The 72,089-nt window shown below is 31.0% G+C and overlaps 3 protein-coding genes and 2 pseudogenes across 4 annotated transcripts; 4 read left to right on the top strand and 1 right to left on the bottom strand.

Annotated features, from left to right (window-relative positions):
• Nucleotides 1–25,759: 25,759 nt before the first annotated feature.
• LOC113855128 (cysteine proteinase inhibitor-like) lies at nt 25,760–28,549 on the bottom strand. Its single transcript, XM_027486622.1, has 3 exons — nt 28,369–28,549; nt 27,363–27,570; nt 25,760–26,008 (listed from the first exon to the last, which is right to left on the bottom strand). The coding sequence occupies exons 1-2, from the start codon at nt 28,468–28,470 to the stop codon at nt 27,367–27,369; spliced, it is 306 nt and encodes a 101-aa protein (XP_027342423.1). The 5' UTR covers nt 28,471–28,549; the 3' UTR covers nt 25,760–26,008; nt 27,363–27,366.
• A 20,271-nt stretch (nt 28,550–48,820) lies between these two features.
• On the top strand, nt 48,821–56,230 carry LOC113854989 (feruloyl CoA ortho-hydroxylase 1-like). Of its 2 annotated transcripts, XM_027486381.1 has the most exons (5): nt 48,821–49,335; nt 49,857–50,349; nt 51,186–51,432; nt 52,061–52,288; nt 55,745–56,230. In XM_027486381.1, exons 1-3 carry the CDS (start codon nt 48,824–48,826, stop codon nt 51,291–51,293), a joined length of 1,113 nt encoding a protein of 370 aa, XP_027342182.1. In that variant the 5' UTR covers nt 48,821–48,823; the 3' UTR covers nt 51,294–51,432; nt 52,061–52,288; nt 55,745–56,230. The 2 variants fall into 2 exon arrangements, with proteins under 2 accessions (XP_027342182.1, XP_027342183.1); XM_027486382.1 differs by lacking the exons at nt 51,186–51,432; nt 52,061–52,288; nt 55,745–56,230 and having other exon boundaries at nt 49,857–50,678.
• Nucleotides 56,231–61,239: 5,009 nt separating this feature from the next.
• Nucleotides 61,240–62,474, top strand: LOC113854125 (annotated as a pseudogene).
• Nucleotides 62,475–62,508: 34 nt separating this feature from the next.
• On the top strand, nt 62,509–64,311 carry LOC113854123 (putative disease resistance RPP13-like protein 1). The gene has a single exon (XM_027484984.1). It carries the CDS (start codon nt 62,509–62,511, stop codon nt 64,309–64,311), a length of 1,803 nt encoding a protein of 600 aa, XP_027340785.1.
• Nucleotides 64,312–67,022: 2,711 nt separating this feature from the next.
• Nucleotides 67,023–71,210, top strand: LOC113854117 (annotated as a pseudogene).
• The last annotated feature ends 879 nt before the right edge of the window (nt 71,211–72,089 follow it).

Below are 72,089 nucleotides of genomic sequence, written 5' to 3'. Positions count from 1 at the left end.
TAATTTGTTAAATTTTACTAATTTAATTTGTTGTATGTGTATTCAATTTGTTGATGTAGGATGACTAATTTTGTGATAATAGTATATTAAAATGGTCGAATATTCTTGATTAATGAGGGTGTTACTTTGAAGGAAATAATAAAATGATTAAAATTGAACGTGAAATAAGTTTTGAGACATTAAAAGAAAAGATTCATAAAAAATTGCAATTGTCTACTAATAAAGTTATATCTAGATTGATTTCATGGTTTTTAGTAGATTCAATTGGTAGACAATATACATATATAGATATATGTGATGAAGAAGATATTGATTGTATGTTAAGTACTTTTTTACAACAAAATCAGAGGAGTGCAATTGAAGTATATGCAGATATTGCATCTAGTGAAAGTTCTTGTATTCGGGCAGAAGGTGTGAACTTAAATGCCACATTTTTACATGATAATATCTGTGATGATGATGAGCATGAATTAAGATCAGGTATGAGAACATTTTTTGTTTGATAAAAATTGATATTTAATGTGTTATAAGTATGTTTATGTGATAGCAAATTTTATGATTATGTAGAAAGTGAATACCAGGATGAAGATGTTGATGACGACAAAAATGAATGGGATTTTTCAACAGATAGTTCATTAGATACTAATGTGGATGGTCATCTTAATTCAATATTAAATACTCATGAAAATGCACCACATGGAGGTATTATATATTATATAATTTAATTTATATATTTCATGAATAAAGTATATAAATTGGAGGATTTGGTTGTAATGCAGACATGATTGAAACTCCGTTTTGGAATTCAAGTCTGCATTATACTTATATTAATTGGGAACATGCTGATCAAGAAATGAAAAATTTAGATGTTCATGTATATGAATCATGGAGGGAGGGTGATGCTGTATATGTTGGGCAAGTGTTTGAGTCTAAAGAGGAGGTAAAAATGGCTATTAAACATTTTGTAATGAAAACACATCAAAGTTATTTTATGGTTGAATCAAAACGAACTAAGTTGCATGTAAAATGTCCAAACTACACAAGTGGATGCCCCTGGAGAGTAAGAGCAAATTTAGGCAAACTTTATAACAAGTGGAAAATCACAAGATATGGTGGAACACATACATGTGATAATTCAATGATGTTGTTAGACCACAAAAAACTTGATTCAAACTTTATTTGCTCTTGTGTTCTTGGTAAGTTTTTCTAAATTATTTGTTGGTTGTTATTTCGATTTTGTAAAATAAATATATAAAAATGTTATTGAAATTGATATTCGTAAGTGTAGGTATGGTAAAAGAACAACCGTCAGTGCCAATCACATTAATTCAAGAAAGAATTAATGGTCAATTTGGTTATCAAGTTTCTTACAAGAAAGCATGGAAGGCAAAAGAAAAAGCTATCGTAAGAGTTTTTGGTGATTAGGATGAATCGTATGCTACATTACCTACATGGTTAGAGTATATGCAATTACATGCTCTTGGTTCTGTTTATAAGATTGAAACAAATGAGTATGTGAGGGGTCACCAAGTTGATAACAGATTTCAAGTATTTCATCGGTTATTTTGGTCATTCGGATAGTGCATAAGTGCTTTCAAATTTTGCAAACCTTTAATATAGGTTAATGGTACCTTCTTGTATGGTAAGTACCGACAAACTTTATTGATTGCTACCAGTCAAGATGGAAACAATTGTGTCCTTCCAATTACATGTGTGTCTTAGGCCTCCATCTCTCAACCAATGCGGTGATCAAATGTCTATCCAATGGAAAGTTGGCAAGCTGCGCCACTCCAGCAAAGCTAGCCAACTCTAAATGTGATAAAATCTCTGTAGGAACATCATCTAGATCAACTGGTATAAACTGACACTTCCTAACCTTCATCACGGGATGCTCTCGACTATCCCAAATGTGTTCAGACATATATATACTTTGAAAATGCAATAATGATAGATTCTCTAGGCCTGGATTAATTACTAGATCTTGTGAAGAAGATGAAGTCATCTGATAATTTAAAATAAAATATTAGTATTATTAACATATTATTAACAATAACAATAAATTGGTTTGACTCATCTTTTAATTATTTAAATACACAACACTAAATTTAGTTACATAATAAGGTTAAATATGCATAATGGTATGGTATTTAAATAAATTAATATTATGATTACATATTAATATCCAATATTATTTTATTTACATTATTTTGTTATATATTTATATACATGACTAATATTTTATTTTACAATATAATTTCACTTTTGTTTTTAAATTTATAATGACACAACCGTATTATTCCTACGATAATTTATATATTAAAGTTATAATTTATCAAAGTTATAGTAGTTTAATATTTATGTAGAGCAACATATTTATTAACTTATGTAAATAAATTTTAACAACTTTTTTATTAATTGTTACCATTTAATATATCTAACTTAATCAGATTCTTACTTTAATATAATTTCTTTTTAATATGATAACATAAATTTATTTCCTAACCAGAGTTAATATTAATCTAAAAAGCTATAAAATTTTATAAATTATTTTAACTATATTTTTTATTATTACAGATGTCAACTTGTAATTTTTTTTAATAATATGTATAATTATAATTTTATGTAATTAATTTTTTTTAACAAAAGTTACTAATATAAATTTTATTTTACTCTACAACAATCAAATTTTTCTTATATATTTAAAATATAATATGTTTTTATTTTAAAAAAATTCAGTTATTAATTTTTATGAATTCTGAAATAAATTATTTAAATAATTATTTTTTATACAATATTACATATTGATTTTTTCAATTGAACTATATATATATATATATATATATATATATATATATATATTTCATTTTAATTATCATTTAAATTTTCTCTTCATATCAAATTAAAAAATGATTTTATTTTAAATTTTTATCATTAAAAATTTAATAATTTCTAATTTACTTGTAACATTTTTTCATGTACTAGTTACTATTTTTAAAAATTTGTTTACCTAAAATTTTGTTTATTTCTAATAAAAATTATCCTACATTTTAAAGTTTTTTACATTACATTTTTTCCTTTTAATCATGCCCCTAATTAATTTAAACAATAGTAAAGTTTATTAGAAATTTTAATAAATAATTCATCTTTTATTATGCATCTTTTTAAGTAATTATGCATTTTACTATTTTATAAAAATCATATACCATTAATATATTTTATTTAATAATTAAAATAAATATTTCATCTATTTTTACTGACATTAAATACAAAGTTAAATATAATTTACTCAATTAAATCTACATATATACATAAAATTCTAAATTTAATGCTAAACTACCATAATACAATAACATTTAATCAATTTCTAAATCTAATTTCCAATCCAAAATAAAAATTCAGATATTGCAATTTTTTTCTACATAATATTATACAATAAAAATTTAAGGACTCAAATAAAATAAAATAAAAATATATATAAAACTTCCATTCTTCACTAACCTCAGACCAACAAAAATGGACTGGCAGAGGACCAACGAAAGTGGACTGCAATGTATAAAATTTTAAAACATGTAGAAACATAATTTTTTTTTTTACAAATAAAATAAAACTTATTTATTTCATAATGTTATATTTACTTTTGGATGTTTCTAAAAACACTGCAAAATCAAAAACTTGATCAGAAAAATTTCAGACCAACAATGAAAAATTTTCTTAATGCCGGCGTTAACGGAGGGAGGGAAGGAGGAAGGAGAAGAAGAAGCTCGTTCGCGGCACCCGTTTCGACGAAGCCACGTGTCCACACCTCAAATAGTATTGCACCAAATAAGCCGATAGCCTAGTCAATATTTTAGAGCTGATACAGCTACAATTTGAACACGTGTCTATTTTTCTCTCAAACCGTTGATTTCAAATAACTATTGTCGCTAGTGGGATGATACAAATTTATTTTTGACACGTGGCTATACTATCGCATTTATAGGACTAATACTCTTTTTTATTTTTATTTATTTTATTTGTCCAATTTCACGTGTCCGCATATAAAGTTGTATTGGACAATCTGGAATGATAGACTATTTAAAAATTATTAAAAAAAATTACTATCAGCCATGCAGGTGCGAAACAAGTGCTGATCGAATAAAAAATTAGCCAAGATAAGGAATATGTTTTAAAATAAATCCATTTTCAAAATTTGTTTTATAAATAGTATTATTTAAATAAATTTGCCTATTATTTGGTACATAATCAGAATACTCTTATTGTGTGGTGCAGCCTATAACCGATCCCAAGTTACCACAAAAGCCACATCTATGTTCCCACATGTGTGTGGGTTAGTAACTTAGGCTTAGGCCACAAGCTAGTGTGCTAACTAACTCTACATTCTGCCACTCTTGTCAGAAACTTTAAAGATTAAGTTATGTGAAGAACTACCTACCTAATGCATGGATATTCTATAATTTTGGTACAAACATAATATTGTATTCGCTTAAATCAAAATAAATAATATTTGTTTAATTGAAAAAAAATTGTTTAAACAATAAAATATTTGTTTGATAATGTATAAAACTCGTTTAAGCAAGATAAAGAAAGCTTAATATTAACTTATTTAAGTAAAGTTTTTTTTTTAAAGAGAAATTGTGTTTACTACTTAAACATTTTTAAACAAAAATAATTAATTTTAAGTGAATTTGAGATAAAAAGTCATTGAATTAAATTTTATAATTTATTTAAATAAACTAATATTTATTTAAGCAAAATAGGATTCATTTAAATATAGGCCAAACAATTTAATTAATTTTAAATAACTTTGAGTCAAAGAATAATGATTGAAAGTCCTACTATTCACTTAAGCGAAAATTGATTTACTTAACCTAATATAATTTTTGTTTAAGTTAACTTATTTAAAATGCAATGAATTGGAATTCATTGAATTAAATAATACAAAAAATGTAATTATTATATAGAAACAAACAATATGTAAAGTTGAAAAATCTTGAATATATCATTGAAATATAAGAAAATATTTTGAATAAATAGTCCATTTCATTCTATTAATGAGAGTGTAAGTATTTAAAATAAAAAAAATTACAATTGTAATTCATTATAAAATAGCAAATACCTAAAATTAAAAATAAGCATTGTCCTAAGTTTGAAATCAACCAGTTTGTGATCATATGTGACACGTACTCTTCCTCTTGCATGGGTTGAATGTGATCTCCCTCATTTTTTGCAGCATGATCCTTATCTTATCCCCTTGTTTCCCAGCTTCTTCACCTTGTTCTCCTATTTTTTGCTTCGTCCCTTCATAGGCTCCCCCGCAAGCTATACCACATGATTCTGTGTAGACTGTTCTTGAGCTAAGAAGGTAGGACTGTCTCCAGCTTCCAGGCCATGATATATGGCAGCTGCAAAAAATTTTGGTGTAGGTCATGGAACAGCAGAAGCCTCTCTATGATTTTGATGTAATGTGAATCTGTGGAAAAAAATAAATGCTAAAAATATCAAAGTTAAATATTACATAAATTATTTCACAAACTTACAAAAATTCACATGGGAGGTTAAAGAATACAAGAAAAGAATAAAATAAAGAAACAAGACTACGTGGATGCAAACTTTGCAATTTATTATATTTTATTCTCGTTTGTTTGTACTTTTTAATATCCACCTCAGTGGTGGTTCTTCTCAAGAGTTCTTATGAAACTTTTATTTATTTACTCTATATATTTCAACTTACTGAAAAAAATTACTTGTGAAGCATCTTTATGTATAATCTCATAAGACTGTAAAATTATGTATAATTCCATATTTTTTTTAAAAAAAATTTAAATCTTCCTATGTTGTATGTCTAAAAATTCTTCTAATTTATAGATAAAAAGTTATTAAATATTTTTTACGTTTTCAAAGAAAAATACTTAAAAAATTATAGCAAAACTCTTTTAATTTTAAATATGATAATATTTTATCTTAAGGCCCCCTGACTTTGAGTCACAAACTAGCGTCACTTAGCTTGACAAGGATCTTAATTCATCGAAGGTTTATAAAAACTACAAATGTGGAACTTATCTGTGCCAGGTTAACTTTTAATATAGCAAATTTTCTTGTGTGCTATTTTTATTAGCAATTTTGCATGTTAATAATAATTGAGTGCTAACAATAATCCAATGTAAAGCTATCACCTAATAATAATTTTATATATAGATTTGAAAAAAATTATAAAATATAGTTACAGAACAATCATAAAAAAGAAAAATAGGTTACGAAATTATATAGCGGGAAGCTGGGTTTACAACAACAATCTTCGGCGAATAGCCCAGTGAGCCTAGCCATATCATCTTTTTAGTACAGCATAAATGCATGCATCATGTTTGGTTCAATGCCCTCGTTGATCTTAGAAATCTAGTAGACAAAACCATGCAGGGTCTGAATCATTAGATTGATAATAAGCTCACTGCTCATTTTAGAGTCCCACATTGCCAAAACATTTGGGAAACACATTATTTATAATGGTTTGACAAAAGTGTGAGCATGGTGGGTTGGGGAGCGCCAACTTGTCACTCAAGTGAGGGCCCCAAGTTGATGGAACACAGCATGGCTTGCTAGGTTGGGTTAGAAGGTGCAACAAGGTGGCTTGCCCACTCCAAGTTGAGAGATTGAACCATGTGGCTCGAGCGAAAGCCCAGGCCTCATGGTTTCCTAGACTTTGAGGGTACAGCGTGAGGCTGGTTTCACAGAGCAGCGACAACCTCTGGCTCTTAACAGTGGAGGGATAACAGGTTGCCGCACCTCTGGTCCACAAAGACCTGGTCAGCCAAGTTGCTTGAACCATCATTTTTTATGTAACATTTTGAATTTCTTTTGCAAGGTGTGTTTGAGGTTTTGTTATTTATTTTATATTTTAAATGCTATTGTTTTTGGCTGCTGCTCCTCTTTGCCTTTTGTATGCAATTAAGGTTAATGCCTTAACTGAGGTTTCATTTTTTCCCATGGCAATTGAGAAAATACAAAATCTATAATTTACACATGTACAGATGGACAAGTATCTTTGGTATCATGTAATATTTGTAATGCTCATAATATTTAAATAATTTTTTTATTTGATTTTCTAATCCTAAAGCCTAAACAAAGACCAATATTATTGTATGTTATCGTGAAAACAAAAACACATTTCGGGTGAGACAAAACATTTGATAGTATAAAGTGTTGTGCGAAAATGGTGAAGCTGAGTGCCCAAAAAGTGATGGTTCTCAAGCAAAATGATTATTGGACCAGATGAAAGTAGCTCCAACACACTCTCAAAGATATATAAGCACTTAACATATTATTGAATTGTCCAATGTGGGACCAGGCATTTGTTTCCTTATATACAAAGAGTGTAGCCATCTGTGCTCAGTTCCATGCAAAACAATGCCTGAGACTTTGAATTTCTTTCGCAAAGTGAGTTCTTCCAGCAAGCATATCAATATATAAACTTTGGAGACAATGGCAAAGGAAACATCAAAATAAACGGATGTGGCAAACACTAGCATGGTTGTGCATCAATTACATATGAATTAGCCAAAAATATAACTTATGCCATCCTAATTGTTTATTCAAGCAACCTTTCCCTCTATGTTCAAGGACAGGGCATATGTTTCCTGCTTGAAATACACACTGGTTAGAGTATTCCTTTTATTGAAATTTATCAAATAGGTGCCAAACAATCACTTGTTATTTTTTTTAGAGAAGTTACACACTGGTCAGGTTGTTAATTCAAGCAACCTTTCCCTCTAACTTTTCTGTTTTTCAATTTTTGACAATGTAAATTTTCTAACTCCCACGGTTTATCACCATATCCATAAATCCCGCAAGTTGCGTATTAGTATTCCTCACTTCTCCTCTTTCATTTTTTATAACTAATGGAAATTTTTATTGAGAAACTGCATAACTCCAAAAGATCATCGAAGACTTTACGAAGTTACCATTGTGTTGCAATTGACAAAAATGTGAAGTGCGTGTTGATAAACCGTTGCAATTTCTGTTGGAGAGACTTCACAAACAGCATAATTTAAACAATGCTTAGCATTAGATTGCATTCCAAACAAAAAGATGATGGTCGTAGTAAATGGACCTTCGCCATTATCCAATACTTCTGGAGAGTACACAAGCTGCTCCAAGTCAAGATTCCATCACCTTAGCCCCGACTTTGGGTCACAAGCAAGCATCACTTAGCTCGGCAAGGTTCTTAGTTCTATATAAAAACTAAAGTATTGAAGTGTCCAATGTGGGACTTCTCTGTGCCAGGTTAACTTTTATCATAGCAAATTTTCTTACGTGCTATTTTTATTAGCAATTTTGCATGTTAATAATATGGAAAACGATCAAAACCATCTTCACAATGCTTAGCATTAGATTGCATTCTAAACAAAAATGAAGAACATTTATGTAATACAATGCACGAAGCAAATCGCACGAAGCAAAGCTGTGAAGATTATGGCTCTCAAATTCTTGATAGCTTTATGTGATAGAAAAAATGTTATTGATTTCTTTAAGGATAAGCTGATATGAGAATACAACTGCATGCCTTAAGGATGTCAAATTAGCTATAACATGATAGCGCACATGTAATTTCAACTGAACCTTGATCCTGTAAATTTCTCGCAGGGGGAAGAAAAAGTAGTACAATATTTATGAACAAAAATCTTAAAAGAATGAAAAAGAAAGGATGATGGTTGAAGTACTGGACCTTCGCCATTATCCAATACTCTGGACAGGTATACACAAGCTGCTCTGATAAGTCAGCTGAACGAGATATCTAAGCTGGCCATCATCATGAGACCTTTGCAAGGATATCACAATGTGCAAACCATAGTTCCATTAAGGATTGGATGCGCGACATTATCGGACATCGTAATGAATGCCCGGTAGACTTTGCGGACCAGACAAGATTCCATCATCTTAAGGCCCCCTGACTTTGGGTCACAAGCTAGCGTCACTTAGCTCGGCGAAGTTCTTAGTTCATCGAAGGTTTATAAAAATTATCTAATTGATTGAATTGTTCAATGTGGGACTTATCTGTGGCAGGTTAACTTTTAATATAGCAAATTTTCTCGAGTGCTATTTTTATTAGCAATTTTGCATGTTAATAATAATTGAGTGCTAACATAATTCAACGTAAAGCTATCACCTAATAATAATTTTATATATAGATTTGAAAAAAATTATAAAATATAGTTATAGTTTTTGCTAGCATTTTTACCAATAATATATTTTGATAACCTAAAATTATACAGGAAAATTGATTTTCTTTTTTTAATTTTTCTCCTTCAACCGCAAAATGAATCGTTCAAATATCCAAACAGTAATGATCCTGTTAGCCAGTCAATTGGATATGAATAACCCAACAATTTCATTTCATTTAGTTCTTGCCCATTGTTTCTCAAAGTCTTTTTCCTTAAACATTGGATCTTTAGCCCTTTAAAGGCAGAATAAAATCCATCTCTTATTACAATGAATACTTACTCGTCGTAGTCATTGACTTGAAATCTAAGGATTACCACGAACTCGTGTTCAATATACGTGCAGCAGATATTTTCATGTACAATAATAAGAAAAGGGTATGTGAATATAAGCTTGAAAGACGATAAAGGAAAGATAAAAGTTTGTCATCACTTAACTGTAAGAACATATTTTATTTATATGACTTAATTGTATAATTTCGGTCTCACATTTTTATTTATATTTAATTTCAAATATATATATATATATATATATATATATATATACTAATTTATGGATAGTTAAAATTAAATGTCACAACTTCTTTTTGAAAAGATACTTGACATGCTACACAATTAATATTTGTATAAATTTTAAATATTTAAAAGAATATTAAGTACTAAATTTAAGACCATCAATAAAAATAAAATTTAGCACTTCAATAGTGGAGTACAGTCCCAAAGGCATTTTAATAAAATTTTGAATATACATTTATACCTAATCATCCTTTCATAAAAGTTACAAAAGAGTGTTTATCAACACGAAGCTAAAAATACAAGTTATAATCAAAATTTATATTTCATGACTAAACCTATAGTCGAATAGTCTAGACTCATAACTAAGATCTAGACTGACAAAAGTAAAGCTACAGATCTTAAAAATGTCGAACTCAAATTACTCCTTAGCCAGATCTTTCAGTATGGGAAGTGGACACATTACTTGTCACATTTGCTCTCGTACCATCACCGCATGATCATAGCAGCACATATACCAACATAAACAAAATATAAGGCTGAGCTTATATAACAAACAATCATAATCATAGGGTACAAAATAAAACATAAATATTTATACAATTTTCATAAATCTCAGCAAATCAAGGCAGCAATTTCAACCAATTCACAACCCATTTAATGCAAATGCAACATTTCAATTTCAATTGGTTTCACAGCTCAATTAATCCTGAAGGAACTATTTATGGTTTGGGAGCAACTCATCTCAGTATCTGGATCCATACATAGCACGACTCAGTATGTCTTATTGTTACATGTCTAAGCACCTAAACACGTAACTTAGCTCTAGAATGATAAAAATCAACATGATATAGAACAATCATATATTAAGCATTTTCAACATATTATATTTTACCACAGCATTTTTAAATGCTCATCATAGGCAAGGTTTATTTTCACATCATTCACATGACATCGTACACACTCAGTATTCTTCCCTAAGGTTTGTCCATACATCAACCCATACTTAACTAAACAAGATTTATAGTATTCGAGTGAATAATAATAGCCATCTAGGATAAACTCCCCTTACATGGAAAAAAGTTTTTTAAATCGCACTCTTTGGGAATCTCAAAGAGAGATACAACGTTCAGCCACGAAATATCGCCCAAAGGACTCAAATCTCCATAGAATGGCAAGGTAGAAAGCTCTTGAGAAGAAGAGATCAAGAAACAAGGAGTGAAGACAGAGAACTGAGCTCTGGAAACTCACCAAAATCTGGATGAAATAGATGTTTACACTTGGATCGGGAAAAAGTTTTGCTTTGAAAAAGTTTTCTCTAAGGGGAGAAGGTGAGAAAACACAGAGAAAATGAAAGGAAAAAGCTGTCTGTTGAGAAATGAATATTTTCTGCGCTGAGGTTCCTTAAATAATCCTTCCATATTTGCACGCTCTCGCTTGAGCAAGTTAACTCTTGTGTGAGCAAGTTCTGTGCTCTGTTCTTGTCTAGGCGAGACCATCCCGGCTTGGGCGAAAAAACCAAACAATGGAACTACTATAATGTCTGCTATTCTCGCTTGAGCGAGAAGCATTCTCGCTTGGACGAGCAACCTGAGGGAGACTGCGTCTAGAGAATTCTCCATTTTTCCTGTGACTTATCACCTGAGTGAGGTCTTGAGTGAGATCCTTTCTCACTTGAGCGAGAGGATAGTTAGAGCGATCTTATCTTATCTTGCTTGAGCGAGACTGATCTCGCTAAGTGAGATTGCTCTAGAATGCTCAATTCAGCACGACTCAATCTCGCTTAAGTAAGAAACCCTGCACCTAAAACTCTTATTTCTCTTAGAATGAAGGCAAAACAATGAGGCTTTTACAACAAAAAGGCTCTAATATACTCTTACATCAAAACATACATAAAACACTTAATTATCCAATCAAAACCCTCACTACTAATCATATCAAACAAGACAATCACACCACACTACAACACACAACTTTTTATCTAGCAATTGCACAACTCTCATAATTATATTCCAACGTATGAAAATTCATGACTCCAACATTTATAACACAATTTAAAAGGAAAAACATATAATATATATATATATATATATATATATATATATATATATACTAAACAAAAAGATTTACTGAAACAAAAAATATGATAGTTTATTAATTCTAAAATAAATCCGATATTATCCTAAAGGTGTTTTTTATGGTACCTTACAGATATGAGGGTTTAGAACTTGTTGAATTTAAGCATGATATATGTGTACTTATTTAATGTAGTCAAATTTTTAATTGTTTGTGCAAAGGCTTTTGAATTAGGAGATTACAAGGTTCTCCGTAAGTTTGTTTTCAATAAAATAACATTTTATAAATACGATAAATAATTTAATAAAACAATTTATTAATCTATTTTATTTTATTAGTATATTATTTTGTTGTTTAACCTAAATCCTTATTCCCAATATTGCCTTTCCGAAATTACTTCTCCCTGCTCAGTGGAGGGTTGCTCTTCAACAACCGCCAAAGTACCAAAGTGATAAGTAACAAAGGCAGTATTTTGAGACCATTGTAAATCAAGGTTTTGTGTGAGGTGTTGGTGTTTGTAAAAACAAATACTTCAGAGTTTGGAGGTTTTTTTCTGTGATTGTACCAGATATCCTTCAATTCAAGTGCACTTTCCCAATAGAATCGCTAAATGTTTTAGACACAGGAAAATACTACAGAGATTTACATGGGTGAGTCTGTAAACTTTGCAAAATGTGAAAGGAAACATCCCTCTTCTTTAATTAGTTTCTAACTCCATATAAACCCATTGCAATAGACACTCATTAATTATGACAAAAGTTTCTATTGCTTTTGTTATTCTCGTTTCCAGCTTTTAACCATTTATGTACAATATTTATTTAGACTACTACTACTTTTGAGTCTTGTCTAAGGCTTAATTTAATTATTTCAGCGTAACACGTATTCTGCCAAGATCTATCTCACTGCATATTTTCAGTTTTCAAAAGATTCCAGCCTTCTTGAACATGCATGTCGCCCAAGCCATAAGCGGTAGCGCTTTTGAGCGCTTTGTCTTAACGAGCGCTTCCTCTTTCTTCTCTTTATTAAGCACTTCAATTCTTTCTTTAATAGTGTCATAATTGGACGGTTGTAACGGTATGGTAAAAAATAAAAATATTTTCAAAAATATCAGAGAAGTCGCTACTAAAGTTTATTTTCAGAAAATATTAAAAAAACTTTAAAATAATATGATCTTTGGAACTAAAAATGAGTTCGGGAGTCATTTACATGTAGAGAAGGTATTAATATCCTAAAACATCTGTTTAAAATGGTTACCTAAAATTAATTGTGCAAATTTATTTTAATTTTGAAAAACTATTTATTTAACCCCTAAACATTAATCATTATTGTTGTTTATTTTTAAAAGACAATTTATTTATTACAATGTTAATGGATACCTTAAAAAATTATTTTGACTTGACGGGTATGGTTCCCGCTCTTATGTATTTCCAAATGCAGTGGAGAACTCAAAGCCACGTAGTTCTATCTAAAAATTATGAAGTTGATTAATTAAAATTAATTTAGTAAAAAAAATTTGTTTTGAGATTAAAAATAATTTTCACAAAATTATAATGTTTAGGATACAAGATAACGCAGTTATACATGTACCCTACGAGAAACAATACAGATAGTGAAGGAAGATCACACAACTATATTGCAAATCTTTTAGTACTGCCCCTAAAGAGTTCAAATAGCGTTACATGCAAGAAGATGGCGAGAGAAGAAGGGGATTGAAGAATGGTGAGAGAGTGGCCTCTAAGAGCCAAGGGAGATAGAACTTATGCTTAAAAGTACTTTCTATTCAGATAATTCACAATTGTGAATTGTGTGATGAGAACCTATGCTTAACATGGCTATATTGCAGCCACAATTATGAAGTACTTTCTGTTCTAATCATTTTTTCGTACCTATAATAGCATTTTCCACTGTATAATGACATGATATATAGCTTGAGACTTTGAATTTCTTTCGCAAAGTGAGTTCTTCCAGCAAGCATAGCAATATATAAACTTTGGAGACAATGGCAAAGGAAACATCAAAATAAACGGATGTGGCAAACACTAGCATGGTTGTGCATCAATTACATATGAATTAGCCAAAAATATAACTTATGCCATCCTAATTGTTTATTCAAGCAACCTTTCCCTCTATGTTCAAGGACAGGGCATATGTTTCCTGCTTGAAATACACACTGGTCAGAGTATTCAGTTTTATTGAAATTTATCAAATATGTGCTAAACAATCACTTGTTAAATTTTTTAGAGAAGTTACAATCTAACTTTTCTGTTTTTCAATATTTGACAATGTAAATTTTCTAACTCTCACGGTTTATCACCATATCCATAAATCTCGCAAGTTGCGTATTAGTATTCCTCACTTCTCCTCTTTCATTCTTTATAACTAATGGAAATTTTTATTGAGAAACTGCATAACTCCAAAAGATCATCAAAGACTTTACGAAGTTACTATTCGCAGTTGATAAACCGTTGCGATTTCTGTTGGAGAGACTTCACAAACAGCATAATTTAGACAATGCTTGGCATTAGATTGCATTCCAAACAAAAAGATGATGGTCGGAGTACATGGACCTTCGCCATTATCCAATACTTCTCGAGAGTATACACAAGCTGCTTAATTTTAATTTTAAAAAACAAAAAACTCTTTTTAAAAATACAAACAAACATAGTAATACTTTCTAGTAATAATTTTTTTTTTGAATTAGAGATCTAATAAAATAATTTAAATAAAAATAATAAATAATTTAAATTAAATATTAAATTATATTTTGTATTATATATTTTTTGGCTTAACACAAGAGAGTTTGACGTAATTCAATATTCATAATATGTTTATTATTCCAAAAACACTAAATAGAAAATCTTGACTACTTCTGAATAATGTTTGCTTACCAAAATCATAATATTCATCAAAAATAGTTTTATTTTGAGATTTTACTACAAGTTTCATTTCGATAATTTTGAAAGAAATCAAAGATTTTTCATGTTCAGCTCTCTATTCCTACACTTTGGATTTTAAGAAAAATATTAGGGTTCTAATAGAAAAGCTTAGTGTTTTCAAATCAAAATATCAAAGAGGAGTTAGGATTTGAGGTCAACTTTCCTTACCTGGAAATGGATTTCTTAGATCGAGTTTTTCTAGAGATTTAAGAGAGAGGCACAATGTTTCGAGAGAGGACATGGCTTGAGGGTTAAAGTTCCCTTGAGTATTACAAAACATACAACTTTAGATAAGATAAAACTGAGAAATAAGAATAAAGGTGGGGAACCAAGTTCCAAAAAACTTACTTGAATCTAAATGGTTGAATTTCCATACCCAGATTCAAAGCGAGATTGAAGTTTAAAGGAGGCTTTATAAGAAGAGAGGGTGAGAGACCATAAAGAATAGAGGAGGGATCAAAACTTTGGATTATAATCTAAATTTTCTAGGTTGAAGACCCTTAAATACCTCTTAACTCGCGATATTCTCGCTACAACAAGCTACCTTTCGTTGCAGCAAAAAAAATCAAACAAAATTTTTCTTTACTATTTGTCATTCTAGTTACAACGAGAGATCTATGTTACAACGAGAACTCCTCAGTGCAGTGAGAAAATTCTGACTACAACGAGAGAGCATCAAAATGCCTGCTTCTGGACGTTCTTTCTCGCTACAATGAGATATCCTGTGTAACAGCCTAACGTCATACACTTTAAATACAGAACACGTGTATTTGAGAGCTTAATACTTGATCGTAATATCACCCACACAATTTCATAAATATAGGGGTTAACGTGCATAACCAAATATTCATTTAATTACTCATATCTTAGATGTGCATTATCCTTAATATTCTTTTCATTTATCATACAATCAATCTAAGTATAATTTAGAGGCTAAAACTAATTCGTCAGACGAAATTTAAAATTAACTGATTTATCATACGTAGTCACAACATAATTCATTTGAAGATCAAAAGGAAATAAAAAAGATTCCAACACATGACACACCACTAGGAGAACATAACTATACATTATCCAAAACATTCAAAAATATAACTACCAATCCCTATATCAATTCTTCCAAAATTCCCATCATGTAAAAAGAAAGGGGACACACACATGGATATATATATATAAACACCAAGTCAATCCAAAGGAGTGTACTTCTCTGAGGGATCAGAGTCAGGTGAAGTCAAGAGGGTAGTGTCTGGGTCGGAAGGCAGATTGGGCAGATCCTCGTCTATATCTTCCATCCAAGTAGAGGTATATGGGGGGTGGGGTACACTAGAGTGTGGAGAAGACAGGGGTGGTGAAGGGCTACGGTGTGAGGGTCTGGCCTCATCAATGGGTGATAGTCGACGGAATGGAGTAGGAGGGCGAGGCCTAATAGATGACTCAATCACCGGAATGTCCACATACTCAGGCTCAGCGGGAGGAGGGAGAGAGGGTTGAGGTGCATGAGAATCTGGGGTACTGTCTATGATAGGTAGAGGAATAGGAACATCAGCTTCCATGGGAGCAGGGACGGCCACAGGTGGAATGAAAGGGAATGGTATACTGGTAGCGTACAAAGGTAGAGGAAAGACAATCTCAACGGGCATATCTGTGATACAGCGGGTCTCCCAACCCACCTCAGTGACTGACCCAAGGGTCATCCTGGTGAACCCTTGGTAAATCATCTACTGGATGGTGTTATAATAGATCCACAGGTCATCCTCGGTCGGGAGTACCGACACCTTCATCATATCAGAACCCATCTGCACACAATATACATAATAAACTGAACAAACAAACACACTACAAACAGGAAAGAAAAGAGAAAAGATAGGGTGAGTCTATAATATCAATCAAAGTAAATAAAATACATGTACAAGAATTACTTTATTAAAAATAAATCTATCAAGAATCAATGCTGCATTTGAAATAAGACAAAACAGAATTCACTAGTATTCATAAATGAGATGATGCATGATGCAGGCAAGTTATGGAGAATTCTTCTTCTTTCATAATAATTTCTTATTGTTATGCAATGCATGGGGATCCCATATACCAATTTCCATTTCATTCACTTTTAACCTCAAGGCGATCAAAGAACTCCATTCCCTACTATCACATCCAGCACATTCAAAATTTTGTGACAATGGTCACCCTACACTTCATGAGTGTCGTTCACGAATGGGTCTACTGTGATATTGGTAACAGGTGTTCACATCAGGCTTGGCAAGGGTTTGCTGGTGATGTGACCAGGTCACAGTGAGCTATTCTGCGCCATTGGGTCATTCCCCCCTTTACCACCCCCAAGGATCATCATTAATCCTAACACAAGCGTCCCACAAGTATGCCAACTGTAGCCTTAGGATATTTCTCCCTTTATGAGCGTGTTGCATGATTACTTCATTTCTAATTTATTTATTGTCACCCAAGTCTTACCTAATTAGCATCACTATTATACATTCAGATAAACTTCAATAAGGATCAACTTAGAGTTTAATTCTCCTTGAATATTTAAATTACTAGGGTGTACTCATTAATCATGAATATAATTGGATTAATGGTTCCCTTTTTAATTATTTGCTTGTTGATTTACAGTTGTGCCACTGTGGGAATTTCTTAATTAGGACCTGCATACTATTCCTTCTTAAATTCTTTGGGCCTTAGTCATTCTTCTTTCCTACTATGCTTAATACACTATTAGATCAAATAATAATTAGGTCATAGTTATTTATGGTTCAATTATCCGTCATGTTCCCACCTCCTCTCTTAATTCTTTTTATCCTTCTCGGGGTTTTTTTTTATCTTTCTTTTTATCCTACTGTATCTGAAATCATTACCATGCAGTCAATTTACCTATTGGGTGATTTATGTCAATTACCTATACGTGAGTTTTGGAGGATGTAGTCAAATTTTACTCTCATTCTCTCACATTATTAGGCACATTCTCCCGTCATTCTAGTTTACTATAATTTATGCACTTGTCCTTGTTATGGTACAGGGAAATGTCTTATAATTGTTAAAATAGTGAAGTGATATTCTTCCTATATATTCAGGGAAATAGCCTCCACCTATCAAAACTTAAATAAGCAACCTGTACAATTTAGCAATTTCTTATGTGCCAAGTTAAAACATGTATTCATATAGGACTCACTACAAAAGTAATATAAAGAAGTTTTCGCAGTCACTAAAATTAAATGAAATTTTCTCATAAACATGCGAAAAGAAGGGACATCTATTTGTACACTACTAAGTCACTCATCACTCTTGCTCATTTCTTCACTCTTCACTCGTTTGTCCCCACTCCATCAAGTGCAACACTCACTATCATTATTTCCTCGTACAAGTTAAAATTTTTATGACCATTCAGGTTGCTAATTGTCATTAATTAAGTGTATATCTCTATTTCTTTTCTTTCTTTTTCATTTGATGAAATATTTGAAATTGGATTGCATGCAACAAAATCCGGTCACACGCACAATATAAGGATTTACTAAATATCTCATAGAGATTCAACTAACATGCAGCAAATTCTCAGTCAACATACATGAAACTCGAACATAAGTACACACATCATGGACTCCCCCTTACTTGTTAGCAAGAATTTCATCATCGAAAAAAAAGTATAGAGTGTGGAGGGTCTCGATCCAGCTTGGAGTAATCCTTGATGAAGTCCCTCGAGATGCAAAATGAATAAATTAAAATGTAGAGTGACGAAGGAAGTGAAAGAGGGAGAAGAAGATTAGAATTTCGAGGACTAGAATGTTTTTTTTTTTTTAAAACAAGGGCCGGGAGCTATTCTTTCTTGATACATATTCTACTCCTTGATTTTTGCAAGCAAGAAGTGTTAGAGTCTTTCTCTTCTCTGTTGTTCCTTTCAAACGGTGGGAATTTCCAAGAGTATAGTACAACAGACATTGATTTTGACGAGACCATGGGTGGCTGTGTCTCAACCTTCCAATGCCACATAATTGATTTGATGATCTATGGAGTTTTGCTGGAAGGAATGAGTGCAAGAGTATTGTCACTTCAAGCCTAGGATAGGGGATTTAGTTGGTTGCCAGCACAAAGAGGAAGGAACACATTTTGTGCATAAGTAAGGGGTGCATTTAATAGAGGATCTTCATTCCACTTTGCTTTTATTTAGATTAGGTATCACGTCCCCTTACTCCTAATATGTTTCGATATTTTTTCAGATTTAACACTCAACAAAACTGTGAGTGGAGTACACGTACAAAGTGAGTGAAAGGCCACTTAAATTCACGCCATGCAGGGACACAAAACGATTTAGAGGTCTCTTTGCTGCATTAAGCATTCACGTACATGAAAGAGATATAATATTGACTTTGTGGGGTGACTTATTAATTGAATGTCCAATTTGAAAAAAAAAATTGAAATTAGGATTTTGGATGTGCCTTTAAAATGATAACATGCTACTCTCTCATGTAGCCTCTGATTAAACCCGAGGCTGTATCCTTTGCAGAAAAATAAATAAACAAATCTGGTCATGTGTCAACTAAGGCACATATACAATTTTGCCACTCAAATGACGCAGAGAAGGGGGAAACATAAAAAAAAAAAAAACTTTACGTGATGTTAAATCAATAAAATATTAGGTAGAAACAGTTTTAACTACACTAAGACATATATGAATATCAAGGAGAAATAATTTGGATAAACTAAATTTTTTTATTTTTTTTTATTTGGGCACACCTATAGGTACACACACATATATATAGAGATTGGAAAGGAGAGGATTTTTGGGGTGTTACATCCTGCACCAAAATTCTTATTTTTCCATACAATAACAATAAAATTGAGGGTGTTACATTGTGCACCTACTTACAAATAGCATTTACCACCCTCATTTTTTCAAGATTTTCTAAATCTTCTTCTGACTCTATACGGCTAGTGTATCTCTGTAACTATCTATACAGTGTTTCATCATTTCTTATGACACTTACTTTCTGAGCATTTCATATGACATTCAATTTCTCAACATTTTTCATTACATTCATTTTATCAGTACCTCAACATTTCCAATGACACACATCTTATCATCATCTCAGCATTTCATATTTCACACAATTTATCAACATTTTCCTCTTCACTTTGATAACATAAACAACTTTAATTTTTATATGCACACTATTCACATTAGCCCTCTATTCATTAATTTTCACTAATAAAGCATTATCATTCAAGACAATCAAATACTTTTCACAGTAATATAAATTCACCAATTTCAACATTCATTAGTTATCAAAGACAAACCCACACTCATTACACTACACTATTCCGATACAAAATTTTTATCACCTATTTGACATCATACAAATTAATGAAATGTGCCGAAGGTCGGATACCCTTAAGCTCAAACAGTCGCGCAGTTAACATACATTGAACTAAATCATAAATATATTGCCAGAGATCATCCTCTCTCGGTCTTTTTATAAAATCGTCTATCCTAAAGGTTTAGCACCTTTTATCCCATATTGTGTAAAGTCATAATCCAACAATGACTATACGTACATATCAATATCAAAATCAAATTTTCTTAAGAACTTGTATTACTCATAATTTCTGCTATAAAAAAATCTTATTTAAGTGTTTTAAGTAATCAATCATCGATTTTCATATTCAAAGCAGGGACAAAACTCCAAAAATCTATGATGGTTTTACTATTCAAAGCAGTGTGACATTGAAGTTTTTAAGCTAAAACACAAAATAGAAGTTAAGGTTCAGGATCTACTCTCTTTACCTGGAAACGTGTTTCTAAGATCAAATTCTCCTTGAGATCCAAATGAGGGATACAACATTTTCGATGAGAAGTTTTGTCTGAACGATGAAGATTTCCTTATATTTAAATGAAATAGACGTTCGAATTCGGATTTAGAAGATGTTCGGGGTTTGAAAGAGTTTTCTTTGAAAAGAGAAGGTGAGAGAATAGAGAGAAACAAGGAGGGAAAGTTGTTTGATGAAAAAAAATGAAAGTTCCAGCTTTGAGATCACTTAAACACCCCTCTAGATCTGCGCATTCTCATTTGAGCGAGTCCTACTCTCTCTTGGTGACACCTTCTGTTATTCTTGCCTAAGCGAGAGACATTCTTGCTTGAGCGAGTAACATCTCACATGAGTTAGAGGCATTCTCACCAAAGCGAGAATGGGTCTAGAGAGTTCTTCATTTTTTCCTGCGAGGCTGCCTAGGCGAGACCACTTCTCACCTAGGGGAGAGAACAGTTTGGGCGACATTATCCTCTCTCACTTAAACAATACCTATCTCACTTGAGTAAGAGTAGCCTAGAATACTTGGCCCAAAAAACTCTGTCTTGTTTGAGTGAGACATATCTTGCTTGAGCAAGAAATTCTGCACCAAAAATTTCTATTTAACAATATAAGGGCAACAAAATTGAGGGTGTTATATATATCATTTTATTAAAGTCGTTAGAGACAAATTTTTTCGTTTATAACAAGCTATATGAAAGGGCAAGTTTATGTTTCCACGTTACAAATGAAAAAAAAAAAATTGTCTATAACATTACATACCAAATGGCATGCATTTATAAATGAATTTTATAGATAAATTTTATCCATCTTTATTATAGATAGATTTATAGACAAATTTACCCAAAAATTAAAATATATATATAATTTTTTTTATATGTCATGTAAATTCATCTGTAATATAGACAAATTTTATGTCTATAAAATCTATCTATAATTCACGAATTTTGGTAATGTTGAAGCATAATTTTGTTATAAGCCTAAATGACTCAATATGAACATATTCAGTTGCTTTTTTTTTTCTTTTATTCATCGAGTTAGGAGAGATAAACTAGACAAGAAAGTTAAATATAAAATTTTTGTGTTTTATAACTTAATTTCAAAGGCTTACAAAATCTATTTACCATACTAATCAAAGTAATTGTTAGCAGGGATGTCAAATTATTAGAGTTAGATAGTTGGAGTTGAGAAGATAACAAGAAGATTAAATTTCAGGAGGCAAATGAAGATGTAAATAAAGAACTGGTCAAAGGAAAAAATATTACTTCCTGACATTTATGAAAGCTACAATGTTGCCATCATGGAACTTCCTATTGGATATGAAGAGACTGCAAGTTATAAAAAATAGATAGATGTAGTGAAGGAGAAGCTTAAGATGACTAAAAAATCAAACATGAAAATTGACAAACAAACTCAATCATTAGAAAACTATTGGAGTTAAGTCGATTTATAGGACCAAATTTAATTCCAATAGTTATATAAACAAGCATAAAGCAAGGCTTGTTGTTAAATAATATGCCTGAGTTTTTGGAGTAGATCTTTTGAAACTTTTACTCCAATGTCTATGATGGATATTATAAGGTTTTTGTTAGCACTTGTAGCATAAAATGATTGGGTCATACATTTGATGGATGTCAAGTCAGCCTTCTTGGACGCATACTTGGAGGAAGAAATCTTGTTGAACAACTAGAGAGTTTGTTGTTCAAGGATAGGAAGAGAAAGTGTATAAAATAAAATATAAAAAAAAGGGGCCTTATGTAGGCTAAAACTAGCACCAAGATCATAGTATACTTGAATTGATGCACACTTGGTAGGCTTAGGCTCTGTAAAAAATTCAAACAAATTTACATTGAATGTTAAAAAGGTTGATAATGAAATACTTGTGGTATCTCTTTATGTTGACTATTTTTTTCTTACTAGAAGCCACAAGGTGATTATGGATAAGTTCAAAGAAGAAATTTTTTTTTTAGATGAAAAGATGACAGTCTTCCTTAGTATGCAGGTGCAACAAAAGCAAGATAAAAAATGTGTGCCAAAAAAAGGCAAAATAAGTACTTAAAAAATTCAACATACAAGAGTGCAAACCAACTTCAACTTCAATGAATAAAAAGAAGAAGTTCTGCAAAGAAGATGAAGCTATAAAGGTTTATGAAAGAGTGTATAGAAATTTGATAGACTGTCAGATGTCTTTGATAGTAACCAGGCCATATTAAGTATGTGTTGGATTTACTATTAAGGTACATGCATTGTTCTAGTGAAATTCACTTTAAAGAAGAAAAAAATATATCTTAGATATGTTAAAAGCACATTGATTTTGGAATAATATTCAACCAAGCTAGAAGTTTAAGCCTCTTTAGTTCTTCTGATAGTGTTTGGGTAGGATGTGTTGATGATATAAGAACTTCGTGTTATTGTTTAACATTGGATTTTGAAGTATTTTCATAGTGTAATTGGTGTTGCTGTTGTGAACCAAGCATTTTGGATCTGAAAGCTCATGACTAACCTATATTTGAAATACACAAAAAGCACATATTTTTGTGGACAACCAAGATGTCATTTCAATTGTTAATGATCTAATGTTTTATGGCAGAACAAAACACTTCAAAGTCAAATTTTTCTTTCTAAGAGAAGTACAACTTATTTATTGTAAAACTGAATATCAAAATGTTTAAATCCTAACAAAGGCAGGCAAATTTGATTTCTTGAGAGGAAAAAAAAAACCTTGGGGTATGCAACCCCATTGTTGAAGAGGAGTATTGACTAAAATGACTCGTAAAACTATCAAATTAGTTTTATTTTTTAAATAATAAAAAGTAAAATATTTGTAAAGATTAAAATATTTGATTTTCTATTTTCTATCTTTAGAAATGTTATGCTAAATAACAACAAATCTTTTCGGTTTTATCTTCTTTATTTTTGTATAATTACACGTTTAGCAACTCAATAAGATAAAGCCTCATGTTCATGTATATCCAAATTCACCCTTTATTCTACCTTATTTCAATTTTTTATATTTTTCAAATAACCAACAGATTGTCTAAACTGTGATATTTGATTTTTCAAGATTTTAATGTGAAGTTTGGTGATATTTATGATTACTCTTAAGTGTTGCAATTAATATCAGTTGCCTGCAACGTGAACACAAGATGTCGGACACTACCAAACAGATGACAATGTTATGTCTCAAAGGAGACTGACTACTGTTATGAATATTTTGAGTAAAGAGAAGACATTCCAAGGTGTTTTATTACGTTAAAGACAATAGGTGAACAGTGGAATCTGTATATGGATAATTGTAATATTCCTTTTATTTTCAGTTGTAATGTTACTAACTCCAAGACCAAGGCATGCTAAGAAATGCTTGGGAACCACAAGTAATTGTCTAAAAGAAATGAAGGGGAACATCATTGGCACTAGACCAAGGGAACCATGAAACATCATTAGCACTAGACCAAGGGAACCATGAAACACTTTCCTCTTGCTCGAGTTTAAATTCCCAAAAATCCCAAGTTTTCTGGTGATATGTATTTCTATATTCTTTTTTTCACAGAGAAGCTCTATGCAGTTCAGTTTGCTGTTTCGTATATCCTTCAGATGCCCTTTGTCTTGAACACTTTACGCTTAGATAGAAAGCAATACGCACAGAAGAGTTATTTTGCACATTTTAAAACTATTAGGGAGTAAAATGTACCTTGTTAAATGTTAGAAACTAAATTACACACGACTCAAATTTTAACATAGGAAATTGTAGATTTCCTTAGGCAAAAATCGCTATTTTGAAATATACAAGATAACTCAAACAATTCAAACAAACTACTAAGGAAAAACTATAGCCATGTAGTTTGTAGTGATTTATGAATGCAAAATTGGACAATATCATGTTCCGAGATGAATCCTAATGGGTTTGGTCAACCCCATACACAGGGTCAATAACTCCAAAGCGGTCTCACTATGTGAGAGACCATTGCTAATTCCAAGGACAAACAAAACTCCTTGATCCAAGCCGTTATGCTATGCATATTTTATGCTGTGAATTGCTTTGTCTTGGAAAAATTACTGAGCCACTCACATTGTCAATTTTATAAATTACGAGGAAAAAATACATACCACATGAGTGACCAGAAAAATTTCTTAACTTGCAAGGGCAAGGAGGGTAGACACATAACCTCAAAAAAGATAAGCCAAAACCTTCAGCTACTATGAAGTACGAACCACGATAAGAACACCCTTACACGACAAGTTCAAAATATTTGACATCGGAACACCTCATATAATAATAACAAAAAGCTTCTAAAACATATTAAAATAAATTTATTTTACAGTATAAGTATTGGGTTTGTTTACCAAAGAAAAATCTCAAGAAAAGATAAAATGATATCATATTCACCTTCTAAAGCTAAAATATTAAATTTTATTTTATTTTATTTTTATGATAATGAGCCTTGCAAAATAAAAGCTGTATTTTCTAAATATTTTAAATTATATTTCAAGTTTTTCAATAGTTAAAATTTGTTTTCTTTTTAACAATATTGGTGTATGGGTGTCCATTTATATTGAAAGAGGTGTCCTTAAGTTTCAGCTCAAGTGTTTAAGCCGATAAAAAACAATCTTTTAATACCCTACATATAATGAACAAGTATAAACGTGTCCAATATACACTTCAAAGAAGAGAGATGCCTTTGCTTCATAGTTCAGGTATTCATCATTCTGTCTTTCAGTCTCCCTCTAAAGATCTCTCACTAACTAAAGTGTTAGAATGCTTTTTCTAGGTATTCAACCCTCGCCCAGGACCCATGGTATATTTGAAACAAGGAGGTCAAAGTATATGCATAACTAAAAGAGAAGTGAATTAGATCCTCGGAGCTCTATCTTCATGTTTAAACTCTTTTCTTGTACAAATTCACCTTGTAACATAACTAGACATCATAAACAGGGTAGAATTAACTCTTATAAGATTAGCTTCACTCTATCAATATAGTTAGATACTCCTTATGATATTCTCCATTTTCCAAACTCTTGGTAAATACTAAAATGGATGAGACTAACATTAGATTGACTCGAGTTGAATGTAAATTGTAAATGAAGCAGACCAGAACTTGATGTTTGATATGCGATGAGGAGTTGTAACCTCTTGCTTCGAAATCAGCATTCAACGGTGGTTTGGTGCACTCACACAGTTCATTTATTTTCACTGTTTATATATACTTCCGTAAAAGGTCTCAATATTTCATCTTGCAACATATGCAACATCAGTTGATAATATTCACACAAAAAAGGATAATATATTTTTTGTATTCAGCCTTTAAATAAGATGCTAAATGCATACAAAATGTGTAGCGTTACTGCTTCAAATATCAAATACCGAAGGTCATAGCTACATTTATTTCATACATAGGATGCTTCTATACATCCATTGGCTTTTACCTTCGAGCCAAGCTGTCTTCATTCTTAAGTAACCTGAAAAATCAAGAAAGACTCTCTTAATAAATCCAAACTAGGGACATGAAACCATGTGTTTTTGGTATTGTTGTCTAATTAAAAATGAAGTTTCACCTCACAAACCAACACAATAAGGTCAATATTAAAGGTCAACAGTTATTTCTAAGATAAAACCTTAGGTTTGTCCCATGTTAACCCAGATAAAATATTAGTACTGGAACACCAAAAAAAAAATAAAAAAAATGAAATGGCTGCATCAGAGTTAACTGAAAATTGTTAATTGTGTCCTTTTAGTTTCTCACTTGGAGTTTGAGTGGAGATATTTTGATTTGGAATCCGTTATCCTTTTCAAAGTTTTATGGTATTAGCCAGAAAATAACCAAAAATGAAAATACATAATCATTAGTGACCTGATGATCCTAAAGGGAATACCCAGTTAGTGATCCCTTAATTGTGTATAATAAGTATTATTCAGATGTTATGTTAATGGTAAAAGCACAGAAATTTACTAATGCATATTGTACTAACAGCGGTCCTTATGCAGGAACCAGAGATCTTGATACAGAACAAGCAAAGAAATGTAAATGGGTTCAAGAGAGCATTTGTGCAAAGGAAAACAGTGAAAATTCCTAGCTTTAAAAGTATTTCTCTGCTCACCAAAAAAGAAAAGAATGAACTACATGAGTACTAGATTAGTCATCTGATACATGACCTTAGTCCTTGAAGGTAAATCAAAAGGTCATTCTCCCCAATCACTAGACCATAAAAACTTAAGAGAAATTGTGATAAAATGCTTTTCACTTTCAAGTTTCAAATGTTGTAAAACTCATGCAAAATGTGCCATTTATCTTTCTCAGTTGGGGGAAAATAACCTTCAGTGAATCTGTTCAAAGAATAAATTGAAAAAGAACTAATTTAATTGCATAAAATGTTTAACTTTGACTAACTTCATGGCCACCAATATATCCCTGCCATTACCCTCAAGTTGAGTCATCAACAAATTTGAAAAATGACTAATTTCCCATGTATCTTATAGCAGTGATGATCTACAACTTATTGTAGTGGGATGCATAGCAGTTTCTACAACAGATAGTAATTACATGCCAGTAAATGAACGAACATTATCAATCATCAATATCACAACTGTACTGACAAATAAACCCTAATGTTAAATCAGAGATATATTCCAAACTACAATATTTTGTTCTTTTAACTCCCTTCCCCAACTCTTCCCCTATTCATTCTAAACTCAGTTTCTGAGATCATTCAAATAGCCAAAAGAAAAATTCAATACTATTGAAAATTTGCATTCATCATAAACAATTCATACTTAAAAATCAGGAAGGATCAATGGTGTAATGTAATCAAATACCTAGCTAAGCACTAGACCCTGCAGGTGCATCTCCAACAAGCTTGAACTCTTGCACCTCTTTGAAGTTCAACCATGCCTTCTCCCAAACCTTGGTTTCATAAACCTTTTTCGCCCCACCATCTTTTGCCTCTAAAGTGATGTGGTACATGGTACCAGCAACCACTTGCTGTTTTGCACTTATCACTCTTCCAAACTCCAGAAGTGCATTCTGCATAACCATCACCAATTCAATAATAATAATAAAAAAAAAAAAAGTAGAAAACAAGATAAAATTCAAACTCAAATTCCTTTGTCACAGAATAAAAAGAAAATAGAAACCCGCTTGAGTTTCTAGAACTGCAAAAGAATAAAAAATCAACTTAGTCACTGAAATTGCCACCACCAGTCTACTTAGACATGATAAATATGCAAACTCAATCCTGAATGTTAACAATTATCAATTGATTTGGTCCATTATGAAAAAGTAATTTAATAATTAACAGTCAACTTGATCCTAATTTTGGTGTCATTCAATCAATTTAATATTTATTAAATTCAATATCTAAATTAACAGGTCTAAAAATATTAAGAATCAAATCAATTGGCAATATAAATTTCGGTCTATAAAAATAATCAATTATTAAAATAAGCTAAAAAAATTACGAGAATCATAAACTATTTCTATAAACTCTTCAGAAGCTCTTGGTAACACTCCCTTGATTAATTGTTAACATTAACTATTTCATCCACAATCATGCGACAAAACCCACTATCTCCACTAAAAAATTTCGAAAAACGATCAATCAACCAACATTAAAAAGAAACTGCAAAGAGACAGAGAGAATCTAATTCAACATGTGTACTTCCGATCAAACGAAACACGGCCAAAACCGATCATCGGCGTGACCACCCAATACGAAATTAACACAAATCATAGAAATTTATCGGGAAAGAAACAAATGTAGAACAAAATACAATTAATATCGTCCTTCGTCTTTTAAAGAAAATAAAAATAAGAAAAAAAAACCTGTTTTTTGTTATGGTCGTCAACAGCAAAACGAGCTATACTATCGATCTCAACGCTGTTCTGGCTTCCTGCCACGTCACGAGCGCCACCAAGTGTTGCCATTATCCTTCTCTCTGTGTGCTTCTCTCTCTCTCTCTCTCTCTCTCTCTCTTTCTCGCTTCGATGTTACGGTGGGAGAGTTTCACGTACTCCTATTTTGTAGATACCGGGAAGACTGGAGATTGGATCCTCTGCGGATTGCTATTCCATGTTCTGTTGATTTGAAAAACGTGTCACCAATAACATGTTGTCTATAATTTTGTTCTTTGTGGTCAACCGTGATTTCTTTGACGAATGTGCATAGCCAACACGTAGTGGATAATTTCCCGGTCTATCTTTTTCTTAGATCTTAAGAATTGGAAATTATCCTTGGACTTCATGACATCCTTTTTAAAAATAGTAAAAATAAAATATAATATATTTTCTATTTATAAAAAGAAATCAAACATGCTTCAAATTTTTAAATTTTTTTATTACTAATAATACTTTTGTCTTTTAAACCAAATATTTTTAAATTCTAAATTTGTATGGGCTCTGTTATAGTTGACAGTAAGTTCAATCTTATGATAATTAGCTCACAGCATGTTATTTTGGTAAATAAGTTGTGCTGAGAGACAGAAAGTATTAGTTCAAATAACACCAGCTTTTTAGGGAAATGTAGTTTTCTTATTAAAGCGAAAAAACTTTTATTGTTTTCTTATATTATAATAATTATTAATAATATCTGTTATATTAAATAAAGGAACTTTTTTTAAAATTAAAAATAAATTACAAAAAAATTAAAATTGATATAAATTAAAAACCAAATACTTAATATAAAAAAATTAATTAGCATAACATATACAAAAAAAAATATCAAAATAATTAAATCCTTAAATTACTTCCATTTGAAAAAGTTCATGTTGTTGCTCCCTGAAATTCAATGAAACTCATTTGATACACCATTTTTCTTTTAAGTATACACAAACATTACTTAATTTATGTAACTACATAAAACTGCATACTATTCTTGATTATGCAAATCATCCCTAATTTTATATAGTTTTATGAATAAAAAAATTTAAAGTAATTTAGAAAATAAGAAAAGTCGATTAAACTTTTTTTAAATCTAAAGATGTATAAATGTAATTTTTCCAAAAATAAATAAAAAATAAAAAAATATAAATTATATTAAACACGATATTAATTACTACCAAATACGTGGATAACTAATAAAAAATTGTTCAATAAAAAATATTTATGGTTAAAAAAATATATAATATCAATCAATTAATTTAAAAAATAAAAATGTGTAGGCTCAAACACTCCTCACTATTAGATTAGGCCTATATATTAAAATCCTATTATGGTATCAAAATCCAAATTCAAATAAAAAAATAAAAATTAAAACAAAGGTCAAATAAAAATAACAATAAGATTTGTAGCATAAATAAAAATTTAAGAATAAAAAAATCCTAAAAAAAACCAAAGAAATGTCTAAAAAAAATTAAAGTTATAAGCTCATACTAAAAAAAATTAAAAAATATGCAAATTTTAACTTTTCAAAAGCTAGTTAGACTTTAAAGGAATTATTAAGATATATAAATCTTATGTTGGTAGGTTAATAACATATCAAATAATATTTAAATCTAAGAGAGTTTTACTCTAAAATTGTCTAAGACATTTTAAAGAATCACTTCTCTTAAACTTGTAGTTTAAACACTCTTTACTATTAGATTAGACCTATATACTAAATTTTAATATGATAGATTAACGATAAAAATTAAATGATATATAAACAAAAGGCTCTCAAGTTTTTGTCCAAAGAGAATTCCTTCTACACTTTTTATTTTCTTTTTGCATCTATTAAAAAAATTTGTAACTTTTTTCTCAAAAACTTTTTGTTATAATAATCAAAAGATCTTCTCAATATAAGTTTTGAAAATTAATTTTTCACATTTTTAGAGATTAATTTTGATAATTATAATTCTTTTCATAAATAAGTTTATGAGAATAAGATTCTGTACTTTCGAAAATATGTTTCTGGAATAGAGTTTACGCTTCTTGAAATCAATTTCTGAAAGTGTATAATTCGAATTTCAAAAACTTAATTTAAAAAATTGTTAATAACTCAGAAAATTATTTTTTAAAAAGTGTAGAATTCAAATTCTGAAGACTTATTTTCAAGATAAATTAATATTTTTCAAAATTGTGAAAACATTATTTAAAAACTTATTTTTAGAAATGTAAAATTCCAATTCTAAAAACTTATTATTCGAAGAAAACTGACATTGATAGTCAATAACACTCCACAATGATGTCAATTGTTTTATACAATACTATACATTCAAAATAATTGATATACTTAGAGAGTAAGCTTGAAATACGCTCAAAGAATGTGTCGATGAAAGAACAATGGATCTTTGAGTAATAGAGAGGAAAAATGAAGTGCTAGTAGTGACGAAGAATGAAGTTGTAAAGAAAAAAAAATATTTAATAAAAATAAAAAATAGTAAATTAAATTATTGTTAAGGGCATTGTAAAAAAAATAATTACAAAATTAAATTAATGAATTGTAAAAAAAAAACAAAGAGGTGAAAAAAAAGTAAGTAAACTACTTAAATTTAAACCTGATCACTTTTCCTCACTTTTAGATTGAGTTTACATACTAAATCTTATATTAGTATTAGAGTTCAAATCTAAAAATTAAAATAAAGGATATAAATTAATATATATATATATATATATTAAAAATAATCTTAAAATAGTCTAAAGCTTAAAATTAAAGACAAAAAGTAATTAAAAATACAAATTTCAATTAAGTCTAAGTTAGTCTAGAACATTTTAAATAAATAGATTACTTAAATATTTTTTTTTCAAATAGATTACTCAAATCTACTTTTAATCACTCTTCTTCATATTGAGTCCTTGTATTAAATTTCAATCGAAAAATAATAATAATAATAATAATAATAATAATAATAATAATATAAATAAATAAATAAAACTGGAGACGGGGATAGGAAGGATTTAACGCTTCTATCTTTATCTTTATAATTTGGGAATCTGATGCTGATATAAATTAAAGGCACAAGATTCGACACAAGAGGGAATGTATTAAAGCTAGGAAATGGATAAAAAAATATTCTCCCCAAATATGGTCACCAGAAAAGACATACAACGACAAGTAAATATATGTTTTTTAATATATTTTAAATATCAACTTTTGATTTTGTCTCTACTTTTTTATTTATACTTTTAATTCTTAATTTTTTGAAATGACCTATGTTTGATCATTGCTATTAATTTATTTTTGTTAAATGTAATCATAATAAATAAAAGACTCAGGTTAAGTATAAATTTTTTTAAATTTATATTAATATAAATTTTTTTTTTAAATTTACTTAAAATATTAATTTATCTTAGAATGGTAGGTTTATTACCTTGAAATAACTAATATCATGTCCTATTTGTGTGTGGTTTTCCACACTCATCAACCCTTGAAATTACTAATAGGTGTTGTTGAAAGCCATAGATTTTGTACTGTTTGTGCATGGTACGTGTGGTCATTATAACTTTCTATTTGTACCGAATTTTTAATCATGTAGTGTCATATTTTTAAAAAATTTAAACCCTTTTAGTTTTGAATTTACATTACTCTAAACCATTTAATGTTTATAATTATAATAACGATACTCAATTAAAAAAGTTATTGCTAGTAAAAGGTAGAATATCATATATTACAAAAATATCATTTAGATTTATTACAATTAGCATTAAAACCAAACTATAAGATAGGAGTATATCTTCCTATTTTAGTACTTCTAAAAGATATGAAACTATTAAGAATGAGAAATTCAATAACAACTCCTTTAGAAAGTAATCTCCACAACAGACTAGTTTTCTTTAATTGTTTTTTAAATTTTTTTATGAGTTTGAATAATGAAAAAACTTTAAAAATTGTAAAAATATTTATAAAGTCACCAAATCATATAATGGGTGATTCTTAGGATCCATTCCACCTAATTTATAGAGTATATTATTAAATTACAAAAATAAATTATATATTTCAAGTTAAGAAAGAAACACTTATTGATGAAACTATAGTAATACAAGCTAATCCTAATAGAAGTATGGTAAAATTTTCTAAGAAATTTAAACATATAAAATTAATAATCCTAGAAGAATGGATTATATAAGAAGATAAAGATTGTCAGGCCTGTATTATATATATACACTTTTTCTTTTAAAGATGATGTTGCATGTTGATAATGATATGAAATGGCTTGCATTTATGTATGTGTGAGCTGTATAGTTACTAAATGAGAGTTGTGTGGTTGCAATATTAAGTGGTTGTTGTGTTTGATATGATTACATTAAGGGCTTGAGATCAACCATTAAGTGTTTATGTTTGTAGAAACATAGAGATATAGTAGAGGATTTGTAAAACCTTTATTTTTGGAAAAAATAGAGAGTTTTGGGTGTAGGATTTCTTACTCAAGCGAGGTGTATCTCACTCAAGCGAGATTAGTTCATGCTGATTTGTGTATTCAGGAGCGATCTCGCTCAAGCGAGATAAGATAAGACCGCCCCAACTATCCTCTCGCCTAGGCAAGAAGAAATTTCACTCAGGCAAGAAACAACCTCGCTTAGGTGAGGAGTCGTAAAAAAAATAAGAAACTTTCTAGATTCATTCTCGCTCAAGTAAGATATCTCTCACTCAAGTAAGAATAGCAAAAAGTTATGTAGTTCCACTGTCTAGTTTTCTCTTGTGCCCAACCCCCTTTCAACTCTTCCACCCTTTCTTCTCCCCTTCCCCAATCTCTTCTCTCCACACCCACCCCTCATGCTCCCTTCATCCCCCCACACCTAGCTTCCTTAACCTCTCTTGCTTCTAATATGGAAGATGGTGTTTTTTAAAATTTATTTAAGCAAATTTTGTGTAATTTTTTTGGTCACTATTGCATTTTCGCTTAAGTAAATTCATTTTTACTTAAGTTAAAATAAAACTAAACATTCCATTTCTGCTACAATAGAAGAGAATTTAAATTCTATTGCAAAATCTCTTTTTATGATTAGTGATAACAATATATGTTGGTCATATTAACGTAGCCCATATACAAAATATTATAACAAAAATTAATATGATTGACATTTTTGGTTTATAGAAACGATTCATGAATGATTTTTACATTTTAAAGTACTAATGTATTTGTTGTAAAATATTTCTTTTGAACATGAATTTAGGAGTTTATTTATATTTATGTTGCTTGAAAACTTACTACTAATCATTGTTTAAAGTATCAAAGTTAAATACATTATTTCACAAACTTACAAAAATTCATGTGGGAGGCAAAAGAATAAGAAAAAAATAAAAATAGAGAAACAAGACTATGTGGATGCAAACTTCACTATTCGTTGTGCTTCATTCTCAAGTATGCTTGTAATTTGTCCAAGATTCACCTTAGTCGTAATTCTTCTCTAATTTGTAATCAATGCTAAATGTATCAAAGTTAAATACTACAAAAATTATTTCACAAACTTACAAAATTCATGTGGGAGGCGAAAGAATAAGAAGAAAAATAAAATAAATAAACAAGACTATGTGGATGCATACTTCGCAATTCATCGTGCTTTATTCTCAAGTGTGCTTGTATTTTTTCCAAGATCTACCTCAGTGGTAGTTCTTTTCTAGAGTGCATATAATTCTCTTATTTTTTTAATTCTTTGTATATTTCAACTTACTAAAATAAATTACTTAGGAAGCATCTTAATTGTGTTTAAATAGACATTCAAAAATAGTTTTCAAAATTCATAAGACTGTAAAATTATGTATAATCCCATCAGAACCTGTGTTTAACATGGCTATTGCAGCCACAATCATGAAGTTTGTGAATTCTCCCCAATTTACAATTGCAACGTGATCATAACCTTCTTCACAATGCTTAGATTGATAATATGCTCACTGCTCACATATCTATATCCATTGTGATTTAGAGTCCCACATTGCCAAAACATTTGGGAAACACATTATTTATAATGCTTTGACGAAAGTGTCGGCATGCTGAGTTGGGTAGCGCCAACTTGTCACTCAAGTGAGGGCCCCAAGATGATGGAACACAGCATGGCTTGCTAGGTTGGGTTAGAAGCTGCAACAAGGTGGCTTGCCCACTCCAAGTTGAGAGATTGAACCATGTGGCTCGAGCGAAGGCCCAGGCCTCATGGTTTCCTAGACTTTGAGGGTACAGCGTGAGGCTGGTTTCACAGAGCAGCGACAACCTCTGGCTCTTAACAGTGGAGGGATAACAGGTTGCCGCACCTCTGGTCCACAAAGACCTGGTCAGCCAAGTTGCTTGAACCATCATTTTTTATATTAACATTAAGAGTACTTACTATTCAGATCATTCACAATTGTGTGATGAGAACCTATGCTTAACATGGCTATATTGCCAGCCACAATTATGAAGTACTTTCTGTTCTAATCATTTTTTCATATCTATAATAGCATTTTCCACTGTATAATGACATGATACATAGCTTGAGACTTTGAATTTCTTTTGCAAAGTGAGTTCTTCCAGCAAGCATAGCAATATATGAACTTTGGAGACAATGGCAAAGGAAACATCAAAATTTACAGATGTGGCAACCACTAGTATGGTTCTCTGAGTTAGATGTGAATTTATCAAAAATATCACTTATGCCATGCTAATTGTTTATTCAAGCAAACTTTCCCTCTATGTTCAAGGACAGTGCATATGATTCTTGCTTGAAATACACACTACTTAGAGTATTCTTTTTATTAAAATTTATCAAATATGTGTTAAACAATCACTTGTTATTTTTTAGAAAAGTTACTAACTTTTCTGTTTTCAAAATTTGACTACGTAAATTTTCTGACTCTCACTTCTCTTTCATTCTTTTTAACTAATGGAGTTTTTTTTTATTGAGAAACTGCATAACTCCAAAAGATCATCAAAGACTTTAGAAGTTACCATTGTATCATAAAACCAGTGTTTTAAATTGTTGTTGCAGCTTAAATTATGCGGTTTGTGAAGTCTCTCGAACAGAAATTGCTACGGTTCAATTAAAACATGATCAAAACCATCTTCACAATGCTTAGCATTATACTGCATTCCAAACAAAAAGATGATGGTGTGAGTACATTGGACCTTCGCCATTATCCAATAATTCAGGAGAGTATACACAAGCTGCTCTAAGTCAACTCACAATGTGCAGCCATAGTGCCATTAAGCATTGGAGGCGCGACATTATCGGACAGACACTTTATCCTATGTCCAGTAGACTTTGTGAACCAGACAAGATTCCATCACCTTAATGCCCTGACTTTAGGTCACAACGTGGGATTTATCTGTGCCCGGCTAACTTTTAAGGTAGCAAATTATTTTTTGTGCTATTTTTATTAGCAATTTTGCATGTTAATAATAATGGAGTGCTAACAATAATTCAACGTAAAGCTCACCTATAACAATTTTATATATAGATTTGAAAAAAAATTATAAAATATGTAGTTATAGAACAATCATTAAAAAAAAAAAAAAGTTGTCAAATTATATAAACGAACAACATAATTACAAAATTTAAAAAAATATAAGGACTTCAACAAAAGATTTTAAATCGTTTAATCAATTGATGTTAAATATTAATTTAAATTGATGTAACAAGTGAATTTTTTGTTAATGATTTGAATTTGAGTTTTTCTAAATTTGTAAAAGCGGTACAAATACTAGTTTGGAGATGTAATCACTTGTCTTGTCTCTCATCCCACAATAAAAATTGCATACACAATATGTAATTAATACATAAAAATTTTAATGAATAAATTCAAAGAACTATTCTCTATTATTCTCACTTTCATTTTTTATAAATACCAAAAATTTATTTACAATAGTATTATTATAAGTAGTATTTTTTTTAAAGATATAATATGGTTTGTATGCCCTTCTTTTTTAAAACATTTGTATTGGTAGTAGTCAAAGTAAATAATGGATGATTTTTTTTAAAAAAATGAAAAGCAAAAAGATGATGGTTTGAGGACACTAGACCTTGGACCTTTCTCAGCTATAATTTAATACTTTTAAGAGTATACACACGTTGGTAGGATCTTTTCACACTAGTGTAAATCTAATAAAAAATTTTAAATTTAATCTAAGTTTTTCTTTTAACTTACATCTAATGTGTTATAATTTATTATTTCACTGACCGTTATATATATATGTATAAAGAGAAAACTATAAAGGACGATATAAACTCACACTTTGAATTGTTATTAAGCACAATAGCAAAGTGTAATTGTGACACTCTTAATTTTTTATTTAAAAATATATAATTTACTACGAGATAAATAAAATAAAATAAATTTGTTGTCAAATATGTGGTATGAAAATATGATAAAATTAAAACTTTCATGTTGACAAATCTATTCATGAAGATTTACAAAGATATTAGAAATAACATAATGTAAATTGTACTCTTAATATACAAACTGTTACCAAAATTACATTAGGACTTAGATTACATAATTATAACATCAAAAGACTAAGTCCTAAGAGTAGTCCTTATCCATATCCAAAACACTGAGAACTCACTCCTAGTCATCATCGTCGTGCCAGCATCTTAGCTAGCTCCTTTGAATTTAGATCCTTATCCTCTCCAAGATCTCTAGAATTAACTTTAACCTCAATGCCTGTTACTCGCTCAATAGTAAATTAGACCGATCTTTCAAAGAAATCGTGATTGAGGAAGGTATATAAATAATTCACCATTGCTGGAGCCCTTTCTATTCCTCTATAAACATAAATATTAAAGGTGTGGCAGATTCTATTATTTATAGGGTAGTTGAAAGGGACACTATAATCTAAATTCATTTCTAAAGTAAAAACATCACCATGTTTAGTATCACAGTCTACAGCAAATTTAAAATAACATAATCGTTGATATTCCATAAGGATATAGTTTAGTTTACAATTTACAAGGTAGTCTACTAATCTAATTACTCTTCTAGATTCAATCATCCTTGTTCCCTGACATGTTTAGTAAGAATAAATATAATGCAATTATATCATACATAAATTTCGCTCACAAATCAGAGGAAACATTTCCACCTTAGATACATAAACAATTTCATTAGTAATTTCTACAAAATCATGCATACAAATCACTACACTTTTCTTTCTCAAACATGTACTTTTTCATACACTATAATCACAGATATTCAATACCTCCAGCACTTTATGAGATCTTACACATATAGGTAAATAGTCACTGGTTAGTCGTTGCACATGGATACAACATATACAATAATGGTAGGTAAAGTCAGAAGTCTAGTCAGAAAATAAATGTGAGGCCGTGTGATACATTCGCTCTCAGAAAGAGTGTGTAGACATACGCGAATGTCATTCATTACCCTACATTTCCCTCAGATTTCCTAATCGTCTTCAAACTTTATACCTCCAGTATATCGCTGTAACTATTTATACTAATTTCTTTCATCACTTTGTACTCCTCATACACTTTCTTTCATCACATTCTCATTATTCAAATAAAAAGATTATGCTTAATAAAGCACTTCCAAACTAAGTCCATGTAGCACATATATTATGATATACAACGCAATTAATTAGAACCAACCAAACATATATCATCAACTTTTTATAACAACTAAATATCATTTAAACATACTTTTTAAATAAAACAAAGAATATAGTATTCTTATAAGCACACAAAAATATACACTATGCATTATGACAAAAAAGAGCTCTCTTTACCTTAAAATAAAGATTTAAAGTAAGATTTGTGGAGAATATTGTTTAAAGAACAAAGTTTTTCCTAAATATCACAAAAGAGAGCACTTTTGAGAAAATAGAAAATAAGGAGAAAAGAATAAAGATTGGAGAACTAAGCTCCTAAAAGCTTACTTGGAGTCGAACGTTCAAGTTCGAATTCAAGGAATGCTCAGGTTTAAAGGACATTTCTCTGAAGAAAGAAAGTGAAAGTTCAGAGAAAAATGAGAGAAAAGAGTAACTTAGATTGTAATGCAAGTTTTCTTATTAAAAATCTCTTAAATATCCCTTAAACTTGTGCACTCTCGCTTGAGCGAGGTACCATCTCGCCTGGACGAAAACATCAGACATTAGTTTTCTAGATTTTTTTTTTTTTTGGTATTTTTGCTTGAGCGAGAACGGGTCCAAAGAGTTCTTCAATTTTTCCATCAAATTTGCTTGAGCAAGCTCCATCTCACCTGGGCAAGAGGACAATTGAAGCAACTCTATCCTATCTTGCCTGGGTGAGACTCATCTCATCTAAGCAAAAATGCTCTGAATCTCCTGGTCCAAAACGCTCAATCTTGCTTGAGTAAGACATGCCTTACTTGAGTGAGACTTCCTGCAACAGGCATTATTCAAAGAAAATTGAGAGTAAGATTCAATTGGAAAAATGAAAGGAAAGAAAAATGAGAAAGTATATACAAAATCTCTTCACAGGTGATGAAGGGCGCAAGCACAAGAAAAAAAGGTTCACTGAAAGAGACAAGAGAAAGTTTTGTCAATTTTTCTTAAAATAAAATTGAGAACAAAATTCATATGAATAAAAAAAATATATTCTACATAAATTATTTACTTTATTGATCTAAATTATTTTTTATAAATTAGTAATCTATTTAATAGATCTAAGACTTTTTACAATTATTATTTCATAATTGATTTAGAAGTTTTAGTTCTAAATTAAAAAATTGTCACCTCTTTTATTTTATTTTCCCTTTGTTTAGTCGAAAACTGATCTAAAAATTAGTGGTAATGTCTTTTTTTTTTATACTAATATCTCTAAAATATTATTTTTAATATAATTTTAACTGTTGATTAAAATTTATTGAAAATCACAAAATTAAATGAAGCTTATTTTTAATTTAATGAATTTTACTTCAACTTAAATATTTAGGTGAGGGTGTTCCTAGTTTTTTTATTTTTCCTAACTTTCATCTTATTTAAATATTTTAGATTATTAATATTAATTATAATTAAATCTTTAAATTACTAATATTAATTACCAATTTTCATTCATTCTTACTTTACTTTTAGACTATCTTTTTTTATTATTGAACTCTTTTTTTCCCCTTATTTTTGTAATATATGGGAGCGGACATAGGGTTGTGAATTTTGCATGTGACAATGTTCGAACCTTTTTTCTTCCATTTCATGTTTCTCTAACTTTACCACTATGCTATGAACCAAAAGATAATACATGCACCCTTATGATCAAGGTTTAAATATAACTTTAGATCAAAACAACACATGTTCTTTTTCCAACATGGGTCACACTTTCATGCTAAAAAAATTAGGTCTAGTTTTCTATTTCACGTATTTTTATTAGTTACATCACATTACACTTTTTTTTTTTTAAATACTCATGATGAAAACAAAATTTTATTCCCCTCTTTCCCAAACTTTCAACCTTCAAAAAAATACAACCTTTTTTATAGTCTCTTTATATATTTAAGATTCAATTATACATTTAGTCCATATAGATAACATACATTTACGAATTAGTCTTAATACTTAAAAAAATTATACTTTAATCTTGGCTTAATTATGTTTTTAGTCCCTATAAATATAAGTCGTTTTGTAATTAGTCCTTACAAATATTTTTGTTAGGAAGTGCTGAACTAGCTGACGAAGAGTCAACTCAACACTCTACGTAGCGTCACGTTATATGTCATATCATTTAAATTTTTATTGATTAAAATAAATATTTGCTAAAAAGTCTATAGAAATATTTTATATATTTGTAAATAAGACTTCTTCTTCCTTCCCAAACTTCTCTCCCTCTAGCAACCCACTTCTAATCCACCACAACCTCCACTCTCATCCCTTCCTCCAATCCCTCCTCCACCCCCACTGCAAACCTCCACCTTCCTCACTCCAACCCTTCCCCCACCTCCACTCCAAACCTCCATCTTCCTCACCTCAACCCCAACCTTAATCCCAACCTCTGTTCTCACCCCTTCCTCCAACCCCTCTCCCACCCCCACCCCTACCCCAACTTCCCCTCCTCTCCTACCCTCACTCTCCCCTTTCCGGCACTCCTTCTCTTTTTCACATTTTTACTCCTTCCATTATTTATTTCTCATTCTCACCTTTCTCCTACCTCTACCCACTCCCCCCTCTCTCACCCCTTCTCCTTCCCACATTCCTACACTTTTCAACATCTCCACTGTCTAATTCCTTTTTGATCCCACCTAATATCTTCTCTCCTAAAAAGTATAACTTTGTTGATTTCTCAACGTGGGGTTTTGTTGTTGCTTAGGCTTCCGAAGAATGTTCCAAACATAAGAACTGCACTTCTGCATTGAATAATCTTCGCTCTCTTATAGCCTTCAAAGGTGTTTGATTCTTCACCATTTTGATTCATTCATTCTTTGTTTCTATTGCCACATTGCAATTCGCTCTTGGAGAATGGTTGAACCATTAGAACTGGATATTGATTTAGGGATTATGAGACTGGAGACATAGGTGGTTTACCGTCTGACTAATTGAACTAGTTAATTTGGTCTGTGGTTCCAAACATTGAATGTAATGTGTTAAAGGAGGAATGAGTTTTTTTCGCATGCATGTCCATGATATACTTTACACTTAAATAAATAGTCATTTTACTTATATTATTAAGCAATGTTTTTGCTAATAGATATCATGCTATTTTCTTGAGCTAGTAAAAAAAACAATGGATCGTGATGCTTCTTTGCTGCCCCAAGAGCTTCTTCAGATACTTCCTCCTTAATCATCCATGAAAGGGTCAGATTTTGGTCCATAAATTGGACCTAATAACCCAAAATTTGCATTAGTCTCTTTATCCCTTCCTTTTTATTTCTTTCTTGTTTATCCATTCATAATAATCACCCTACTGTGGATTCAAACCTAATTGCAACTTAACTAGATATACTTATGGTCCTTCTAATACGGAATGCAAGCTCTTTTGGATCTCATTTTTGCAGTTGAGAGTTCCATTTCAGAAGCTACAAAATATCTTGGGTATTCGATATATTCCTTAAGTATAATTTTTGGTTTTTGGATGTTATTGAGCATGGGAAGCCTCATTAGTTACCATGATCATTATATTCAAGATTAGTAAGGTTGGGATTGGAGTTGGGGTGAGGAAGGTGGAGTTTTTGAGTGGGGGTGGGGGAAGGGTTGGAAGAAGGAATGAGAGTGGAGGTTGGGGTGGGTTGGAAGTGGGTTGCCGTTAATGAGGGAGAGAAGTTTGGGGAGAAAGAAGCCTTTTTTTGTAAATATATAAAACATGTTTATGGACTTTTTAGCAAATATTTATTTTAATAAATAAAAAATAAAAATTTAAATGACATGGCATATAACGTGCGCCATGTGGAGTGCTAAGCTGGCTGATGGAGCTAGCTCAGCATTTAATACAGGGAGAGTTAACGGCAGGGATCAATTCCTAAATTACTAACTTTAGAAGAATCACTTTCTAACAAAAATATTTGTAGGGACTAATTACAAAACTACCTATATTTATAGAGACCAAAAACATAATTAAGCCTTTAATCTTTATACAAGTGTTTTATTATGTTTTGGCCCTTGTCATTTACATTTTGTTCCTTGCTGTTATAACAACGTTATTAATAAAAAGGACTAAATCATAAGAGTAGGGACTCGAATGTTAATTGTTTTAAGTATAGAGACTAACCCAAGTTTTTTTTTTTTAGGTATAAGGACTAATTATTAAATAGTAAATATATGAATAAAATATGTGTTTTTACTAATTATAATTTTAAAAAAATACAATACACTAATTTTAGTTAAAAAATACATATATTATAACTTGATTTTATCTTCATGACACTTAGTTCTTAACTAATGAAAAATTTTACTTAATTATATATTCTATCTTTTATCCTTGTTAAGTCCATATTTTGACATTTTTTATAGCTTATTTTTATGTTTGGCACTCAGGTGATGGATATTCTGCCCTAATTTTTATATTAAATGTACAATTTAGCATGAAAAAGATCATTAGTAGATTTTGAAACCATTTTGATTACAATGGAAGAAGATATTTGATGGAAAGTAAGACCACGCATAGCAAAAACCACGACCTTGCTTAAATAGCCATCTTGGAGGAAATGCATAGCCGCACTTATCCTTTGGTGTAACTGATTTGAAGATTTTTTATTATTTTGAAAATCCTATTTTAAGAAAGAGGGCCTGTAAAGTCACACTTTTGTCTAACGAACTTTTGTCAACTTTTAGAGCTATTTGGGAGTAGAGATAATTGCCAAAAACGTATAATATCTTTCCAGAGTCTTAACAAATGATCGAGAGTGTTGCTCGTGAACAAGTGTACATGTCGAAAAGTAATAAAGAGTTTGAATTAAGTTTCCACATTATCATCTCATCGAGATTGTTTTTATGTAGCAAGAAAACAGTGATTTAATTATTTGAATTTAAGAGATGCATTACAAAGTAAATAAATGAATTCAATAGGTTAAAAATAGTGAAGAAACACACTTTTGATTACTTATTGGAAGAGAACCAACGGCTTAAGGGTTCACCTTTACATATTTTTATGTTTTCTTTTGACTTAATTATAATTTTAGTTTCCTTATGATTGTTAATCACCCATATAAATTTTATTAACATCCAATGGTCATGCAATGTTAACAGTTTTTTCTTCAAATTATTACCCCTAATGATCATGCAAGGTAAAAAGATAAGAAAGCATGATGCGTCTATGAGCTTGTTAATTAAATAACAATTGGCAGTGGAGAGTTAAGTTTGGTCTACCTAATTCTTGTCTTGTTTTATTCTATGAGTCCATTAACCACTTATGGTACGATTGCCTGCTATGTAATTAATTATGATATGTTAGAAGTGGCCAATTCCTAACATACAAATACATGCACTAGAATAAAGACTAATCATAAATAGAAAATGAAATTATTACCAAATAGAAAGATCACACAAATTCATGCAAAAGATCCGCCATAGCCCTAGTTATCACTTTAGTTACTCATCCTAAAATAAACAAACAAAACAAGGGTAATAAACTTCATAAACATGAAAGAAGAATGCAAACTAGGAAGATTCTCCAAGGAAAAGGATGATCAAGGTTCTTATTCCTCAAAACACATTCCTGACCACTTGTTTAGATTCCAAAGAAGCTTTCTTTGTCTTTGCTAGTGACCTTCGCTCCCAATGACTCCAAGCATTTTCAAAGGTATGAGTAAAAATCAGGGATGCTTCTTCTCGTTACTCTTGAGGCTTTTAAATTAGAGTTAGGGTATGTCTCTCATGAATATCTCTTGTTGATAGATCTAATTTTTTTCAAATTGTAAATTTGAATACACAGATCTAAAAAGAAATGTCCTCAATTTGTTGTAACAGACAAGAAGCACGACCATGATTTGGTCATACACGATCGTACTTTAGTCTTGCACGACTATGCATCAACCCGAAGCAAGGTCGTGCAAGTCAATATGCATGATTGTGTTTAGTCTTCCAGTATTGGCTTGCTAGTTGCTCGAGATCTGGGTGTGCTTTATCCAAATTAGCGTGTTTTTCTTAGGTTTGAGCCCAAGACTTTCATGAGTTCGTTGTATCATTAGATATGCTTAACTACAGCAAATAACATATTAATTAGTGTAAAAACATATTCAAATAAAAATTAAATACGTATAAACATGCTAAAAAAGTGTGTCAAAATACAGATTTATCAAGCACGCTTAAAAACAAGAATTTTTCTCATTTCTTTTTCTTTGGTATTCCTATATTTTGCTTTTCTATTTTGAATGAATTTGATTTTCTTTAGAAATGATTTCTATGTTTATTTTATTATGAGTAGTTAAATCCATAGATAGGGCTATGGTAGATCCTTTGCATGCTTTATGTGATTTTTACATTTAATCACAATTGTGATTTCCCTTATTGATTGATTTTCATCCTAGTAAGTTTATATTTATATATTAAGAATTTACCACTCTTAATATATCATAATTGATTGTATTGTTGGCTATTAAACCACATGTAGTTAATGGATCTATAAGATAAAACAAGACAAAGAATTAAGTGGACCAAACTTAAAATTTCTCTTTCAATTGTATTAAATTATTAAACTCATAGGTTCTTATGCTTTCCTTTTCTCTTTGTCTTACATAACCATTGAGAGTAATAACTTATGAAAAAGAATATTAATATTGTATGACCACTGAGTATTAATAGATATAGTATGAATGATTAACAGCTATAAGAAAACTAGAATGAGAATTAACTAAAGTGAACATAAAGAGATATAAAGATGAAATCACAAGCCCTAGATTTATGTCTAATAATTTTTTTTTTTGTTAAAAGTTGTGTTGTTTTCTTTACTATTTATTTACTCTTTTTTTTTACTATGCATTATTTAAATTAAAATAATTAAGTGGCAATAATCTTGTTAATTAAAAATAATATATATGTGATAATATTTTAGAAACTCAATTTGAACACCGTTTCTATTACAATGGATACATATAACGACAAGCAATCCTACTTTTAGAAGAATGAATAAAATATCAACGTTAATATTTTTTTCATAATTTTGTAACATGTAGATATGCCTAGATATATTTTTAACCGTAGTAAAAAATAATTATTTTTAGTATTTTATTAACTATAATTATTAGTTTTTGATTATTATGTATTTACCAAATCAATAAATTTTATCAATAAATATATATGATCTTAAAACATATATAATCTTTGACTTAAGTATGAGTTTTCAGTATTTTTAGAATTCATGATTTTTCTACCTCATGGCTCATTTTTAATCTTTCTAAGACAAGTTCAAATTTTATTTTTTTTGTTAAAAATATACATTTAATCTCTATATGATTAATATTTATTTATAAATTAGTCTTTATACTTAAACAAAATTTATATTTTAGTTTATGTATGAGTATCCTTCTACGTTTTAATTCTATTATAACATTGTTTATAATGTTATAATAAATTTATTCAAGGACCAAAATCTAAATGATTAAAACTAAAACGTAACAAATTGTATAATTTAATAAATTTGTAAAAATAAATAAAAATTTTACTTCTCACTAATATCTAAAACTTTCTAAAAAAAAAATAAGTTATAAAATGCTCCCAAGGATTTCCGTGTGCACTGCCCACAATTCGTGTATTTCCATGGAAATGTAAAACAATCGTATATTTATAGCACCAGGTTTCTGTAATCCTATTCAAATACATAGCAATAATGTCAAAACCTTTCATTTTAAAATTATTTAGATTAAGGTTGTGTTTGGATAGAAAAAAATTTAAATTTTTGAAAAATATGAAATTAATAATGAGGATGAGTTAAGTGAAAGTAAAGTATAAGATGAGTTATTATTGATAATTACAGAAAATTAAACATAACAAATGAGTTGTTTAAATTATCTCTAAAACATATCATTTTAAATTCTCTCTATTTGATATGGAATTTAACAAATTAAAAAATATAGAAAATTTTAAAAAATATAGAGTTTGTGAGCAGCTTTTGCATAACTTTCTTGCAACATGGATATCAATGGTGCGTCTTTTCTCTCTCTCTTTTCCTTGTACGTATAATTGCTACTCTGTTTTTTTTTAGTGTACAATTAGATGGAATTTAATTTAAATACTTATTCAATAATTTTTATTTAAACGATAATTTATATTATAAATTTAATAATAAATTTTATTAAAATATAGTAAAAGTAACTTATTTTAATAAGTTATATATAGAACTTGGAAATCAAGTGAAATGAAATTATGCACGTTAAAAGTTATTTCTATAAATTATTCATAAGTAATTGAGGAAAGGGAAGGGTAGTGCAAAGGGAGTGTAGTGTGACAAACAAAAAAAAAAAGAAGAAAAATTATAGAGATTTATTGGAGTTGTGTTTACAATGAAAATTATATATTGTAAATAAATAAATCTAAGAGTAATTTAGAGACTATTTTTAAGGTTCTTTAAAGTATGTTTTTTTACGTAATAGTGAGATAAACGTCGTTAAGTAGAGTATTAAGCAAAAATGGTAGATAATGATCACGTAAAACTAAATTGAACGCAAAGTTTTACACAAATGTACTGAACAAAAATGAAATTACAAGAAAAAATGTAGTAGAAACTGAAAATAAAGAACATGAATGTAAATTTGCAAAACAGTAAACTTACGATTCTTCATAATGAACAACAACAACCGTGAGTCTCTTGATAGCTGGTGTTTGACTTAGTGTAGAGTTTCAGTGCGTAGAGAGTTTGGGTGCAGGTGTATAATACAAAAAGTCATTCTCTAGAATATGAAGCTTCGTAATATTTATAAGCAAATGGACCATCACCATTCTCCTCTTTTAACGGACATTTCTTAGTAACTATCTTCTACACTTGCTTGCCTTTAATTGCTGCTGTCCAGTATCCACGACTGTTTCTGATCGTGTTGACAATTATGACTTTTTCCATAACTGCTGTCGTCCATGATCTTTCTTCTTGTCTCAAACCTTCATCTGATAGTAATTGTTGATAATAGCTTTGAGCCTTGTAATTCTTTTGATATCACTTTCTGAGCCTTATCATGTCTCTTGGAATTAGAATAATTCTCTACTCAACTCTCTTGCAACCAGTTTTGGAGGAATTCTGGGAACTTATTCAGTATTGTGGACTTAGAATAGTTTCCTTGTTCGTCCTTATTTTCAACCAATTTTGAGGAAAATCTGGTAGGTCATTTAGTCTTATGGACTTAGAATAATTTCTTTGTCAGTTTTTACTTTTTGACCAATTCTTTATCACTTAGTCTTTATGTTTTTTACTAGTTTTGGTTATTTTCTGTTTAAAGACTGGAAAATCCTCAGAAACTCCTTGAAATGCCACCATCTTTTCAACCAAAAATGGATCTTTTCATGTTTTGTCACAAATGCTTGAAATATGATTTTTTGGATGAGACTTTTTGCGATCCTCCAAATCTCTTCGAAATGCAATCTTCTGTTCGACAAAGAATAAGGCTCTTATAATTCTCCAAAATATCTCTATATGTAGCTTTCAACAAAGAATAAGGCTCTTCTACCAACCTTCATAGAAATGAGTTGAAAGAAAGTTCGTTCGACAAATTTTTGACAAGAGACCTATGATTCTCTTCGATTTTTTAGTTGAAGGCTATGTTTGCATCACTGAACTTTGAGATATATTTTTTATTGAAAGAACGTAGTTTATTTCCTACAACGAAAGTCTGGTAGAGCACTTTATAACTTAAAATGGTTTTCCTTCTCCAAACAAGTTATTACGTACAAAAGTGTAATTTTGAAATAAAAATTATAAAAAAATAAGTGGTAAATGTAGTAGAATAGGTGGTGTTAATAACAACCACATGTGAAGCTTAGGAGAAATTTCTAGGAGTTTTCCAATGGGTTCGTGGTCTAGAGTACAACTTGGGTCTTTGTTGAATCCTGTGGAATTGCCTTCGGTCAAGGTTCATAATTTTGATCGACCCAAAGAAAAAGGATCATAATTTTGAGTCTCTTTCATTTTTCAATTTTGATGTGCGTGAGTGTTGCATCTTATTTAGGTAATTTGAATTCAACTTTATTCTTTTTCTGCTTTTGGGTTAAATTAAAACGAATTTTGATTTGTATTTACTAATAAATAAAGTTGATGGTATTTTTTTTTTCCTATAATCTAGATCGTGTGTAATTTTGGTATTTCTTCTACTTAAAACTCCGACATTTTTATTTTCTATTAAAAATTTTGGAAACTTTGTAATGAAATTTTAACATGAAATAATTTTAAAAATAAAAAATTAATACAAATTTGATAAAATTTAAAAGATTTTATAAGATTTAGAATTAGAATTTGAAGTAGAGCCAGCAAAATATGCTCACTCAACCAGGTTAGCCAGACTTAGCAGATAAAATACAAAGTTTCAACTTTAAATAAATTAGATTCAGACTTTCTTAGTCCGATTCAACATTCAAGTTTAATATAATTTAACTATGTAAAAATTCATAAAATTTGAACTTTATCCATTTTGAATACTATTTTTTCAAACACAAATTATATCTGAACTTTTTCTGTCCGGCTCATTAGAGCATCAGTCTAAAGGATTAAGTAACTCATTTTGACTGGTCTAGTTTAAAGAAAAAAAATAGTTATTTGTTTATATTTTTGTAAAATTTAATATTTTGATTCATTAATTTTAAATAAAAAATAACTTAATGAATTCAATATATAAAATTTTGAAGTTAAAAATGATAATTTTTTATATTTTTATAAACAAAATTGATGGAAGAAAAAAATTAGTTAAAATTTTTTTTAAAAATCAAAATTACATACAGTGAAAACTAAACACATCAAAATTGTGCCTGGATGAATCCAAGTCTTAGACGCTTCCTCTCATTCCAAGTCTTCTTATATGCAATCCCAACACATCATCTATGGAAAAGCCATGTCCACTCCCACCAATCTCATTGATTTCTTGGTGAACCAAAGCAACGGTGTAAAGGGTCTTGCTGAGTTGAACCTTCCAAATGTTCCTCCCCAATACATCCAACCTCTTGAGGCAAGATTACACAGCACCAAAATTGTCCCTCATGAATCAATACCCATCATTGATTTCACAAACTGGGATGACCCAGATGTCCAAGACTCAATTTTTGATGCTGCATCCAAGTGGGGTTTCTTCCAAATCGTGAATCATGGGATACCCATTAAGGTCTTTGATGATCTAAAAGCTGCTGTGCACAGGTTCTTTGAATTGCCAGCTGAGGAGAAGAAGAATCTCAAAGAGAACTCGCCCCCTGATGTTGTTAGGTTGGCCACTAGTTTTAGCCCTCATGCTGAGTCCGTGTTGGAGTGGAAGGATTATCTGCAACTTGTGTACGCTTCTGAGGAGAAAATTCATGCGCATTGGCCTGCTATATTGAAGTAAGTGATAGTTCTCATCACCTAAGATTTGCTTTGTGAATAACTTTATTTTATTAAATTCTATGGTATGTAAAATGTAGTTATGTACTCCAGAACTGTAATAGTTAAGATTTATAACAGATTGCATTTTCTTACTTGGGAATGGGACCTTATTTCAAATACTGGAGAGCAGTGGAGAAAGAATGTTTTAATTTTAGTTTTGTGCAAATTTTTAGGCAACAGAAAGGCAAGTGTAAAAAACGAAAATCGGATTTTTCCTTTAATCAAAGGGGTACTCGCAAACCGATTGTGAGATTGTAAAATTATGTGCCTATTGCGGGAAAAATTTGTGGTAGACTATAAACTTCCTACATCATTTAGTTTTTCTTTTGGTCCTTTGTTACGTGAAAATTCCAAATGTAGCAGCTTACTCTATATAAAATTATTCAAAAGGGTCTTCAGTGATATAAATGCTTGCTTTTCCTTTTGAATATCTGATAATTGATATTAATATCCGTCTTCATTGACTATACTTCTTTTAGGGATCAAGCACTGCAATATATGAAATTTTCTGAAACCTTAGTCAGGAAATTGTTGAAGGTGCTTCTGAAGAAACTGAATGTAAAAGAGTTAGACAAAACAAGAGAACACACTTTAATGGGTGCAATGATATTGGGTCTTAATTACTACCCTACTTGCCCTGAGCCTGAAGTTGTAGCAGGGGTAGGTCCTCATTCTGATATATCATCAGTTACTGTCCTTCTGCAAGATGATATTGGTGGGCTTTATGTAAGAGACGGTGATGGTGATAATTGGACCTATGTTCCTCCTGTTGAGGAAGCGCTGGTAATCAACATTGGAGATGTGTTACAGATAATGAGCAATGGAAGATACAAAAGCATAGAGCATCGAGTGGTTGCTAATAGAAGCAAGACCAGGATTTCCATTCCTATCTTTGTCAACCCAGCACCTGATGCTATTATTGGTCCTTTGCCAGAAGTGTTGGAGAATGGAGATAAACCAAAATATAGCCAAGTTGTATACTCTGACTATTTCAAATATTTCTTCAGCAAGCCTCATGATGGGAAGAAAACTGTTGAATTTGCCATGATATGATTTGCACTTGTGGTTGGCATTATTTAAAAATGTGCTTGAAGTTCTTTTCTTTTGGATTACGAAGCAGGAAAACGTATATCACACTGATCTTTCCTTAACTGCATTCTTGCATGCTATATTGAATAAAAAAATGCAGTTACTTGTACTCAGGCAGAAAGAGGATTACTTAAATTATAAAATAATTTTATTGTAATGACCAGCCGTGGCAACTTTTCAATTTCAATAAACATTGTGGATGGTTTTTACACTAAGAAGATGTTGACAAACATTTACTATGGCGAGGAAGAAAATATATAAATCCTTTAGGGCTAGTAGTGTTACAGAAGCCTCATGATAAGATTCCCAACATTTGACTTAGTTTTTACTTCTTATGATTTTATGAAATTAAGAAATTGGATCAACAAAAAGTTTACAATTATTTTCAACAACTTCTGAAAAATAGAGGTCGAGAATACTATCTTTTTAATGTTTAATACTAATATTGGGTTAAGAAAAGGATACAATTTATATGCAAAACTACATGTATCGTTGGTGTTTCTTTGATCATAATTAGAATTTTATCTCAATAATATATGCTGACCTTTAATATTAATGTACTAGTTTTGTTATTAATTATACAGATTATCGAGATAAAATTCTAATTATAATTGAAGAACTCTAACGGGACTTCTAATACACTGAAAGTTTTGTCCGTAAAAATATTAGTTGAGTTGTGCATAAATATCTCTGCTAATTGTTTAGAATTTTTTTTCCAGCGTTACATGCAAGAAGATGGCAAGAGAAGAAGGGGATTGAAGAATGGTGAGAGTGGCCTAAGAGTCAAGGGAGATGTTGTGATAAACTATATTAAGAGAGTGGCCTAAGAATGGGGTATACAAAAGCTGCTGCTTTGATAAACCAAACTCAACGAGACATCCAGTAGACTTGCGAACCAGACAAGATTCCATCATCTTAATGTCTCCAGACGTTGGGTTACAAGCTAGCGTCACATAGCTCAGCAAGGTTCATACTTCCTTGAAGGTTTATAAAAACTATCATATTGATTGAATTGTCCAATGTGGGACTTAACAAAGTGTCATCATGCTGACTTGGGTAGCGCCAACTTGTCACTCAAGTAAGGGCCCCAAGATGAAGGAACACAGCGTGGCTTTGCTAGGTTGGGTTAGAAGTTGTAACAGTGTTATGGCTCGAGCGAAGGCCCAGGCCTCATGGTTTCCTAGACTTTGAGCGATAACCTCTGGCTCTTAATAGTGGAGGATAACAGGTTGCCGCACGCTATATTGCAGCCACAATTATGAATTCCACTGTGTTCTAATCATTTTTCCATATCTATAATAGCATTTTCCACTGTATACTGACATGATATATTGCTTGAGACTTTGAATTTCTTTTGCAAAGTGTGTTTGAGGTTTTGTTAATTATTTTATATTTTAAATGCTATTGTTTTTGGCTGCTGCTCCTCTTTGCCTTTTGTATGCAATTAAGGTTAATGCCTTAACTGAGGTTTCATTTTTTCCCATGGCAATTGAGAAAATACAAAATCTATAATTTACACATGTACAGATGGACAAGTATCTTTGGTATCATGTAATATTTGTAATGCTCATAATATTGAAATTTTCAATGACAGGGCCCAAACAAAGACCAATGTTATTGTATGTTATCGTGAAGACAAAAACACAATCCAGGTGAGACAAAACATTTGATAGTATATAGTGTTGTGCGAAAATGGTGAAGCTGAGTGAAAACCAAAAAGAATTTTGGTCCGAGGACATTGGACCACCGTAGTATTGTTAAGCCCCCGCTTGAGTTATGAGCTCGCGCTACTTAGCTCGGCAGCATTCTTGGTTCATCAAAGGTATATAAACACTTTACATGTTATTGAATTATCCAATGTGGGATCCAAGGTTAACCTTTAATGCAGCAAAATTCTTTCGGTGCTATTTTTATTAACATTTAACAATAATTCAACATATTTAGATATTTACAAAGAGTTATAAAATATAGTTTTATAAAAATCTAATTTAGTATAGAATAAGTAAAGATAAAATATTTGTTTCTTTATGTGTAAAGAGTGTAGCTATCTGTGCTTAGTTCCATTGAAATATCTAACTATCAAATGTTATAATTATACTTTAAATTATTATTTACAACAAGATTTATCAAAATACTATAAACTCCAAATGAAAACTTAATTATAATTATTATATTCATCAAAATTAATTAGATTCTATTAAAACACTTTTTTTTTCTTACAAATCACTGCGAGTATAATCCTAAGAATGATTCATTTTCTTTTAACTCTTCATTATTTAAAAATGTTTGTAAGGGTGAGTATTTTTCGTCCCACTAAATTTTTATTTTCTTTTTTTATAATTCAATCAAAGTAATGTAGGAAATATTTTTTAATACATTATGCATCAAAATAGAAATAATTTATTTTTACAATATTTACCAAACAAAAATAATCCATAGACATCATTTAATACAATATGCACTAACATAATACCAACTCATATTTTGTTAACAAGTGTTATAAGAGATCAAATAGATTATCAATATTGTCAAACATACAATATGTTTATATCATTTCATGCATTCTCACATAGAGTACGTGCATTATAACCATATTGATTAATGCATTATAATACATGCATCATAATTACACTTGTCGATATATTACAACACTTGTATTATAATCACACAAATCAATCCATTATGTCACTTATTTCAAACGCACATCTGATAATTTCAATAAAGTAGGGATGTTATAACTATAATAAAATACATGAAATATTTAAGTTTAATTATAGCTATTAAATCGAGGGCAATATGCAAACTTAACAACGAATACATAGACCATGAAAAAAAATGGTGGAAAAAATTAAATTTTCTAGTAGTGTTAAGCATGACATATGTATTCTTGTTATTTAATTACTTTTAATTTTTCTAAATTGAGATATTACAATAAAGTTCTTTAAATTTTATTTTTAAATTTTTAATAAAAATAACATTTTATTAATACAATATTTTGAGACGATTGTAAATTAAGGTTTGTGTGTCAATAGTAATCGGTATAGGTTAATTTGTGTAAAATCAAGGCACTATTCTTATGATTTTGTTGAGGGTTTAAATCATTTTATATTTATAATACTATTATTTCTTGCTATTATTTCTTTTTCCACCAAAAACATAATGGCTTGATTAAGGGTTTCTCTTATACGCATGATATTATTTTGTTATTGTACGTTCTTGGTCCATCTAGCAAATGTGGTGTGTTTGAGGTTTTGTTAATTATTTTATATTTTGAATGCTATTGTTTTTGGCTGCTCCTCTTTGCCTTTTGTTTTTCGATTTATTTTTGTGGTTATGTTAGGGATTTTCATCCATATTATTTGGTATTGCAGTTATGTTTTCCTTTTTCTCATTTTTTCATATGACAATTAATGTTAATGTCTTAACTGAGGTAATTTGAAAAGTTAACTAACTTGATTTTCTATGACAAGGCCCAAACAAAGACCAATATTATTGTATGCAATAATGCTATTCAAACATCTAAATTTGGTATCTATACCTAACACCGTATAATAACAGTTTCCAAATACAAGGTTGCATATTAGTTATTCTATACACGTGAACATACTACGTAAACAAAAAGTTAACCAAAGGTTGCATATTAGTTATTCTTCTTCTTCCTCCTCTCCTGCGGCCTACTCCTGGATATTTGGTATTTGGGTATTGTCCCTCATTTGAGCAATTTACTGTATCACTTCATCTCTCCCACTTCTCCTCTCACATTTACACGAGAAATATCAAGTTCTTTAATCCCACCATGTTCTTCTTCTGCTAAAACAACATCTTTGTCATGTTATTTGTTATTCACATTACTTTCGTCCTACACTCTATGTTATTGTGTGTGAGTTTGCTCTCTCACTTCTCATCTAAGTGATACACGAGTCCTATCAAAGGTGGTGTAATACAAATCAGAAACCCAGGGTCTTGCATTTAAGCTGAATAGTTTTTGGTAAGTGGGTCTTTGACAAAGCTCATGCCCATGACCCTCTATTTTATAAAGTTTAATTTTTTTTTTGTTTCTATTTTGTGTGTTTTTGCTTTCTCAAGGATAATGATTCCTAACCCTTAGTTGATCAATCGGAATCTCTTCCTTAATTAATACCTCTAGGTTGCATTAAGTTCATTATGAATTTCATAATTAGGGTTAATCCTAATATAGAAAACTCACGTCTTTCTATCTCTAGAAATACATTCAAGTCTTTTTAATTGAGCAATGTTACTTTCATGCAGGAATTTTACTCAAATTCAAACAAGAAAACAAGATAGAAGAAAATTGATACTACTTAATTAAACCCAAGAGAAAAAAACATAAAATAACATTAGAAGAATTCCAGAAAATTTAGTCAATTAGGATTCATTACGTCTAGATATTCAAAGGAAAGTTAGAACCTAAACATCTTGAAACTAAAATTACAAAAGAGATGAATTAAAACGCTTGATCCCATCCTCCTGCCGTCTCTGAGTCTTTCTTCTCCTTAAAACTAGCCTCCTAGATTTCTGTGCCAAGTTTCCTTTTATATGAGTGGCCCAAGGGCTCATCTTCTCGCAGAAATTTAAATTTTAACGTATGTTAAAAGTACACGGCTATGTACTTTGGCCGTGTACATCTCTGGTTTCTAAAAGACGTCCTTCAAAGCTTTCCATAAAAGTACATGCTTATGTATATGGCCATGTACTTTGGCCGTGTACATCCCTGGTCTCTAATAATTGCACTTCACAGTTTTCTTGAAAAGTACACACGGCCGTGTACATCTCTGGTTTTGATGATATACTTCAATTGATGCGACCAGTGAGATACACGCTCATATACATGGGCATGTACTTGCCCGTGTATATCTCTGGCTTCATTGTGTTTTAATTTCCGATATCTTTTAAAGCTTTTACTTCTTGATCCTTTTTTCTGAAATATAAATAAAAATAAAATTGATAATAGTAAATTTTTTCAATGAATAGCTTAAAACTCTCAATTATCATTCATGAATTATAATGTATGATCAAGTATAGAAAGCATTTATCACCCACGCTGATCAATTGGATTTTTATAACATTATTTCCTCTCATTCCTAGCTCATTAATCCTCTTTTGTGCCTAATTGGTTGAATTGGATCATTTTATGATGTTTGAATTTATTTGGGCTTTATTTAACTTTTCCAGTATTTGGCAAATTCTGATACTATTTTGGTTTCTGGACCATATCTTGAGTTGTATAACTCATTTCATTATGATTCTTGATTTGTAGGAAAGTTAAGAGAAAGGTACACAATTCCTATGAGAGGTCAGAAATCAATTTCGATGATAAGAAGCTGAAATTGGGCCCGGAAGAAGTCGTAACGCTGCAGTCCCAGATCCTGAGTAAGGTGCAGTATTTGGGCCATATCTCAGTCCACAGATGTCCGATTAAGCCCATTCTAGTGGTGTTTTGAAGCTAACATCCAAGGCTACAATTGTCCTTCAGGCCACGAACCAAAAAGAGGCTGTTTTCATAGCCAAAAAAATGGAAAAAAGTGACGAACGGAATTTTTGAATTTTAAATTTTGAATTTTAAGTTGTTTTTGGCTCCTCTCCTCTCCGCTTCTCTTCTCTCTCTCTTTTTTTCTCTTCCGTTTTTACTTTTAGTTTTCCTCCATTAATGGAGGCTTAGACTTTCATCTAGTCTAAGGATTGAAAAAGGATTGAGACACTCTTGAGGATCGGTTTCGCAATTTATTCAACAACAAATTTGGTTTCATCTCTTTCTTCTTTCTCCTTTTGCTAATTATGATTTCAAATTGAAGTTCTTCGTTTGGATTGATAATTTTGCAGTTGTTTGATTATATATTATTCGGTTGATGTATGTAATTAATTCTTGAAGGAGTGTGAATTAGATTTTCAGGTTTGAGATATAAGATTAATGGCATTGGTGAATTAAATTAACACAAATCGATTAGGTTCTAGAGGTTTCTGAACTTTGAGCGAATTGTGTGTTAATCGAATGCATGAGGGTTCTCATGTGAATGCTTAATTTGAATTGAGGTTTTATTTGAATTTAATGTTAATCACTAATTTGTTGGTTGATGCATCTTCTTAGAATCCGATGATAGAGTGGTCGTAGTTCTTCTAAATTCTTGGATTAGAGTTTTTAATTCTTGTTAACTTTTTATTCTAATTAGTGTTATTCTATAAATCAAACCCCCTCTAATTTTATAATCATATAATATTACCATCGTTAGGAGACGACTTGGATTGCACCTCTTAGTACATAATTTTTATGCAATTCAATTTTTATTAATTTGTCTGAGCGCGACACTCGCGATCAAATTTTGGTGTCACCACTACTCTCTCTTTCCCAAGCTATTTCTACCATCCCCATCTTCCACACCGCTAATGTATTGTTGAACCATTCATAGCATCATTACAACGGCATTTAGCATGCCCCATTCACACACATTTCAATCACAAGTAATGTTTATATTCTCGCACGACACTTAGGCCCACATTCATTCATAACACACAACACAAGTGCCTATATTCATTCATGTTACATTCAACGCACAACATTTTTAGCTTCCACACAACAATTTTCAGCATAATCTACATCAATCCCTCATCCAAATCTATTCATAATAGGGTCTAACATCATCGCAATCATACCCAACATGCATTATCTATCAAAACACACTAGTTCACATGTCCTATCTCAATCACATTACTAAAACACAACAAGTAAGTTAATTTTCAAACAAATTGAGATAGGGTAGAGTTCCCCCTTACCTCAATGAAGACCCTCACACCAAAACAACAAGGTAGGCCACACGAACTTTGACCTAAATACATGGAAGAACCCCACGAGAACCTAGGAAAATCGAGAAATCAAAGGATAGGGATGAGAAACCAAAACCCTAACCATAAAACTCACCTCCAAGCATTCTCTACACAAATCCAACCTTCAATCTAGCTCACGAACGACTTTGGAGGCAATTTAATCGGTAAGAATGACATAGGAATCTAGGGAAATGAGATTGTGTTCGAAGGAAAAAGTGGGAAATGATTTTCTCCAAACCCTAACCCTCAAATACCCCTCTAGTTGCGTCACTCTCGCTGCAGCGAAAAATTCAGACAAAACTGCACTCTGGTTTCTGTAAAATCTCACTACAGCGAGACCCTTTCGCTATAGTAAGACTGTACCCAGAAATGCACCCAAACTATGGCTTTGGCGCTACAGCAAGGGACCTCTCGCTACAGCGACAAGGCGACAATTTTATCCCTTTCTCCCAGTGCCTTCTCGTTATAGCAAGAATGACATAGTTTCATACCATACGCTCAAGGCCCTCTCGCTATAGCGAGAGTGCCCTATTTCAGCATCCATACTTAGCTTGTATACACACACACACACATAGATATATATATACACTTTAATAATTAAACAATATTACAAAATTCGGAGCGTTACAGACCCCACTTGCTATTCCTCTCAAGTTTACTTTCTCTCGTCCTTCTCTCCCCTCCTTCTTGTCCACCCCTCTCCTCCACCAAAACTTCTCCCGCCACCCCCACTTTTTGCTCCCCCTTTCCCCTATCTCAGTTCTTAGCCTCTCATTTTCAGCTTCTCTCACTCCAGTTCTTACTCCATCCCTGCTCTCATTTCCACTTTCACCTTCACCCTTAAGACTATGTTTGAATGTTATGTTTAAGAAGGGAGAAAAGGAGAAGGAAGGAGTTAGTGAGATTTAACCTTTATTTGAGAGTTAATTAATTAAGAAAGGAATGGTTATTGATTTTTCTAAATTCTCCAAAATTTTTTGCCTTTTTAGTTCTCTCTTTTGAATATTTTCCTCGCTCTCACTCTCTTGGTTTCTTCACAATTAGGATTCTTTTTTATTTCTTTTCAAAATATATAAGCTTTTAAATTGAAATTTTTTTTAAAAAATTATGAAAAGTAAAAATGTTAATTTTAATAATTTTAATATAAAATATGTTAGTTTTTAAATTAAAATTTTTTTAAAAAATTATAAAAAATAAAAATATTAATTTTTTAAAAGAAAAAATATTTAATTTTTTATATTTGTTAAAAAATAAAAAATATAAATAAAAGATATAAAGAATAATAATATTATTTATATGATTAAATCTGTTATTATATTTTTCTCTCGATATTAAACGCTTAAATAAAATAAGATTTTTTTTTCCCTTTCAAACATCTAAATAAAATATTAGTTTTAGCATGAGGTAGAGCGGATTCAAATTCCACTTGCACATGGTGATAGAAAAAAAGTATATCAAAATTTGAAAATATAACTAAACATACTAAAGTTAGAAATTAAATAGTTCATTATTTAAGTTATTTGATTAAAATGTGAAAATAAATAAAAGAATATAATTAGGTAAACGTACCTCAATGAACTAGATTGAAAAATATTAAATTTTTTTAGTAGAAAAAAAGAGGAGTTATTTATTATAGTTCAAGAAAGAACATAAAATGATATTGAAAAGTTTTTATATATTGATCTAATAATAAACTATTATATAATTATAATTAATTAACTTTTGTAGTCATTAAATATGGAAAGTGGTCAACATGCCCCATCCCAAGCCTGTCAAAGAGTGAGTCGTCAGAGTGAGAAACTAAAGAAACAACCCATCAAATAAAAAGAAAAAAAAAAAAAGCAAAGTAGGAAGGCAGGCGGACCAGCTTAAATATGACTTAAAATTGGAAAAAAAAAGAAAAATAATAAAAACTAATAAAATAAAATAATAAATTAATGATTAATATGAATAGTAATTAGTAATTAATTAAAAAATGAGTATATTTTAATTATTTCATTTTCTGCAAAAAAAAAAAAGAAGAAGGTAAAATAGGTTATTTTATTGGCTAACATTTTAACAAGTTATAGTGGAGGCCAAATCCAACACTCTAAGTAAGTTAATCGAGTTGGCTGTTAAACTAGGTCTATTTTACAACTCCTAATAATAATAAAAAATCAGACATATCACCTAATCTAATAAAATGACAGTGTGAAAAAGGTATCTATATCAATATAACATTAAAAATAAATTATATTTATTGTATGTAACATATTATTTATACTTATATATTATTTATTTTAATGACATATATATAATTAATTTAACAAAATTTTATTTATATGTTCATGCATTGTGGAGGTCTTAATCTAGTTTGTTTTTAAATTTTATGAAAGATGCACAGTATCCAATCAATCTGCACTTGACAGGGAAGGTTCTAACAATTCCAACCTCTTAGAGATCGAAACAGCACGAAGCAAAGCCACTCTCAAGTAGTTGTGTAACCATGTTGATTAATTTTCCCTCCCTTCTTAGTTCTTATACTGAACCATATTTACAAACATGGTGAACTTAACAACTTCGAAAACAATGATACACATAATTTTTAACTTCTCTACGTTTTAAATTTAAATTTAAAATCTTTTGGAAATAATTTGCAAATCCTCTTACCGAAATACCCATACCCATGTCAAACCCTGGATAGTTGCTAATTAATAACAACATATTTAAATCAATATCTTTTAATGAGTTTAAAAAACGAATCGATTTCCAAATATATTTAAATCCACTTATAATCTTTGGAGTAATTAAGTAAAAATATCAATATGGTTGTCCAAATCTTTGAGTAGTTTCCTAAGTCTATTAAATTATATATGCCAACGATATTACTCAACTTTGGTATTAAAGTTATACAAGAAATACCCATAATTTTTATCTGGCACATTGAAATTGTTTGCCTAATGGCCAAAATTAACATTTATATAATAATGAAACAAGTTGGTTCTTCACTCGTTTTCACACATGAATATTAAAATTTAAAACAGTGATTTGATTTTAACAGTAAAATACGTTGGAAAAGTGTCAACTATCTACAGTACTAGTCTCAATCTCGTCTAGCATTTAGCAATAGTTTTAAGCCCAGTTTAGATGATGAAATTATAAACTGATTCCTACGGGTTATTACATTTTTAGAAATGTTTTGACAAATTTATCATATCACTTCTTTAGAAATGTTTCTTGTTTCATATGTTTATTTTTAAACAAATTTATTAAGTTAAATGATATTTTTAGATAAGATAGCCCGTGTGCCGATCTAGAGTCAAGTCCCAAATCATGACAACAACAACCTAATAAAAAAATTACCAATTGTTAATGTTTTTAAACAGTTTCTCAAGTGTTATTTAGACAGAACTACAAAAATGTAAAAACAAAAATTCATGACGTGGAGAAAATGCAGAATATGAAAGTTCCTGTTTTTTTTCCTTTCCATTGAGTAGTTTTATTAATTTGTCTTTAAAAAACAATAGATATGTGTCTTCAAATTTAAGAAGGATACACAATAACTAATTAAACTGGACTTGACACTATGTTTTAACCACCAAGATTCTTAAAATACTAAAACTTTTTTCAATGTAAATTCTCATTAACAACTTTGTGATATCCTAATTAAACGAGATTTATTCATCAGTAACAATAGATATGTGGAGACTTGCTTATAAACGGAAGAATGTCATGAAATAAGTTGCTGCTATATACGCGCTTTCACATTTGAATATTAAAATTTAAAACAATGATTTGATTTTAACATTAAAATACGTTGGAAGAATATCAACTATCTACAGTACTAGTTTCAATCTCGTCTAGCATTTAACAATAATTTTAAGTTCTGACAACAAAACAGCTTCTGTATTCTATCTGAGACTTTCTAACAGAAAGAACAATACGAAAGAAGATATGGCCAAAAATATGGTGGCACGGGCTTTTATCTCTGGCTCTGTGAAGATCTTATTAGACTGGATAACCTCCAGTGATTTACGTGAATTCATGAGCTTGAGACAAAATTGTTAGCACTCAATGCTTTGCTCAATGATGCTGAGGAGAAGCAGATAACTGACCCTGCAGTGAAAAAATGGCTTGATAAGTTGAAGGATGTTGTCTTGGATGCAGAGGATGTGTTGGATGAAATCAACGCATACATCCTAAGGTGCAAGGTGGAGGGAGAGCCTCAAAACCTTACAACCCAGGTGAGATCATTCATTTCTTCTCGCTACTGGGGGCTGAATTCAAAGATTGAAAAATTATCTGAAAGCTTAGGACATTTTCTTAGCCAAAAAGATATTCTTGGCTTGCAAAGTGTCACTGGGAGACTTATTTACACAAAATATACAGATTCATTGGTTGAATCGGTTGTTGTTGCAAGAGAAGAAGATAAAAAGGAGCTATTGAAAATGCTTCAATCCAATGATGATACTATGCCTAACAACGTAGGAGTGATTACAATACTAGGCATGGGAGGTCTGGGCAAAACCACCCTTGCCCAACTCCTTTACAATGATAGTAAAGTGCAGAAAGAATTCGAATTGAAAGCTTGGGCTTGGGTATCAGACGATTTTGATGCTTTCAAGGTCACAAAGAAAATTGTTGAGTCTATCACAATGAAAGAATGTAATAGTACTAATCCAGATGTTGTTCGTGTTGAATTGAAAAACGACTTAAAAGATAAAAGATTTCTGCTTGTCCTTGATGACCTATGGAATGAGAATTACAATGATTGGCATCAACTAATTACTCCTTTTAGTAGTGCAAGAAAGGGAAGTAAGATCATTGTGACAACTCGACAAAGGAGAGTTGCACAGGTCACAAGTACCTTTCCCATTTATGAGTTGAAACCTCTAACAGATGCAGATTGCTGGTTGACACCGGCCAAACATGCATTTGGAAATGAGGGCTGTGACAAATATCCAAGCCTAGAAAAAATTGGTAGGAAAATTGCAAAAAAATGCAATGGCCTACCATTAGCTGCTAAGACTTTGGGAGGTCTTCTGCGATCAAATATTGATGAAAAGGAATGGAACGAAATTCTGGAAAGCAAGTTATGGGCACTTGATAAGATGTTTTGCCTATTGTTCAATTTTTCCGAAACAACAGTTGTTGGACAGAGAGGAGTTGATTTTGTTATGGATGGCTGAAGGCTTTTTACAACAGCAGCATGGTGAGAAAGAAATGGAATCTGTAGGTGCTGAATACTTCAATGAATTATTATTTAGATCCTTAATTGAGAAAGATAAAACTACTGCAGAAGAAAAGTTTAGAATGCACGACCTCATTTATGATTTAGCTAGACCGGTATCTGAAAAAAGTTCTTGCTACTTTGAAGGCGATGAAATCGCAGGATCTGTTCGCCATTTATCCTTTCTTCGTCAGAGGTTTGACATTTATAAGAAATTTGAGGGCTTGCATGAGCGAAACTGTTTGCGCACATTTCTACCACATGTCCAATTTCTAAACACTGATTATTACTTAAGCAAAACGGTGTCACATGATTGGTTGCCAAAACAGAGGTGTTTGAGAACACTGTCACTGTCTAATTACAAAAATATCGTTGAGCTACCTAAATCAGTCGGCAATTTGGTGCTTCTCCGATATCTTGACCTTTCCTATACTTCCATAAAAAATTTGCCGGATGAAATCTTCGAGCTTTACAACTTGCAGACTTTGAAACTATCAAATTGTAAATCTCTTATGGAGTTATCAAGACAAATAGGAAATTTGGTCAATTTACGCCACCTTGATATTAGTGACACAAATTTGGTGGAAATGCCAGCAGAAATATGCAGACTGCAAGATCTCCGTACATTGACTTCCTTCATTGTAGGCGAGGAAGATGGATTAAGGATCAGTGAATTAAGAAAATTTCCTTATTTGCAGGGTAAGCTTTCCATTTTGAAGCTGCACAATGTTGTTGATCCCATGGATGCATTTCAAGCCAATTTAAAGAATAAAGAGCAGATTGAGGAGCTTATGCTGGAGTGGGGCAGCGACCCACAAGATTCACAAGCTGAGAAAGATGTACTTGACAACCTGCAACCATCAACCATGTTGAAGAAACTGAGTATCAGATACTACAACGGCACAAGTTTCCCAAAATGGCTGGGTGATTCTTCATATTGCAATGTTAGAGTCCTGTGGATCAGTGACTGCAACTATTGCCTGTCACTTCCGCCATTTGGACAATTACCTTCTCTTAAAGAGCTTGTTGTTGAAAGGATGAAAATGGTGAAGACAGTTGGTCAGGAATTCTATTGCAGCAATGCAAGTTGTCCGTCCTTTCAGCCATTCCCATTGTTGGAAAGTCTCGAGTTTGAAGAGATGTCAGAGTGGGAGGAGTGGGTACCATTTGAAGGTAGTAACTTTCCTTTTCCTTGTCTGAAGAGTTTGTGTTTATCCAAATGTCCCTTGTTGAGAGGAAACTTGCCCAACGGCCTACCTTCGTTGAAAGAGGTTCGTATCAAAGAATGCAACCAATTCGATGGGTTCGTATCAATTGAAAAGTGTGACAGCTTGCAGTGTTTACCAAGAATGATACTCAATGCCAATTCTCTTCGACGCTTGAATCTTAGAAATATAAAGTCTTTGATTTCCCTCCCAGCTGATGGTTTGCCCACGTCAGTGGAAGCACTTCGCATTGATCTCAGCACTTTGGGGGATGAAGAAGTGGTAAACACTTTGCTGAGGGAGTCATCACTGCCCACTTCTCTCACGTATCTACGGCTGTGGAATTTTGATGGTTTAAAGCGGTTGGAAGGGAAAGGGCTTCAACATCTCACTTCTCTGAAAACGCTTTACATCTTCGAATGTGGAAGCCTCGAGTCATTGCCAGAGGATCAACTGCCATCGTCTCTTGAATTACTGTGTATAATCTCTTGTCCATTGCTAGAAGAAAGGTATGGAAATGAGAAAGGGAAACACTTCACAAAGATTGCTCACATTCCTGCCATTCAAATAAACGATCAAGTCATAATATGATTACAGGAGCGCCTCATCCAACGTAATATAAATAAAGGAATTTTTTTATTTTACACATTCTGAGCAGCGGGGCTGTGATGAAGTATTGTTTAGTGTAAATATTTCTATTATATTTTTTTATTAAAAAAACAAGTTACTATTTCATAATTAAAACATTATGTATATATATTAATTTTTTTTGTTATCTTTATTTTTTTAGTAGTCTTATTTTTTTCTCTATTTTGTTAATTTACTCTCCTGTCTCTTCCATCCATATGTATTTTATATTAAAAAATATATGACTTAAAATATTTTATATTTAAATATATATAAAAATATATTTTATTTTTTATATAATTATTTAACTAATTGATTATAAATAAAATAAGAAATAATTAATTTTAATATTATATCAATATAATATTATTTATCATTTAAATTAAATAATTTTTTTACAAACTCATTTACAATTTAATTCAATTAAATGAATTGTTAGTTTTACAAAATTCTAAAACTTTTTGTTATGACAAACTAGTGTTTATTGTTTATTTTTGAACTAATTTATTGATGATATTGTTTTGTTTTTTTTATCAATACAGTTGGTAAATTAGTTGGCGTATGTGTGTTTATTGATATATTCTAGCTGTGATGGTGCCTTCATAATACTCATTTCAGTCATGCTATTACATTGCATTCTTTCATTCAGAGAAGCTTTCATTTGAAGGAGCTAAACTCTTTCTATGTTATAAAGTTTAACAAAATCAATGATTTGTTTAGATTAATATCATGTATTGGGTTATAAATTTTTTTCAAGACTAGAATATAATGAATTATATTTATGATATATTTTTCGGTATCATCTAAACTTATATTTTGTATTGGAGTTTGGAGGTGTTTATTAGTGTTTTCATGTAATAAATTTTTGTTCGTATTTTTTTTCTTTTTTTTACTCCAAAGCTATTTTAATGTGTTAGATAAGATTAAAATTTTCGTGTATAATATAATAATATCTTTATGATTGCTTTTTACGTTTAAGGTCTAGTGTTGCTAATTCAACAGTAAGCTTAATTTGTTGTGTAAGTGGCGAAAAAATTTTATATGGTCTTTATAATGTATGCTGAGAAGGAAATAGATTAAAATTAGTTCTTGTAGACTAAAAGTCAATTTTTATTAAATTTTGTTATTTTAGATAATTATAATTAGCCATAAATAAAATTATTTTTCTGTTAGGAAAATTATAATATCAAATTATTTGTGGTTGAAAATTGTTGATGGCTCCACTAAATTTAAGTTGTACAGATATGTTAGAAAAAATTATGTATTTATCTATATTAGCTAATATGGCTTCAGTTATGACTAAACATAAATGATCCTTATAAAGATATCAAGTAATTATGATAAAGAAAGAAATATATCTTTTTATCATGAGTTTTCAAGATACTTAAAAAAAAGTTTTTAATTAAGTGCAACTGAAATAAAGATAATAATCGTTTAAAGAGTGTAAAGGTAAATGTTATAAATAAATGTAAAAAGACGGTCAATAAATATAAAAGACTAAAATTGTAAAGGAAATGGTTGCAAGTGAAAGTAAAATGCAAGAAGAAAAATGAAAAGTAAAGGTAAAGATAAGTTGTAATATGTTTGATTAATTGATTGTTTTGAAGTCCTTTACAATATGTGTAAACTCAACTTATATAATATGTACAAAAAGCAGTTATTTATCCTCAAAAATTGGTATCTATGTTCCTAACTTACTACTCTACGTGCATAAAGTGCTGAGTTACTTAATAACATCCTTTTGTGCCAAGTAACTATCTCATAAATATGTATTTTGACATGCTTTTATACCCTAAATATCTATGTGTGACTATTATTTTAATTGAGTTTTATACTAATTTATATATTAATTATCTAGTTTAGTATAAGAAAGTCACAATTGGGTTTTCAATACATTTTGGACTCAAATTGGTTGAAAAATAAGGCTTTGCAGCTGTCAGTACACCTATGACCTTGCAACTAGCACGACCATGCTTTGATTATATGCATGATCATGCATATTGCCCAGTATAATCGTGCTTGCCTTTGAGGTTAGGATTTTCAAACTCTATAAAAAATATCTCAGGGATAGCAGGCAACGACTTAGTATCCTATTTTTTTTCTCATTCTTTCTATGCCTTTTACACATCTCTTTTACATCCTCAATCTTGGTGTTAACAAGTTGATAACGACTATCGAAACTTTGAGAGCACATAAGATCTAGAACTTTACTCATCTTTTCTCCATTGGAAACTCCTCTAGTTTGTGTTTACTTTTAGATTACTATGGATTGGTTTATTGCTATTTTGATTTTCTTTCATATTATGTCTAGCTAAATTCATAGCCCTAAATTCTTTTCATGACTCTATGAAATTTTTATGATTTATGATAATTTCGTATTTCCATTTTTGATTGGTGTTTGTTAGAAAATCAATTATATCCCACGATTCTTGGTGTAAACACTGTATCATTCCATAATTAGAATAGCTTGATTGTAGGAGTATAATTGCAAAATTATAGGAGTAGAATTATCAATTATAGATATGTTCACCTGTATATATTGTGTATTTGTTCTCAAAAATATACATGGCAGAATATTCTCTTCCTTTTCCTTTATTTTACATGGTATCAGAGCGGTAACGATCTGCTCTTCCTTCCGCCATTTTTTTCTGATAATTTCTTTTGCTATGTCCGTTATGGCTAGCGAAGGGAATAAATCAGATTCCAACAATTCCTATTCTCTTCATCATTCTGACCATCTTGGACTGACTCTTGTTACCAAATCTCTTGATGGTGACAACTATTCAACCTGGCGTAGATCCATGGTGATCTCTTTGAATGCAAAATCCAAATTTTGTTTTGTTGATGGAACTCTTAAGGCACCATCGGCTGAAACTAAACCAGAAGAATATGCAAATTGAAAAAAATACAATGATATGGTATTATCATGGATTCTTAATTCTTTGACACCTGATATTGCAGACAGTGTTATTTTTTATGACACCGCTCATGAAGTTTGGGAAGATCTTCAAAATTGTTTTTCCCAGAGTAATGCGCCACGAATTTTTCAGATCAAGAGAGAAATTGCATGTCTCTGTCAAGCCCAAATGATTGTTGCTGCTTATTATACAAAGCTAAAAAAATTATGGGATGAGTTAGGATCCTATAATGATGTTGTTTGCACATGTGGAGCAGATAATAAAAGGCGCAAGTTGATGCAATTCCTTATGGGATTGAACGAATCTTATAATGCTATTCATGGTCAACTCCTTCTAATGAATCCATTACCTGATGTTTCGCAGCCTTATTCTTCAGTTATTCAAGAAGAAAAACAAAGAAATTTGGGAGCAAGATGTGAAAAAATAGAAGCCTCTGCCATGATTATTCAAAAAGACAAACTAGTAGCCCTTACTGTTCGACACAAGTATGGTTCTTCTTCTCGTCCTAATTCGTCTAATCACAAACCGTTGCATTGTTCTTATTATGACAGAGACCACTATACAAGAGACACATGTTGGAAGCTACATGGTTATCCAGCCGAATATCCCAAGCATTCAACAGCTAGAAACAATCATTTCAAAGCCAACGATAACCGACATTCTTCTGTTAATAATATCAGAGAGACTTCAACAACACAGCAAGTCCAGTCTCTTATGACAGGATTAACTGAATTACAGCTACAGCAAATTTTGTCTGTTATGCAGGGCAATAGGACAACTCAATTAGTTACCCCAAAGGCAAACAATGTCAATACCTCTTCAGGTTTGTTACCACCCGAACTGATCATCGATAGCGGTGCAACAGATCACATTACTTCTACTCCCACTTTGCTTGTCAACAATAAGGAGAACATTTCTTTACCACCAGTGGTTATGCCAAATGGAGATAAGGCTCCAATTATCTCCACTGGAAATTTACCTTTGAGTCCTGTTATTCATTTAAAAAATGTGCTTGGGGTGCCATCTTGCAAAGTAGATTTGATGTCTGTGAGTCGAATCACTAGATATTTAAATTGTTCTGTAACCTTCTTTCCTCATTCATGTATTTTGCAGGACTTGATGACGGGGATCACAATTGGTTTGGGTAAACAACGAGATGGACTCTATTACTTGTTACTATGGCAGCAAATAAGTCACCTCATCCTGTTCATTCTATCTACACCTTCCTCTCAAAACAATTCCACAATCCTATGGCATCGACGACTAGGACACTTATCCTCTTCTAGATTAGATTTCATGGCTAAGACTTTGTTACATTTCCCTTTGGAACCAAATAATAATTGTAATGTTTGTGCCCTTGCAAGACAAACAAGGCTTCCTTTTTTCAATAGTTGCATTTCTTCTGTTAAACCTTTCGAATTAATCCATTGTGATATTTGGGGACCTTTCAAAGTTTCTTCTCTTTCTGGTGCTAAATATTTTTTAACAGTTGTGGATGACTTTTCTCGTTTTACCTGGGTCTTTTTTATGCATCACAAAAATGAAGTGAGACATCTATTAACCAATTTCTTTTCCTTTGTGAAGACCCAATTCCATACTACTATAGCAAACATTCGGGTTGACAATGGCGGGGAATTTTTCTCTATGCAAGATTTTTTTAAACAGGAAGGTACTATTTACCAACATTCTTGCATTTACACCCCTCAACAGAATGGAGTGGTTGAGCGCAAACATTGGCATATCCTTGAGTCTGCTCGTGCTTTTCGTTTCCAAGCTCATCTTCCTATACACTTCTGGGCTGAATGTGTCTCCACTGCAGTTCATATAATTAATAGGTTGCCCACACCTATACTTTCTCAACAAACTCCATTTCAGAGACTTTATCGTAAAATTCCTTCTTATTCTCATCTTAGAGTTTTTGGATGCCTAGCTTATGCTACCAATATTCGCGTTTCTCATAAGTTTGCCCCTCGTGCTCTCCAATGTGTTTTCCTTGGTTATCATGTTGGCAAAAAGCTTATAAATTATATGATATTGACGCTAATCAAGTCTTCACTAGCCGTGATGTTATCTTCCATGAGGATATTTTTCCCTATGAATCTATTTCCTCTTCTCCATCGCAAACAGATTCTGTCATACCAATTGTTGTTTCAGATTTTCCATCCATTCAGCCAACACCTGCAGAATCCATCCCTATTACTGCACCTCCAGTAGAACCTTTGCGTCGTTCTCAACGATCTCATGTTCCTCCTGTGGCTTTGCATGACTATATTTGCAATCAAGTAAGCTCTCCTGAACCATTGTCACCCTTGTCATCTTTTCCATGTAAAGGTACACGCTATCCTCTCTACAATTTTATCTCTTATAATTGTTACTCACCTCGGCAAAAAGCTTTTATTGCTACTATTACTAATGATATCGAGCCTACATGCTATGATCAAGCTGCCACTCAACCTCCTTGGAGAGAGGCAATGCAATCTGAATTGGCTACTCTAGAGGCCAATCATACCTGGTCTCTCACAACTCTTCCTCCTGGAAAACAAGTTATCGGTTGCCATTGGGTCTACAAAATCAAGCGCAAATCAGATGGCTCTCTTAAACGCTATAAAGCACGTCTAATAGCGAAAGGTTACACACAACTTGAAGGTGTTGATTATCAAGAAATCTTTTCACCTACTGCTAAAATGGTTACCATACATTGTTTATTAGCCTTGGCTGCAGCTCAATAATGGTATCTCCATCAACTTGATGTTCATAATGCTTTTCTCCATGGAGATCTTTCTGAAGAAATTTATATGTCTCTCCCTCCTGGTTTTCGGCGACAGGGCGAGAATCTTGTGTGTCGCCTCAACAAATCCTTATATGGATTAAAACAAGCCTCCCGTCAATGGTTTGCCAAGTTCTCTACAACTATTCAAGATGCTGGATTCATTCAATCCAAAGAAGATTATTCTCTGTTTACATGCAAAAATGGAAAATCATTTACTGCCTTATTGATATATGTCGATGACATACTCATAACCGGTAATAATCCTATTTCCATTACTGTTCTTAAGCAGTTCCTGCATGATCGCTTCCGGATTAAAGATTTGGGTGACTCGAAATATTTTTTGGGTATGGAAGTCTCTCAGTCAAGGAAAGGTATCTTCATTTTACAAAGGAAATATGCTTTGGAAATTTTAAAGGATGGAGGATATTTTGGTGCCAAACCTGTAGCTTTTCCAATGGAACAAAATATAAAACTATCAGAAGAAGGAGAATTGTTAAAAGATCCATCTTCATATAGGCGTTTTGTAGGACGCCTGATTTATTTGACCATTACCCGACCAGATATCACCTCACATATTGAGCAGATTCATGCATGCTCCACGCAAACCTCATATGGAAGCTGTCATGCGTGTATTGCGATATTTAAAAAGTAACCCAGGTCAAGGCTTACTTTTCCCTTCAAAAAATGATTTATCTTTGCGAGCATTTTGTGATTTAGATTGGGGAAGTTGTCCTGTATCTAGAAAATCAACTACAGGTTATTGTATCTTTCTCGGATCTTCTTTGGTTTCTTGGGGCACAAAAAGGCAAAAGACTGTTTCCTTATCCTCAGTAGAAGCTGAGTATAGAGCTATGACTGGTGCATGTTGTGAACTGTCTTGGTTGCGATCGTTGTTAAAAGATCTATAAATATTGCATCCAAAGCCAGCATTGTTGTATTGTGACAACAAAGCAGCTCTTCACATTGCAGCAAATCCAGTATTTCATGAAAGAACTTGGCACATAGAAATAGACTGTCATTTTATTCGTGACAAGATTTAAGATGGTTCAATTGCAATTGAATATATTCCTTCAACTAAACAACTTGCTTATGTGTTTACTAAACCATTAGGAAAGGAAGCCTTTTCTACAATAAAATGCAAGTTGGGAGTTCTTGACATTCACTCTCCAACTTGAGGGGGAGTGTTAGAAAATCAATTATATCCCACGATTCTTGGTGTAAATACTGTATCCTCCCATAATTAGAATAGCTTGATTGTAGGAATATAATTACAGAATTATAGGAGTAGAATTATCAATTATAGATATGTTCACCTGTATATATTGTGTATTTGTTCTCAGAAATATACATGGCAGAATATTCTCTTCCTTCTCCTTTATTTTACAGTGTTACCCTATTGCGCTATAATTATATGTCAAAATTGATAACTCTTGAGCATACCATAATTAATTATATTATAGGCGATCGTACCACATATAGTTAATGAGTCTATAGGGTAAAATTAGACAAATGATTAGATAGAACAGTTCTTCTCTTTCAATTGTTATTAAATTAATATATCATAAGCACTTTATATTTTTTTTTCCTTTTACCTTACATTATCATTGAGGGTGATAGTTTTAGAGAAAAGACTATTAACATTGTATGATTATTGAGTGTTAATAGATTTAGTATGAGTGATTAGCAAGTATAAGAAAATCAGAATTATTAGAATTAATCTAAAAGAGAATATAGAGTAGTATAAAGTTGAAACCATACATCCTAAGTTATTCTCGATTAGTTTATTGTTAGAGGTTTAGAGTTTAAGATTTAGGTTTTAGGGGTTTTTTTAGAATTATTTTGTATTCAAATCTTTATCTTATTTAATTTTATATCCTTTAAATTCAAACAAATAAATTAAAATTTTTTTGACAATTGAAAACAATTCTTATAAGACGATATTTCATAAACTTATTTTAGAGCTTTTTATTATTTTTTGACAGGTACAATTGTACATGAACACTATATTCCATTAATTTTTCTCGTCAACATATAAAATTGCTTTAAGTATGTTA

Source organism: Abrus precatorius, unplaced genomic scaffold (assembly GCF_003935025.1).
Source record: "Abrus precatorius isolate BTA unplaced genomic scaffold, Abrus_2018 Scaffold11, whole genome shotgun sequence".
NCBI classification, from domain to species: domain Eukaryota; kingdom Viridiplantae; phylum Streptophyta; class Magnoliopsida; order Fabales; family Fabaceae; genus Abrus; species Abrus precatorius.
Note: the sequence above shows the minus strand (reverse complement) of the source record. Positions and strands in the feature narration are given on the sequence as shown.

Coding starts and splice junctions, on each gene's coding strand:
- LOC113855128 (XM_027486622.1), bottom strand. CDS start 28,470: ATGGCAACACTTGGTGGCGCTCGTGACGTGGCAGGAAGCCAGAACAGC. Junction 27,571..28,368: donor ACGACCATAACAAAAAACAG/GTTTTTTTTTCT, acceptor ATGGTTATGCAG/AATGCACTTCTGGAGTTTGG.
- LOC113854989 (XM_027486381.1), top strand. CDS start 48,824: ATGCAATCCCAACACATCATCTATGGAAAAGCCATGTCCACTCCCACC. Junction 49,336..49,856: donor CATTGGCCTGCTATATTGAA/GTAAGTGATAGT, acceptor TACTTCTTTTAG/GGATCAAGCACTGCAATATA. Junction 50,350..51,185: donor ATAAACCAAAATATAGCCAA/GTTGTATACTCT, acceptor TTTTTTTTCCAG/CGTTACATGCAAGAAGATGG.
- LOC113854123 (XM_027484984.1), top strand. CDS start 62,509: ATGGAATCTGTAGGTGCTGAATACTTCAATGAATTATTATTTAGATCC.